The sequence below is a fragment of the Amblyomma americanum genome, chromosome 1 (assembly GCF_052857255.1).
Source record: "Amblyomma americanum isolate KBUSLIRL-KWMA chromosome 1, ASM5285725v1, whole genome shotgun sequence".
Taxonomy (NCBI): domain Eukaryota; kingdom Metazoa; phylum Arthropoda; class Arachnida; order Ixodida; family Ixodidae; genus Amblyomma; species Amblyomma americanum.
This window is the reverse complement of record NC_135497.1, coordinates 348191253-348263341: the sequence shown is the minus strand read 5'-3', so window position 1 is coordinate 348263341 and position 72089 is coordinate 348191253. Positions and strand designations below refer to the sequence as shown.

The 72089-nt window shown below is 41.5% G+C and overlaps 1 long non-coding RNA gene across 1 annotated transcript; it reads right to left on the bottom strand.

The window, feature by feature from the left end:
- Nucleotides 1-41241: 41241 nt before the first annotated feature.
- LOC144115552 (uncharacterized) lies at nucleotides 41242-53065 on the bottom strand. Its single transcript, XR_013311452.1, has 3 exons — nucleotides 52777-53065; nucleotides 42654-42810; nucleotides 41242-41365 (listed from the first exon to the last, which is right to left on the bottom strand). It is a non-coding gene; the product is annotated as an uncharacterized LOC144115552 (long non-coding RNA).
- Between the last annotated feature and the right edge of the window lie 19024 nt (nucleotides 53066-72089).

Here is a 72089-nt window from a genome sequence, read left to right as displayed (position 1 = left end):
TCATCATAGCAAGAACTGACGCTTCATCATAAGAACTGACTCTTCATAACAAGAAAAGACTCTTCATTGCAAGAACTGACTCTTTTTTGCAAGAACTGACTCTTGATCACAAGAACTGACTCTTCATCGCAATTACTGACTCTTCATCACAAGAACTGACTCTTCATCACAAGAACTGACTCTTCATCAAAAGAACTGACTCTTCATAACAATAACGTACTCTTCATAACAATAACTGACTCTTCATAACAAGAACTTACCCTTCATCACAAGAACTAACTCTTCATAACAAGAACTGACTCCATCAGAACTGACTCTACACCAAAAGAACTGGCTTTTCATAACAAGAACAGACTCTGTCGCAAGAACTGGCTCTTCGCCAGAATTGACTCTTCATCACAAGAACTGACTCATCATCTCAATAACTGAGTACTCATCACAAGAACTGACTCTTCATCACATGAACTGATTAATCAAAACAAGAACTGACTGTTCATCACAAGAACTAACTCTTCACCACAAGAATAGGCTCTTCCTGACAAGAACTGGCCCTTCATCACAAGGACTGACTCTTATGACAAGAACTGACTCTTCATGACAAGAACTGACTCTTCATAACAAGAACTGTCTGTTCCTCATAACAACTGACTCTTCATAACAAGAACTGACTCTTCATCACAAGAACTGGCTCTTTATCAGAACGGACTCCATCACAAGAACTGGCTCTTCATAACAAGAAGAGACTCTTCGTCGCAATAACTGGCTCTTCATAACAAGAACTGACTCTTCACCATAAGAACTGGCTCTTCATCGCAAGAACTGGCTCTTCGTCTCAAGAACTGACTCCTTATTGCAAGAACTGACTCTTCATTGCAAGAACTGTGTCGTCAATAAAACAACTGAATATTCATCGCAAGAACACACTCTTCATCACAATAACTGACTCTTCATCAAAGAGCTGACTCTTCCTAACAAGAACTGACACATCATCGCACGAACCGACTCTTTAACGCAAAAACAGACTCTTCATCGCAACAACTGACTCTTCATCATAAGAACTGACTCTTCATCAAAAGAGCTGACTCTTCATAACAAGAACTGACTCTTCATTACAAGAACTGACTCTTCGTCACAAGAACTGACTCTTCATCACAAGAACTGATTATTCAAAACAAGAACTGACTGTTCATCACAAGAACTATCTCTTCACCACAAGAACTGGCTCTTCGCAACAAGAACTGCCTCTTCATCACAAGAACTGTCTCTTATGACAAGAACTTACTCTTCATGACAAGAACTGACTCTTCCTAACAAGAACTTTCTCTCCATCTAACGAACTGCTTCTTCGACGCAAGAACTGACTGTTCAAAACAAGAACTGACTCTTCAACACAAGAACAGACTCTTCATCGCAAGAACTAACTCTTCACCACAAGAACTGACTTTCATCACAAGAACTGACTCTTCATCGCAAGAATGGTTTCTTCATCAAAATAACTGATTCTTCATCGCAAAAACTGACTCTTTACAACATGAACTGACTCTTCATCACAACTGGCTCTTCATAACAACTGACTCTTCATCAAAATAACTTACTATTTATAAGAACTTACTCTTCATAACAAGAACTGACTCTTCATCGCAAGGACTGACTCTTCAATGCAAAAACTTACTCTTCATCGCAAGAACTGACTCTTTATCACGAAAACTGGCTCTTCATCAGAACTGACTCGATCACAAGAACGGCTCTTCATAACAAGAACAGGCTCTTCATAGCATTAACTGGCTCTTCATCACAAGAACCGACTCTTCATCATAAAAGCTGGATCTTCATCGCAAGAACTGGCTCTTCATCGCAAGAACTGTGTCGTCAATAAAAGAACTGATTATTCATCGCAAGAACTGACTCTTAATCACAAGAACTGACTCTTCATAACAAGAACTGACACTTCATCGCACGAACCGACTCTTCAACGCAAAAACTGAATCTTCATCGCAAGAACTGACTCTTCATCACAAGAACTGACTCTTCATCAAAAGAACTGACTCTTCATTACAAGAACAGACTCTTCGTCGCAAGAACTGCCTCTTCATCGCAAGAACTGGCTCTTCATCACAAGAACTGAATAATCAGAACAAGAACTGACTGTTCATCACAAGAACTGACTCTTCATAACAAGAACTGTCTCTTCCTCATAAGAACTGACTCTTCATCATAAGAACTGACTCTTCATCAAAGGAACTGACTCTTCATCGCAAGGACTGTCTCTTATATGCAAAAACTTACTCTTCATCGCAAGAACTGGCTCTTCATCACAAGAACTGGCTCTTTATCAGAACTGACTCCATCACAAGAACTGGCACTTCATAACAAGAACAGACACTTCATTGCAATAACTGGCTCTTCATAACAAGAACTGACTCTTCATCATAAGAACTGGCTCTTCATTGCAAGAACTGGCTCTTCATCACACGAACTGAGTCCTCATTGCATGAACTGACTCTTCATCGCACGAACTGTGTCGTCATTAAAACAACTGATTATTCATCGTAAGAACAGACTCTTCATCTCAAGAACTGACTATTCATCAAAGACCTGACTCTTCATAAAAGAACTGACACTTCATCGCAAGAACCGACTCTTCAACGCAAAAACAGACTCTTCATCGCAAGAACTGACTCTTCATTACAAGAACTGACTCTTCATCAAAAGAGCTGACTCTTCATAACAAGAACTGACTCTTCATCACATGAACTGACTCTTCATCACAAGAACTGTCTCTTGTCACAATAACTTACTCTTCATGACAAGAACTGACTCTTCCTAACAAGAACTGACTCTTCATCATAAGAACTAACTTCAGCTCAAGAACTTACACTTCATCGCAAAAACTGACTCTTCATCGCCAGAACCGACTCTTCATCGCAAGAACTGACTTTTCATCAGAACTGACTCTTCATCAAAAGAACTTACTCTTCATAACAAGAACTGATTCTTCATCGCAAGAACTGACTCTTCATCGCAAGAACATGCTCTTCATCGCAAGAACTGACTCTTCATCGCAAAACTGTCTCTTCATTAAAAGACCTGATTCTTCATCGAAGGAACTGACTGGCACTGGAAAGAACTGGCTCATCAACACGACAACACTCTTCATCGCAAGAATCACTCTTCATCGCAAGAACTGGCTCTTCATCGCAAGAATGACTCTTCATCGCAAGAACTGACTCTTCTTAATAAGAACTGACTCTTCATCACAACAACAGACTTCATCGAAAAAACTGATTCTCCATCGCAAGGACTGACTCTTCATCGCAATAACTGACTCTTCATTACAAGAACTGACTCTTTATCACAAGAACTGGTTTTTCATAACAAGAACAGACTCTTCATCAAAAGAACTGACTCGTCATAATAAGAACTGACTCTTCATCGCAAGGATTGACTCTTCAACACAAAAATTGACTCTTCATCGCAAGAACTGACTCTTCATTACGAGAACTGACTCTTCATCAGAACTGACTCTCCATCACAAGAACTGACTCTTCATAACAAGAACAGACTCTTCATCGCAAGAACTGGCTCTTCATCACAAGAACTGATTAATCAGAACAAGAACTGACTGTTCATCACAAGAACTGACTCTTCATAACAAGAACTGTCTCTTCCTCATAAGAACTGACTCCTCATCACAAGAACTGACTCTTCATCATAAGAACTGACTCTTCATCGCATGGACTGACACTTCAATGCAAAAACTTACTCTTCATCGCAAGAACTGACTCTTCATCACGAGAACTGGCTCTTCATCAGAACTGACTCCATCACAAGAACTGACTCTTCATAACAAGAACAGACTCTTCATCGCAATAACTGGCTCCTCATCACAAGAACTGACTCTTCATCATAAGAACTGGCTCTTCATTGCAAGAACTGGCTCTTCATCACAAGAACTGACTCCTCATTGCAAGAACTGACTCTCCAACGCAAGAACTGTGTCGTCAATAAAAGAACTGTATATTCATCGTAAGAACTGACTCTTAATCACAAGAACTGAATTTTCATCACAAAAACTGACTCTTCGTCACAAGAACTGATTACTCAAAACAAGAACTGGCTGTTCATCACAAGAACTATCTGTTCACCACAAGAACTGGCTCTTCGTAACAAGAACTGCCTCTTCATCACAAGAACTGTCTCTTCTCACAAGAACTTACTCTTCATGACAAGAACTGACTCTTCCTAACAAGAACTGACTCTTCATCATAAGAACTAAATTGATCTCAAGAACTTAAACTTCATCGCAAGAACTGACTCTTTATCACGAAAACTGGCTCTTCATCAGAACTGACTCGATCACAAGAACGGCTCTTCATAACAAGAACAGGCTCTTCATAGCATTAACTGGCTCTTCATCACAAGAACAGACTCTTCATCTCAAGAACTGACTATTCATCAAAGACCTGACTCTTCATAAAAGAACTGACACTTCATCGCAAGAACCGACTCTTCAACGCAAAAACAGACTCTTCATCGCAAGAACTGACTCTTCATTACAAGAACTGACTCTTCATCAAAAGAGCTGACTCTTCATAACAAGAACTGACTCTTCATCACATGAACTGACTCTTCATCACATGAACTGACTCTTCATCACAAGAACTGTCTCTTGTCACAATAACTTACTCTTCATGACAAGAACTGACTCTTCCTAACAAGAACTGACTCTTCATCATAAGAACTAACTTCATCTCAAGAACTTACACTTCATCGCAAAAACTGACTCTTCATCGCCAGAACCGACTCTTCATCGCAAGAACTGACTTTTCATCAGAACTGACTCTTCATCAAAAGAACTTACTCTTCATAACAAGAACTGATTCTTCATCGCAAGAACTGACTCTTCATCGCAAGAACATGCTCTTCATCGCAAGAACTGACTCTTCATCGCAAAACTGTCTCTTCATTAAAAGACCTGATTCTTCATCGAAGGAACTGACTGGCACTGGAAAGAACTGGCTCATCAACACGACAACACTCTTCATCGCAAGAATCACTCTTCATCGCAAGAACTGGCTCTTCATCGCAAGAATGACTCTTCATCGCAAGAACTGACTCTTCTTAATAAGAACTGACTCTTCATCACAACAACAGACTTCATCGAAAAAACTGATTCTCCATCGCAAGGACTGACTCTTCATCGCAATAACTGACTCTTCATTACAAGAACTGACTCTTTATCACAAGAACTGGTTTTTCATAACAAGAACAGACTCTTCATCAAAAGAACTGACTCGTCATAATAAGAACTGACTCTTCATCGCAAGGATTGACTCTTCAACACAAAAATTGACTCTTCATCGCAAGAACTGACTCTTCATTACGAGAACTGACTCTTCATCAGAACTGACTCTCCATCACAAGAACTGACTCTTCATAACAAGAACAGACTCTTCATCGCAAGAACTGGCTCTTCATCACAAGAACTGATTAATCAGAACAAGAACTGACTGTTCATCACAAGAACTGACTCTTCATAACAAGAACTGTCTCTTCCTCATAAGAACTGACTCCTCATCACAAGAACTGACTCTTCATCATAAGAACTGACTCTTCATCGCATGGACTGACACTTCAATGCAAAAACTTACTCTTCATCGCAAGAACTGACTCTTCATCACGAGAACTGGCTCTTCATCAGAACTGACTCCATCACAAGAACTGACTCTTCATAACAAGAACAGACTCTTCATCGCAATAACTGGCTCCTCATCACAAGAACTGACTCTTCATCATAAGAACTGGCTCTTCATTGCAAGAACTGGCTCTTCATCACAAGAACTGACTCCTCATTGCAAGAACTGACTCTCCAACGCAAGAACTGTGTCGTCAATAAAAGAACTGTATATTCATCGTAAGAACTGACTCTTAATCACAAGAACTGAATTTTCATCACAAAAACTGACTCTTCGTCACAAGAACTGATTACTCAAAACAAGAACTGGCTGTTCATCACAAGAACTATCTGTTCACCACAAGAACTGGCTCTTCGTAACAAGAACTGCCTCTTCATCACAAGAACTGTCTCTTCTCACAAGAACTTACTCTTCATGACAAGAACTGACTCTTCCTAACAAGAACTGACTCTTCATCATAAGAACTAAATTGATCTCAAGAACTTAAACTTCATCGCAAGAACTGACTCTTTATCACGAAAACTGGCTCTTCATCAGAACTGACTCGATCACAAGAACGGCTCTTCATAACAAGAACAGGCTCTTCATAGCATTAACTGGCTCTTCATCACAAGAACCGACTCTTCATCATAAAAGCTGGATCTTCATCGCAAGAACTGGCTCTTCATCGCAAGAACTGTGTCGTCAATAAAAGAACTGATTATTCATCGCAAGAACTGACTCTTAATCACAAGAACTGACTCTTCATCGCACGAACCGACTCTTCAACGCAAAAACTGAATCTTCATCGCAAGAACTGACTCTTCATCACAAGAACTGACTCTTCATCAAAAGAACTGACTCTTCATTACAAGAACAGACTCTTCGTCGCAAGAACTGCCTCTTCATCGCAAGAACTGGCTCTTCATCACAAGAACTGATTAATCAGAACAAGAACTGACTGTTCATCACAAGAACTGACTCTTCATAACAAGAACTGTCTCTTCCTCATAAGAACTGACTCTTCATCATAAGAACTGACTCTTCATCAAATGAACTGACTCTTCATCGCAAGGACTGTCTCTTATATGCAAAAACTTACTCTTCATCGCAAGAACTGGCTCTTCATCACAAGAACTGGCTCTTTATCAGAACTGACTCCATCACAAGAACTGGCACTTCATAACAAGAACAGACACTTCATTGCAATAACTGGCTCTTCATAACAAGAACTGACTCTTCATCATAAGAACTGGCTCTTCATTGCAAGAACTGGCTCTTCATCACACGAACTGAGTCCTCATTGCATGAACTGACTCTTCATCGCACGAACTGTGTCGTCATTAAAACAACTGATTATTCATCGTAAGAACAGACTCTTCATCTCAAGAACTGACTATTCATCAAAGACCTGACTCTTCATAAAAGAACTGACACTTCATCGCAAGAACCGACTCTTCAACGCAAAAACAGACTCTTCATCGCAAGAACTGACTCTTCATTACAAGAACTGACTCTTCATCAAAAGAGCTGACTCTTCATAACAAGAACTGACTCTTCATCACATGAACTGACTCTTCATCACATGAACTGACTCTTCATCACAAGAACTGTCTCTTGTCACAATAACTTACTCTTCATGACAAGAACTGACTCTTCCTAACAAGAACTGACTCTTCATCATAAGAACTAACTTCATCTCAAGAACTTACACTTCATCGCAAAAACTGACTCTTCATCGCCAGAACCGACTCTTCATCGCAAGAACTGACTTTTCATCAGAACTGACTCTTCATCAAAAGAACTTACTCTTCATAACAAGAACTGATTCTTCATCGCAAGAACTGACTCTTCATCGCAAGAACATGCTCTTCATCGCAAGAACTGACTCTTCATCGCAAAACTGTCTCTTCATTAAAAGACCTGATTCTTCATCGAAGGAACTGACTGGCACTGGAAAGAACTGGCTCATCAACACGACAACACTCTTCATCGCAAGAATCACTCTTCATCGCAAGAACTGGCTCTTCATCGCAAGAATGACTCTTCATCGCAAGAACTGACTCTTCTTAATAAGAACTGACTCTTCATCACAACAACAGACTTCATCGAAAAAACTGATTCTCCATCGCAAGGACTGACTCTCCATCGCAATAACTGACTCTTCATTACAAGAACTGACTCTTTATCACAAGAACTGGTTTTTCATAACAAGAACAGACTCTTCATCAAAAGAACTGACTCGTCATAATAAGAACTGACTCTTCATCGCAAGGATTGACTCTTCAACACAAAAATTGACTCTTCATCGCAAGAACTGACTCTTCATTACGAGAACTGACTCTTCATCAGAACTGACTCTCCATCACAAGAACTGGCTCTTCATAACAAGAACAGACTCTTCATCGCAAGAACTGGCTCTTCATCACAAGAACTGATTAATCAGAACAAGAACTGACTGTTCATCACAAGAACTGACTCTTCATAACAAGAACTGTCTCTTCCTCATAAGAACTGACTCCTCATCACAAGAACTGACTCTTCATCATAAGAACTGACTCTTCATCGCATGGACTGACACTTCAATGCAAAAACTTACTCTTCATCGCAAGAACTGACTCTTCATCACGAGAACTGGCTCTTCATCAGAACTGACTCCATCACAAGAACTGACTCTTCATAACAAGAACAGACTCTTCATCGCAATAACTGGCTCCTCATCACAAGAACTGACTCTTCATCATAAGAACTGGCTCTTCATTGCAAGAACTGGCTCTTCATCACAAGAACTGACTCCTCATTGCAAGAACTGACTCTCCAACGCAAGAACTGTGTCGTCAATAAAAGAACTGTATATTCATCGTAAGAACTGACTCTTAATCACAAGAACTGAATTTTCATCACAAAAACTGACTCTTCGTCACAAGAACTGATTACTCAAAACAAGAACTGGCTGTTCATCACAAGAACTATCTGTTCACCACAAGAACTGGCTCTTCGTAACAAGAACTGCCTCTTCATCACAAGAACTGTCTCTTCTCACAAGAACTTACTCTTCATGACAAGAACTGACTCTTCCTAACAAGAACTGACTCTTCATCATAAGAACTAAATTGATCTCAAGAACTTAAACTTCATCGCAAGAACTGACTCTTTATCACGAAAACTGGCTCTTCATCAGAACTGACTCGATCACAAGAACGGCTCTTCATAACAAGAACAGGCTCTTCATAGCATTAACTGGCTCTTCATCACAAGAACCGACTCTTCATCATAAAAGCTGGATCTTCATCGCAAGAACTGGCTCTTCATCGCAAGAACTGTGTCGTCAATAAAAGAACTGATTATTCATCGCAAGAACTGACTCTTAATCACAAGAACTGACTCTTCATCGCACGAACCGACTCTTCAACGCAAAAACTGAATCTTCATCGCAAGAACTGACTCTTCATCACAAGAACTGACTCTTCATCAAAAGAACTGACTCTTCATTACAAGAACAGACTCTTCGTCGCAAGAACTGCCTCTTCATCGCAAGAACTGGCTCTTCATCACAAGAACTGATTAATCAGAACAAGAACTGACTGTTCATCACAAGAACTGACTCTTCATAACAAGAACTGTCTCTTCCTCATAAGAACTGACTCTTCATCATAAGAACTGACTCTTCATCAAATGAACTGACTCTTCATCGCAAGGACTGTCTCTTATATGCAAAAACTTACTCTTCATCGCAAGAACTGGCTCTTCATCACAAGAACTGGCTCTTTATCAGAACTGACTCCATCACAAGAACTGGCACTTCATAACAAGAACAGACACTTCATTGCAATAACTGGCTCTTCATAACAAGAACTGACTCTTCATCATAAGAACTGGCTCTTCATTGCAAGAACTGGCTCTTCATCACACGAACTGAGTCCTCATTGCATGAACTGACTCTTCATCGCACGAACTGTGTCGTCATTAAAACAACTGATTATTCATCGTAAGAACAGACTCTTCATCTCAAGAACTGACTATTCATCAAAGACCTGACTCTTCATAAAAGAACTGACACTTCATCGCAAGAACCGACTCTTCAACGCAAAAACAGACTCTTCATCGCAAGAACTGACTCTTCATTACAAGAACTGACTCTTCATCAAAAGAGCTGACTCTTCATAACAAGAACTGACTCTTCATCACATGAACTGACTCTTCATCACATGAACTGACTCTTCATCACAAGAACTGTCTCTTGTCACAATAACTTACTCTTCATGACAAGAACTGACTCTTCCTAACAAGAACTGACTCTTCATCATAAGAACTAACTTCATCTCAAGAACTTACACTTCATCGCAAAAACTGACTCTTCATCGCCAGAACCGACTCTTCATCGCAAGAACTGACTTTTCATCAGAACTGACTCTTCATCAAAAGAACTTACTCTTCATAACAAGAACTGATTCTTCATCGCAAGAACTGACTCTTCATCGCAAGAACATGCTCTTCATCGCAAGAACTGACTCTTCATCGCAAAACTGTCTCTTCATTAAAAGACCTGATTCTTCATCGAAGGAACTGACTGGCACTGGAAAGAACTGGCTCATCAACACGACAACACTCTTCATCGCAAGAATCACTCTTCATCGCAAGAACTGGCTCTTCATCGCAAGAATGACTCTTCATCGCAAGAACTGACTCTTCTTAATAAGAACTGACTCTTCATCACAACAACAGACTTCATCGAAAAAACTGATTCTCCATCGCAAGGACTGACTCTCCATCGCAATAACTGACTCTTCATTACAAGAACTGACTCTTTATCACAAGAACTGGTTTTTCATAACAAGAACAGACTCTTCATCAAAAGAACTGACTCGTCATAATAAGAACTGACTCTTCATCGCAAGGATTGACTCTTCAACACAAAAATTGACTCTTCATCGCAAGAACTGACTCTTCATTACGAGAACTGACTCTTCATCAGAACTGACTCTCCATCACAAGAACTGGCTCTTCATAACAAGAACAGACTCTTCATCGCAAGAACTGGCTCTTCATCACAAGAACTGATTAATCAGAACAAGAACTGACTGTTCATCACAAGAACTGACTCTTCATAACAAGAACTGTCTCTTCCTCATAAGAACTGACTCCTCATCACAAGAACTGACTCTTCATCATAAGAACTGACTCTTCATCGCATGGACTGACACTTCAATGCAAAAACTTACTCTTCATCGCAAGAACTGACTCTTCATCACGAGAACTGGCTCTTCATCAGAACTGACTCCATCACAAGAACTGACTCTTCATAACAAGAACAGACTCTTCATCGCAATAACTGGCTCCTCATCACAAGAACTGACTCTTCATCATAAGAACTGGCTCTTCATTGCAAGAACTGGCTCTTCATCACAAGAACTGACTCCTCATTGCAAGAACTGACTCTCCAACGCAAGAACTGTGTCGTCAATAAAAGAACTGTATATTCATCGTAAGAACTGACTCTTAATCACAAGAACTGAATTTTCATCACAAAAACTGACTCTTCGTCACAAGAACTGATTACTCAAAACAAGAACTGGCTGTTCATCACAAGAACTATCTGTTCACCACAAGAACTGGCTCTTCGTAACAAGAACTGCCTCTTCATCACAAGAACTGTCTCTTCTCACAAGAACTTACTCTTCATGACAAGAACTGACTCTTCCTAACAAGAACTGACTCTTCATCATAAGAACTAAATTGATCTCAAGAACTTAAACTTCATCGCAAAAACTGACTCTTCATGGCCAGAACCGACTCTTTATCGCAAGAACTGACTTTTCATCAGAACTGACTCTTCATCAAAAGAACTTACTCTTCATAACAAGAACTGATTCTTAATCGCAAGAACTGACTCTTCATCGCAAGAACTTGCTCTTCATCGCAAGAACCGGCTCTTCATCACAAGAAATGATTCTTCATTGCAAGAACTTACTCTTCATCGCAAGAACTGACTCTTCATCGCAAAACTGTCTCTTCATTAAAAACCTGATTCTTCATCGAAAGAACTGACTCTTCCAAAGAAGAACTGGCTCCTCAACACAAGAACACTCTTCATCGCAAGAATCACTCTTCATCGCAAGAATGACTTCATCGCAAGAACTGACTCTTAATAATAAGAACTGACTTTTCATAATAAGAACTGACTCTTCATCACAAGAACTGACACTTCATCACAAGAACTGGTTTTTGATCACAAGAACAGACTCTTCATCAAAAGAACTGACTCTTCATCGCAAGGACTGACTCTTCAACACAAAAATTGACCATTCATTGCAAGAACTGACTCTTCATTTCGAGAACTGACTCTTCATCAGAACTGACTCTCCATCACAAGAACTGGCTCTTCATAACAAGAACAGACTCTTCATCGCAATAACTGGCTCTTCATCACAAGAACTGATTAATCAGAACAAGAACTGACTGTTCATCACAGGAACTGACTCTTCATAACAAGAACTGTCTCTTCCTCATAAGAACTGACTCCTCATCACAAGAACTGACTCTTCTCTCAAAAGAACTGACTCTTCTTAACAACAACTAACTCTTCATCGCAAGGACTGATTCTTCAATGCAAAAACTTACTCTTCATCGCAAGAACTGAGAACTGACTCTTCATCTGAACTGACTCCATCACAAGAGCTGGCTCTTCATAAAAAGAACAGACTCTTCATCGCAATAACTGGCTCTTCATCACAAGAACTGACTCTTCATCAAAGACCTGACTCTTCATAACAAGAACTGACACTTCATCGCACGAACCGACTCTTCAACGCAAAAACTGACTCTTGATCGCAAGAACTGACTCTTCATCACAAGAACTGACTCTTCATCATAAGAACTGACTCTTCATAACAAGAACTCACGCTTCATAACAAGAACAGACTCTTCGTCGCAAGAACTGCCTCTTCTTCGCAAGAACTGAACCTTCATAACAAGAACTGACTCTTCATCACATGAACTCACTCTTCATCACAAGAACTGATTTGTAAAAACAAGAACTGGCTGTTCATCACAAGAACTATCTGTTCACCACAGAACTGGCTCCTCGTAACAAGAACTGCCTCTTAATCACAAGAACTGTCTCTTGTGACAAGAACTTACTCTTCATGACAAGAACTGACTCTTCCTAACAAGAACTGACTCTTCATCATAAGAACTGACTTCATCTCATGATTTTACACTTCATCGCAAAAACTGGCTCTTCATCGCCAGAACTGACTCTTCATCGCACGTACTGACTTTTCATCAGAAGAACTGACTCTTCATCAAAAGAACTTACTCTTCATAACAAGAACTGACTCTTGATGACAATGACTGATTCTTCTTAATAATTAGAGCTGACTCTTCATCGCAAGAACTGACTCTTTATAATAAGAACTGACTCTTCATCACAAGAACTGACATATTCAAAAGAAATGATTCTTCATCGCAAGAACTGACTCTTCATCGCAAGAAGTTGCTATTCATCGCATGAACCGCCTCTTCATCACAAGAACTGACTCTTCATTGCAAGAACTGACGCTTCATCATAAGAATTGACTCTTCATAACCAGAAAAGACTCTTCATCGCAAGAACTGACTCTTCTTCGCAAGAACTGACTCTTAATCCCAAGAACTGACTCTTCGTCGCAAGAACTAACTCTTCACCACAAGAATTGGCTCTTCCTAACAAGAACTGGCCCTTCATCACAAGGACTGACTCTTCAATGCAAAAACTTACTCTTCATCGCAAGGACTGACTCTTCATCACAAGAACTGGCTCTTTATCAGAACTGACTCCATCACAAGAACTGGCACTTCATAACAAGAACAGACTCTTCATTGCAATAACTGGCTCTTCATCGCAAAAACTGACTCTTCATCACAAGAACTGGCTCTTTATCAGAACTGACTCCATCACAAGAACTGGCACTTCATAACAAGAACAGACTCTTCATTGCAATAACTGGCTCTTCATAACAAGAACTGACTCTTCATCATAAGAACTGGCTCTTCATCGCAAGAACTGGCTCTTCATCACAAGAACTTACTCCTTATTCCAAGAACTGGCTCTTCATCGCAAGAACTGTGTCTTCATTAAAAGAACTGATTATTCATCGTAAGAACAGACTCTTCATCACAAGAACTGACTCTTCATTAAAGACCTGACTCTTCATAACAAGAACTGACTCTTCGTCACATGAACTGACTCTTCATCACAAGAACTAATTATTCAAAACAAGAACTGTCTGTTCATCACAAGAACTATCTCTTCACCACAAGAACTGGCTCTTCGCAACAAGAACTGCCTCTTCATCACAAGAACTGTCTCTTATGACAAGAACTTACTCTTCATGACAAGAACTGACTCTTCCTAACAAGAACTGTCTCTTCATCAAAAGAACTGCTTCTTCGACGCAAGAACTAACTGTTCAAAACAAGAACTGACTCTTCAACACAAGAACAGACTCTTTATCGCAAAAACTAACTCTTCACAACAAGAACTGACTTTCATCACAAGAACTGACTCTTCATCATAAGAGCTGGATCTTCATCGCAAGAACTGGCTCTTCATCACACGAACTGACTCCTCATTGCAAGAACTGACTCTTCATCGCAAGAACTGTGTCGTCATTAAAAGAACTGACAATTCATCGCAAGAACTGACTCTTCATCACCAGAACTGACTCTTCATCAAAAGAACTGACTCTTCATAACAAGAACTCATTCTTCATAACAAGAACAGACTCTTCGTCGCAAGAACTGCCTCTTCTTCGCAAGAACTGACCCTTCATAACAAGAACTGACTCTTCATCACAAGAACTGACTCTTCATCACATGAATTGTATCTTCATCACAAGAACTGATTACTCAAAACAAGAACTGGCTGTTCATCACAACAACTATCTGTTCACCACAAGAACTGGCTCTTCGTAACAAGAACTGCCTCTTCATCACAAGAACTGACTCTTCATCATAAGAACTAACTTCATCTCATGAACTTACACTTCACCGTAAAAACTGACTCTTCATCGCCAGAACCGACTCTTCATCGCAAGAACTGACTTTTCATCAGAACTCACTCTTCATCGAAAGAACTTACCCTTCATAACAAGAACTGATTCTTCATCGCAAGAACTGACTCTTCATCGCAAGAACTTTCTCTTCATCGCATCGCAAGAACCGGCTCTTCTTCACAAGAAATGGCTCTTCATTGTCAGAACTGACTCTTCATCGCAAGAACTGACTCTTCATCGCAAAACTGACTCTTCATCGCAAGAACTGACTCTTCATCAAAAGAACTGACTCTTCATAACAAGAACTGACACTTCATTACAAGAACTGACTCTTCGTCACATGAACTGACTCTTCATCACAAGAACTGATTATTCAAACCAAGAACTGTCTGTTCATAACAAGAACTATCTCTTCACCACAAGAACTGGCTCTTCGCAACAAGAACTGCCTCTTCATCACAAGAACTGTCTCTTATAACAAGAACTTACTCTTCATGACAAGAACTGACTCTTCCTAACAAGAACTGTCTCTTCTTCAAAAGAACTGCTTCTTCGACGCAAGAACTAACTGTTCAAAACAAGAACTGACTCCTCAACACAAGAACAGACTCTTTATCGCAAAAACTAACTCTTCACAACAAGAACTGACTTTCATCACAAGAACTGACTCTTCATCATAAGAGCTGGATCTTCATCGCAAGAACTGGCTCTTCATCACACGAACTGACTCCTCATTGCAAGAACTGACTCTTCATCGCAAGAACTGTGTCGTCATTAAAAGAACTGAGAATTCATCGCAAGAACTGACTCTTCATCACCAGAACTGACTCTTCATCAAAAGAACTGACTCTTCATAACAAGAACTCACTCTTCATAACAAGAACAGACTCTTCGTCGCAAGAACTGCCTCTTCTTCGCAAGAACTGACCCTTCATAACAAGAACTGACTCTTCATCACAAGAACTGACTCTTCATCACATGAATTGTATCTTCATCACAAGAACTGATTACTCAAAACAAGAACTGGCTGTTCATCACAACAACTATCTGTTCACCACAAGAACTGGCTCTTCGTAACAAGAACTGCCTCTTCATCACAAGAACTGACTCTTCATCATAAGAACTAACTTCATCTCATGAACTTACACTTCACCGTAAAAACTGACTCTTCATCGCCAGAACCGACTCTTCATCGCAAGAACTGACTTTTCATCAGAACTCACTCTTCATCGAAAGAACTTACCCTTCATAACAAGAACTGATTCTTCATCGCAAGAACTGACTCTTCATCGCAAGAACTTTCTCTTCATCGCATCGCAAGAACCGGCTCTTCTTCACAAGAAATGGCTCTTCATTGTCAGAACTGACTCTTCATCGCAAGAACTGACTCTTCATCGCAAAACTTTCTCTTCATTAAAAGACCTGATTCTTCATCGAAAGAACTGACCCTTCAAAACAAGAACTGGCTCCTCAACACAAGAACACTCATCAACGCAAGAATCACTCTTCATCGCAAGAAAGACTCATCATAGCAAGAACTGACGCTTCATCATAAGAACTGACTCTTCATAACAAGAACAGACTCTTCATCGCAAGAACTGACTCTTTTTTGCAAGAACTGACTCTTCATCACAAGAACTGACTCTTCATCACAAGAACTGACTCTGTCGCAAGAACTGATTCTTCGCCAGAACTGACTCTTCATCACAAGAACTGACTCTTCATCTCAATAACTGACTCTTCATCACAAGAACTGACTCTTCATTACAAGTACTGACACTTCATCACAAGAACTGATTAATCAAACCAAGAACTGACTGTTCATCACAAGAACTAACTCTTCACCACAAGAAATGGCTCTTCCTAACAAGAACTGGCCCTTCATCACAAGGACTGACTCTTCAATGCAAAAACTTACTCTTCATCCCAAGGACTGACTCTTCATCACAAGAACTGGCTCTTTATCAGAACTGACTCCGTCACAAGAACTGGCACTTCATAACAAGAACAGACTCTTCATTGCAATAACTGGCCCTTCATCGCAAGAACTGACTCTACATCACTAGAACTGGCTCTTTATCAGAACTGACTTTATCACAAGAACTGGCACTTCATAACAAGAACAGACTCTTCATTGCAATAACTGGCTCTTCATAACAAGAACTGACTCTTCATCATAAGAACTGGCTCTTCATCGCAAGAACTGGCTCTTCATCACAAGAACTGACTCCTAATTGCAAGAACTGACTCTTCATCACAAGAACTGTGTCTTCAATATAAGAACTAATTATTCATCGTAAGAACAGACTCTTCATCACAAGAACTGACTCTTTATCAAAGACCTGACTCTTCATAACAAAAACTGACACTTCCACGCACGAACCGACTCTTCAACGCAAAAAGACTCTTCATCGCAAGAACTCACTCTTCATCACAAGAACTGACTCTTCATCAAAAGAACTGTCTCTTCATAACAAGAACTGACACTTCATTACAAGAACTGAATCTTCGTCACATGAACTGACTTTTCATCACAAGAACTGATTATTCAAAACAAGAACTGTCTGTTCATCAAAAGAACTATCTCTTCACCACAAGAACTGGCTCTTCGCAACAAGAACTGCCTCTTCATCACAAGAACTGTCTCTTATGACAAGAACTGACTCTTCCTAACAAGAACTGTCTCTTGATCAAAAGAACTGCTTCTTCGACGCAAGAACTATCTGTTCAAAACAAGAACTGACTCTTCAACACAAGAACAGACTCTTTATCGCAAAAACTAACTCTTCACTACAAGAACTGACTTTCATCACAAGAACTGACTCTTCATCGCAAGAATGGTTTCTTCATCAAAATAACTGATTCTTCATCGCAAAAACTGACTCTTCACAACATGAACTGACTCTTCATTACAAATGGCTCTTCATAACAACTGACTCTTCATCAAGATAACTTACTATTCATAAGAACTTACTCTCTATAACAAGAACTGACACTTCATCGCAAGGACTGACTTTTCAATGCAAAAACTTACTCATCATCGCAAGAACTGACTCTTCATCACGAGAACTGGCTCTTCATCAGAACTGACTCCATCACAAGAACTGGCTATTCATAACAAGAACAGACTCTTCATAGCAATAACTGGCTCTTCATCACAAGAACTGATTCTTCATCATAAGAGCTGAATCTTCATCACAAGAACTGGCTCTTCATCACAAGAACTGACTCTTCATATGAAGAACTGACACTTCATCGCACGAAACGACTCTTCTACGCAAAAACTGACAATTCATCGCAAGAACTGACTCTTCACCACCAGAACTGACTCTTCATCAAAAGAATTCACTCTTCATAACAAGAACTCACTCTTCATAACAAGAACAGACTCTTCGTCGCAAGAACTGCCTCTTCTTCGCAAGAACTGACCCTTCATAACAAGAACTGACTCTTCATCACAAGAACTGACTCTTCATCACATGAACTGAATCTTCATCACAAGAACTGATTACTCAAAACAAGAACTGGCTGTTCATCACAAGAACTATCTGTTCACCACAAGAACTGGCTCTTCGTAACAAGAACTGCCTCTTCATCACAAGAACTGTCTCTTGCCGCAAGAACTTACTCTTCATGACAAGAACTGACTCTTCCTAACAAGAACTGACTCTTCATCGTAAGAACTAACTTCATCTCAAGAACTTACACTTCATCGCAAAAACTCACTCTTCATCGCCAGAACCGACTCTTCACCGCAAGAACTGACTTTTCATCAGAACTGACTCTTCATCAAAAGAACTTACTCTTCATAACAAGAACTGATTCTTCATCGCAAGAACTGACTCTTCATCGCAAGAACTTTCTCTTCATCGCATCGCAATAACCGGCTCTTCTTCACAAGAAATGACTCTTCATTGCAAGAACTGACTCTTCATCGCAAGAACTGACTCTTCATTGCAAAACTGTCTCTTCATTAAAAGACCTGATTCTTCATCGAAAGAACTGACTCTTGAAAACAAGAACTGGCTCCTCAACACAAGAACACTCTTCAACGCAAGAATCACTCTTCATCGCAAGAACAGACTCATAGCAAGAACTGACGCTTCATCATAAGAACTGACTCTTCATAACAAGAACAGACTCTTCATCGCAAGAACTGAATCTTTTTTGCAAGAACTGACTCTTGATCACAAGAACTGACTCTTCATCGCAACAACTGACTCTTCATCACAAGAACTGACTCTTCATCACAAGAACTGACTCTTCATCACAAGAACTGACTCTTCATCAAAAGAACTGACTCTTCATAACAAGAACGTACTCTTCATAACAATAACTGACTCTTCATAACAAGAACTTACCCTTCATCACAAGAACTAACTCTTCATAACAAGAACTGACCCTTCATCAAAACAACTGACTCCATCAGAACTGACTCTACACCAAAAGAACTGGCTTTTCATAACAAGAACAGACTCTGTCGCAAGAACTGGCTCTTCGCCAGAATTGACTCTTCATCACAAGAACTGACTCTTCATCTCAATAACTGAGTACTCATCACAAGAACTGACTCTTCATCACATGAACTGATTAATCAAAACAAGAACTGACTGTTCATCACAAGAACTAACTCTTCACCACAAGAATTGGCTCTTCCTGACAAGAACTGGCCCTTCATCACAAGGACTGACTCTTATGACAAGAACTGACTCTTCATCACAAGAACTGACTCTTCATAACAAGAACTGTCTCTTCCTCATAACAACTGACTCCTCATCACAAGAACTGACTCTTCATCATAAGTACTGACTCTTCATAACAAGAACTGACTCTTCATCACAAGAACTGGCTCTTTATCAGAACAGACTCCATCACAAAAACTGGCTCTTCATAACAAGAACAGACTCTTCGTCGCAATAACTGGCTCATCATAACAAGAACTGACTCTTCACCATAATAACTGGCTCTTCATCGCAAGAACTGGATCTTCATCACAAGAACTGACTCCTTATTGCAAGAACTGACTCTTCATCGCAAGAACTGTGTCGCCATTAAAAGAACTGATTATTCATCGTAAGAACAGACTCTTCATAACAAGAAGTGACTCTTCATCAACGACCTAACTTTCATAACAAGAACTGACACTTCATCACACGAACCGACTCTTCAACGCAAAAACTGACTCTTTATCGCAAGAGCTGACTCTTCACCACAAGAACTGACTCTTCATCAAAAGAACTGACCCTTCATAACAAGAACAGACTCTTCGTCGCAAGAACTGCCTCTTCTTCGCTAGAACTGTCTCTTCATAACAAGAACTGACTCTTCATTACAAGAACTGACTCTTATTTATTTATGTATTTATTTTATTTATTTATTTATTTATTTACAGAATACTGCAGGCCCTTCTGGGCCCTAGCAGGAGGGGCAATACAGTGCAACATGAATATACAAAAAAACACTGAAAGAAAATTTGAAACACACATGAACTGACACATGAAACACATGGATTCACTCTTCATCACAAGTACTGAATATTCAAAACAAGAACTGACTGTTCATCACAAGAACTATCTCTTCACCACAAGAACTGGCTCTTCGCAACAAGAACTGCCTCTTCGTCACAAGAACTGTCTCTTATGACAAGAACTTACTATTCATGACAAGAACTGACTCTTCCTAACAAGAACTGACTCTTCATCATAAGAATTCACTTCATCTCATGAACTGACACTTCATCGCAAAAACTGACTCTTCATCGCCAGAACGACTCTTCATCGCAAGAACTGACTTTTCATTAGAAGAACTGTCTCTTCATCAAAAGAACTGCTTCTTCATCGCAAGAACTGACTGCTCAAAACAAGAACTGACTCTTCAACACAAGAACAGACTCTTCTTCGCAAGAACAAACTCTTCACCATAAGAACTGACTTTCATCACAAGAACTGACTCTTCATCGCAAGAATATTTTCTTCATCGAAAGAACTGTTTCTTCATCGCAAAAACCGACTCTTCACAATATGAACTGACTCTTCATCACAAGAACTGGCTCTTCATAACAACTGACTCTTCATCAAGATAACTTACTATTCATAAGAACTGACTCTTCAATGCAAAAACTTACTATTCACCGCAAGAACTGACTCTTCATCACGAGAACTGGCTCTTCATCAGAACTGACTCCATCACAAGAACTGGCTCTTCATATCAAGAACAGACTCTTCATCGCAATAACTGGCTCTTCATCACAAGAACTGACTCTTCATCATAAGAACTGGCTCTTCATCGCAAGAACTAACTCTTCATCACAAGAACTGACTCCTCATTGCAAGAACTGACTCTTCAACGCAAGAACTGTGTCGTCATTAAAAGAATTGATTATTCATCGTAAGAACAGACTCTTAATCACAAGAACTGACTCTTCATTAAAGACCTGACTCTTCATAACAAGAACTGACTCTTCGTCACATGAACTGACTCTTCATCACAAGAACTGTCTCTTCATCAAAGACCTGACTCTTCATAACAAGAACTGACACTTCATCGCACGAACCGACTCTTCAACTCAAAAACTGACCCTTCTTGGCAAGAACTCACTCTTCATCACAAGAACTGACTCTTCATCAAAAGAACTGAATCTTCAGAACAAGAACTCACTCTTCATAACTAGAACTGTCTCTTCGTCGCAAGAACTGACCCTTCATAACAAGAACTGACTCTTCATCACAAGAACTGTCTCTTCATCACATGAACTGGCTCTTCATCACATGAACTGACTCTTCATCACAAGAACTGATTACTCAAAACAAGAACTGGCTGTTCATCACAAGAACTATCTGTTCACCACAAGAATTGGCTCTTCGTAACAAGAACTGCCTCTTCATCACAAGAACTGTCTCTTGTCACAAGAACTTACTCTTCATGACAAGAACTGACTCTTCCTAACTAGAACTGACTCTTCATCATAAGAACTAACTTCATCTCAAGAACTTACACTTCATCGCAAAAACTGACTCTTCATCGCCAGAATCGACTCTTCATCGCAAGAACTGACTTTTCATCACTACTGACTGTTCATCAAAAGAACTTACTCTTCATAACAAGAACTGATTCTTCATCGCAAGAACTGACTCTTCATCGCAAGAACTTGCTCTTCATCGCAAGAACCGGCTCTTCATCACAAAAAATGACTCTTCATTGCAAGAACTTCTCTTCATCGCAAGAACTGACTCTTCATCGCAAAACTCTCTCTTCATTAAAAGACCTGATTCTTCATCGAAATAACTGACTCTTCAAAACAAGAACTGGCTCCTCAACACGAGAACACTCTTCATCGCAGGAATCACTCTTCATCGCAAGAACTGGCTCTTCATCGCAAGAATGACTCTTCATCACAAGACTGACTCTTCATTGCAAGAACTGACTCTTCATAATAAGAACTGACTCTTCATAATAAGAACTGACTCTTCATCACAAGAACTGACTTCATCGACAAACTGATTCTCCTTCGCAAGGACTGACTCTTCCTCGCAATAACTGACTCTTCATCACAGGAACTGACTCTTCATCACAAGAACTGGTTTTTCATAACAAGAACAGACTCTTCACCAAAAGAACTGACTCTTCATAATAAGAACTGACCCTTCATCGCAAGGACTGACTCTTCAATACAAAAATTGACTCTTCATTGCAAGAACTGACTCTTCATTACGAGAACTGACTCTTCATTTGAACTGACTCTTCATCACAAGAACTCGCTCTTCATAACAAGAACTCACTCTTCATAACAAGAACAGACTCTTCGTCGCAAGAACTGCCTCTTCTTCGCAAGAACTGACCCTTCATAACAAGAACTGACTCTTCATCACAAGAACTGACTCTTCATCACATGAATTGTATCTTCATCACAAGAACTGATTACTCAAAACAAGAACTGGCTGTTCATCACAACAACTATCTGTTCACCACAAGAACTGGCTCTTCGTAACAAGAACTGCCTCTTCATCACAAGAACTGACTCTTCATCATAAGAACTAACTTCATCTCATGAACTTACACTTCACCGTAAAAACTGACTCTTCATCGCCAGAACCGACTCTTCATCGCAAGAACTGACTTTTCATCAGAACTCACTCTTCATCGAAAGAACTTACCCTTCATAACAAGAACTGATTCTTCATCGCAAGAACTGACTCTTCATCGCAAGAACTTTCTCTTCATCGCATCGCAAGAACCGGCTCTTCTTCACAAGAAATGGCTCTTCATTGTCAGAACTGACTCTTCATCGCAAGAACTGACTCTTCATCGCAAAACTTTCTCTTCATTAAAAGACCTGATTCTTCATCGAAAGAACTGACCCTTCAAAACAAGAACTGGCTCCTCAACACAAGAACACTCATCAACGCAAGAATCACTCTTCATCGCAAGAAAGACTCATCATAGCAAGAACTGACGCTTCATCATAAGAACTGACTCTTCATAACAAGAACAGACTCTTCATCGCAAGAACTGACTCTTTTTTGCAAGAACTGACTCTTCATCACAAGAACTGACTCTTCATCACAAGAACTGACTCTGTCGCAAGAACTGATTCTTCGCCAGAACTGACTCTTCATCACAAGAACTGACTCTTCATCTCAATAACTGACTGTTCATCACAAGAACTGACTCTTCATTACAAGTACTGACACTTCATCACAAGAACTGATTAATCAAACCAAGAACTGACTGTTCATCACAAGAACTAACTCTTCACCACAAGAAATGGCTCTTCCTAACAAGAACTGGCCCTTCATCACAAGGACTGACTCTTCAATGCAAAAACTTACTCTTCATCCCAAGGACTGACTCTTCATCACAAGAACTGGCTCTTTATCAGAACTGACTCCGTCACAAGAACTGGCACTTCATAACAAGAACAGACTCTTCATTGCAATAACTGGCCCTTCATCGCAAGAACTGACTCTACATCACTAGAACTGGCTCTTTATCAGAACTGACTTTATCACAAGAACTGGCACTTCATAACAAGAACAGACTCTTCATTGCAATAACTGGCTCTTCATAACAAGAACTGACTCTTCATCATAAGAACTGGCTCTTCATCGCAAGAACTGGCTCTTCATCACAAGAACTGACTCCTAATTGCAAGAACTGACTCTTCATCACAAGAACTGTGTCTTCAATATAAGAACTAATTATTCATCGTAAGAACAGACTCTTCATCACAAGAACTGACTCTTTATCAAAGACCTGACTCTTCATAACAAAAACTGACACTTCCACGCACGAACCGACTCTTCAACGCAAAAAGACTCTTCATCGCAAGAACTCACTCTTCATCACAAGAACTGACTCTTCATCAAAAGAACTGACTCTTCATAACAAGAACTGACACTTCATTACAAGAACTGAATCTTCGTCACATGAACTGACTTTTCATCACAAGAACTGATTATTCAAAACAAGAACTGTCTGTTCATCAAAAGAACTATCTCTTCACCACAAGAACTGGCTCTTCGCAACAAGAACTGCCTCTTCATCACAAGAACTGTCTCTTATGACAAGAACTGACTCTTCCTAACAAGAACTGTCTCTTGATCAAAAGAACTGCTTCTTCGACGCAAGAACTATCTGTTCAAAACAAGAACTGAATATTCAACACAAGAACAGACTCTTTATCGCAAAAACTAACTCTTCACTACAAGAACTGACTTTCATCACAAGAACTGACTCTTCATCGCAAGAATGGTTTCTTCATCAAAATAACTGATTCTTCATCGCAAAAACTGACTCTTCACAACATGAACTGACTCTTCATTACAAATGGCTCTTCATAACAACTGACTCTTCATCAAGATAACTTACTATTCATAAGAACTTACTCTCTATAACAAGAACTGACACTTCATCGCAAGGACTGACTTTTCAATGCAAAAACTTACTCATCATCGCAAGAACTGACTCTTCATCACGAGAACTGGCTCTTCATCAGAACTGACTCCATCACAAGAACTGGCTATTCATAACAAGAACAGACTCTTCATAGCAATAACTGGCTCTTCATCACAAGAACTGATTCTTCATCATAAGAGCTGAATCTTCATCACAAGAACTGGCTCTTCATCACAAGAACTGACTCTTCATATGAAGAACTGACACTTCATCGCACGAAACGACTCTTCTACGCAAAAACTGACAATTCATCGCAAGAACTGACTCTTCACCACCAGAACTGACTCTTCATCAAAAGAATTCACTCTTCATAACAAGAACTCACTCTTCATAACAAGAACAGACTCTTCGTCGCAAGAACTGCCTCTTCTTCGCAAGAACTGACCCTTCATAACAAGAACTGACTCTTCATCACAAGAACTGACTCTTCATCACATGAACTGAATCTTCATCACAAGAACTGATTACTCAAAACAAGAACTGGCTGTTCATCACAAGAACTATCTGTTCACCACAAGAACTGGCTCTTCGTAACAAGAACTGCCTCTTCATCACAAGAACTGTCTCTTGCCGCAAGAACTTACTCTTCATGACAAGAACTGACTCTTCCTAACAAGAACTGACTCTTCATCGTAAGAACTAACTTCATCTCAAGAACTTACACTTCATCGCAAAAACTCACTCTTCATCGCCAGAACCGACTCTTCACCGCAAGAACTGACTTTTCATCAGAACTGACTCTTCATCAAAAGAACTTACTCTTCATAACAAGAACTGATTCTTCATCGCAAGAACTGACTCTTCATCGCAAGAACTTTCTCTTCATCGCATCGCAATAACCGGCTCTTCTTCACAAGAAATGACTCTTCATTGCAAGAACTGACTCTTCATCGCAAGAACTGACTCTTCATTGCAAAACTGTCTCTTCATTAAAAGACCTGATTCTTCATCGAAAGAACTGACTCTTGAAAACAAGAACTGGCTCCTCAACACAAGAACACTCTTCAACGCAAGAATCACTCTTCATCGCAAGAACAGACTCATAGCAAGAACTGACGCTTCATCATAAGAACTGACTCTTCATAACAAGAACAGACTCTTCATCGCAAGAACTGAATATTTTTTGCAAGAACTGACTCTTGATCACAAGAACTGACTCTTCATCGCAATAACTGACTCTTCATCACAAGAACTGACTCTTCATCACAAGAACTGACTCTTCATCACAAGAACTGACTCTTCATCAAAAGAACTGACTCTTCATAACAAGAACGTACTCTTCATAACAATAACTGACTCTTCATAACAAGAACTTACCCTGCATCACAAGAACTAACTCTTCATAACAAGAACTGACCCTTCATCAAAACAACTGACTCCATCAGAACTGACTCTACACCAAAAGAACTGGCTTTTCATAACAAGAACAGACTCTGTCGCAAGAACTGGCTCTTCGCCAGAATTGACTCTTCATCACAAGAACTGACTCTTCATCTCAATAACTGAGTACTCATCACAAGAACTGACTCTTCATCACATGAACTGATTAATCAAAACAAGAACTGACTGTTCATCACAAGAACTAACTCTTCACCACAAGAATTGGCTCTTCCTGACAAGAACTGGCCCTTCATCACAAGGACTGACTCTTATGACAAGAACTGACTCTTCATCACAAGAACTGACTCTTCATAACAAGAACTGTCTCTTCCTCATAACAACTGACTCCTCATCACAAGAACTGACTCTTCATCATAAGTACTGACTCTTCATAACAAGAACTGACTCTTCATCACAAGAACTGGCTCTTTATCAGAACAGACTCCATCACAAAAACTGGCTCTTCATAACAAGAACAGACTCTTCGTCGCAATAACTGGCTCATCATAACAAGAACTGACTCTTCACCATAATAACTGGCTCTTCATCGCAAGAACTGGATCTTCATCACAAGAACTGACTCCTTATTGCAAGAACTGACTCTTCATCGCAAGAACTGTGTCGTCATTAAAAGAACTGATTATTCATCGTAAGAACAGACTCTTCATAACAAGAAGTGACTCTTCATCAACGACCTAACTTTCATAACAAGAACTGACACTTCATCACACGAACCGACTCTTCAACGCAAAAACTGACTCTTTATCGCAAGAGCTGACTCTTCATCACAAGAACTGACTCTTCATCAAAAGAACTGACCCTTCATAACAAGAACAGACTCTTCGTCGCAAGAACTGCCTCTTCTTCGCTAGAACTGTCTCTTCATAACAAGAACTGACTCTTCATTACAAGAACTGACTCTTATTTATTTATGTATTTATTTTATTTATTTATTTATTTATTTACAGAATACTGCAGGCCCTTCTGGGCCCTAGCAGGAGGGGCAATACAGTGCAACATGAATATACAAAAAAACACTGAAAGAAAATTTGAAACACACATGAACTGACACATGAAACACATGGATTCACTCTTCATCACAAGTACTGAATATTCAAAACAAGAACTGACTGTTCATCACAAGAACTATCTCTTCACCACAAGAACTGGCTCTTCGCAACAAGAACTGCCTCTTCGTCACAAGAACTGTCTCTTATGACAAGAACTTACTATTCATGACAAGAACTGACTCTTCCTAACAAGAACTGACTCTTCATCATAAGAATTCACTTCATCTCATGAACTGACACTTCATCGCAAAAACTGACTCTTCATCGCCAGAACGACTCTTCATCGCAAGAACTGACTTTTCATTAGAAGAACTGTCTCTTCATCAAAAGAACTGCTTCTTCATCGCAAGAATTGACTGCTCAAAACAAGAACTGACTCTTCAACACAAGAACAGACTCTTCTTCGCAAGAACAAACTCTTCACCATAAGAACTGACTTTCATCGCAAGAACTGACTCTTCATCGCAAGAATATTTTCTTCATCGAAAGAACTGTTTCTTCATCGCAAAAACCGACTCTTCACAATATGAACTGACTCTTCATCACAAGAACTGGCTCTTCATAACAACTGACTCTTCATCAAGATAACTTACTATTCATAAGAACTGACTCTTCAATGCAAAAACTTACTATTCACCGCAAGAACTGACTCTTCATCACGAGAACTGGCTCTTCATCAGAACTGACTCCATCACAAGAACTGGCTCTTCATATCAAGAACAGACTCTTCATCGCAATAACTGGCTCTTCATCACAAGAACTGACTCTTCATCATAAGAACTGGCTCTTCATCGCAAGAACTAACTCTTCATCACAAGAACTGACTCCTCATTGCAAGAACTGACTCTTCAACGCAAGAACTGTGTCGTCATTAAAAGAATTGATTATTCATCGTAAGAACAGACTCTTAATCACAAGAACTGACTCTTCATTAAAGACCTGACTCTTCATAACAAGAACTGACTCTTCGTCACATGAACTGACTCTTCATCACAAGAACTGTCTCTTCATCAAAGACCTGACTCTTCATAACAAGAACTGACACTTCATCGCACGAACCGACTCTTCAACTCAAAAACTGACCCTTCTTGGCAAGAACTCACTCTTCATCACAAGAACTGACTCTTCATCAAAAGAACTGAATCTTCAGAACAAGAACTCACTCTTCATAACTAGAACTGTCTCTTCGTCGCAAGAACTGACCCTTCATAACAAGAACTGACTCTTCATCACAAGAACTGTCTCTTCATCACATGAACTGGCTCTTCATCACATGAACTGACTCTTCATCACAAGAACTGATTACTCAAAACAAGAACTGGCTGTTCATCACAAGAACTATCTGTTCACCACAAGAATTGGCTCTTCGTAACAAGAACTGCCTCTTCATCACAAGAACTGTCTCTTGTCACAAGAACTTACTCTTCATGACAAGAACTGACTCTTCCTAACTAGAACTGACTCTTCATCATAAGAACTAACTTCATCTCAAGAACTTACACTTCATCGCAAAAACTGACTCTTCATCGCCAGAATCGACTCTTCATCGCAAGAACTGACTTTTCATCACTACTGACTGTTCATCAAAAGAACTTACTCTTCATAACAAGAACTGATTCTTCATCGCAAGAACTGACTCTTCATCGCAAGAACTTGCTCTTCATCGCAAGAACCGGCTCTTCATCACAAAAAATGACTCTTCATTGCAAGAACTTCTCTTCATCGCAAGAACTGACTCTTCATCGCAAAACTCTCTCTTCATTAAAAGACCTGATTCTTCATCGAAATAACTGACTCTTCAAAACAAGAACTGGCTCCTCAACACGAGAACACTCTTCATCGCAGGAATCACTCTTCATCGCAAGAACTGGCTCTTCATCGCAAGAATGACTCTTCATCACAAGACTGACTCTTCATTGCAAGAACTGACTCTTCATAATAAGAACTGACTCTTCATAATAAGAACTGACTCTTCATCACAAGAACTGACTTCATCGACAAACTGATTCTCCTTCGCAAGGACTGACTCTTCCTCGCAATAACTGACTCTTCATCACAGGAACTGACTCTTCATCACAAGAACTGGTTTTTCATAACAAGAACAGACTCTTCACCAAAAGAACTGACTCTTCATAATAAGAACTGACCCTTCATCGCAAGGACTGACTCTTCAATACAAAAATTGACTCTTCATTGCAAGAACTGACTCTTCATTACGAGAACTGACTCTTCATTTGAACTGACTCTTCATCACAAGAACTCGCTCTTCATAACAAGAACTCACTCTTCATAACAAGAACAGACTCTTCGTCGCAAGAACTGCCTCTTCTTCGCAAGAACTGACCCTTCATAACAAGAACTGACTCTTCATCACAAGAACTGACTCTTCATCACATGAATTGTATCTTCATCACAAGAACTGATTACTCAAAACAAGAACTGGCTGTTCATCACAACAACTATCTGTTCACCACAAGAACTGGCTCTTCGTAACAAGAACTGCCTCTTCATCACAAGAACTGACTCTTCATCATAAGAACTAACTTCATCTCATGAACTTACACTTCACCGTAAAAACTGACTCTTCATCGCCAGAACCGACTCTTCATCGCAAGAACTGACTTTTCATCAGAACTCACTCTTCATCGAAAGAACTTACCCTTCATAACAAGAACTGATTCTTCATCGCAAGAACTGACTCTTCATCGCAAGAACTTTCTCTTCATCGCATCGCAAGAACCGGCTCTTCTTCACAAGAAATGGCTCTTCATTGTCAGAACTGACTCTTCATCGCAAGAACTGACTCTTCATCGCAAAACTTTCTCTTCATTAAAAGACCTGATTCTTCATCGAAAGAACTGACCCTTCAAAACAAGAACTGGCTCCTCAACACAAGAACACTCATCAACGCAAGAATCACTCTTCATCGCAAGAAAGACTCATCATAGCAAGAACTGACGCTTCATCATAAGAACTGACTCTTCATAACAAGAACAGACTCTTCATCGCAAGAACTGACTCTTTTTTGCAAGAACTGACTCTTCATCACAAGAACTGACTCTTCATCACAAGAACTGACTCTGTCGCAAGAACTGATTCTTCGCCAGAACTGACTCTTCATCACAAGAACTGACTCTTCATCTCAATAACTGACTGTTCATCACAAGAACTGACTCTTCATTACAAGTACTGACACTTCATCACAAGAACTGATTAATCAAACCAAGAACTGACTGTTCATCACAAGAACTAACTCTTCACCACAAGAAATGGCTCTTCCTAACAAGAACTGGCCCTTCATCACAAGGACTGACTCTTCATGCAAAAACTTACTCTTCATCCCAAGGACTGACTCTTCATCACAAGAACTGGCTCTTTATCAGAACTGACTCCGTCACAAGAACTGGCACTTCATAACAAGAACAGACTCTTCATTGCAATAACTGGCCCTTCATCGCAAGAACTGACTCTACATCACTAGAACTGGCTCTTTATCAGAACTGACTTTATCACAAGAACTGGCACTTCATAACAAGAACAGACTCTTCATTGCAATAACTGGCTCTTCATAACAAGAACTGACTCTTCATCATAAGAACTGCTCTTCATCGCAAGAACTGGCTCTTCATCACAAGAACTGACTCCTAATTGCAAGAACTGACTCTTCATCACAAGAACTGTGTCTTCAATATAAGAACTAATTATTCATCGTAAGAACAGACTCTTCATCACAAGAACTGACTCTTTATCAAAGACCTGACTCTTCATAACAAAAACTGACACTTCCACGCACGAACCGACTCTTCACGCAAAAGACTCTTCATCGCAAGAACTCACTCTTCATCACAAGAACTGACTCTTCATCAAAAGAACTGACTCTTCATAACAAGAACTGACACTTCATTACAAGAACTGAATCTTCGTCACATGAACTGACTTTTCATCACAAGAACTGATTATTCAAAACAAGAACTGTCCTGTTCATCAAAAGAACTATCTCTTCACCACAAGAACTGGCTCTTCGCAACAAGAACTGCCTCTTCATCACAAGAACTGTCTCTTATGACAAGAACTGACTCTTCCTAACAAGAACTGTCTCTTGATCAAAAGAACTGCTTCTTCGACGCAAGAACTATCTGTTCAAAACAAGAACTGTATATTCAACACAAGAACAGACTCTTTATCGCAAAAACTAACTCTTCACTACAAGAACTGACTTTCATCACAAGAACTGACTCTTCATCGCAAGAATGGTTTCTTCATCAAAATAACTGATTCTTCATCGCAAAAACTGACTCTTCACAACATGAACTGACTCTTCATTACAAATGGCTCTTCATAACAACTGACTCTTCATCAAGATAACTTACTATTCATAAGAACTTACTCTCTATAACAAGAACTGACACTTCATCGCAAGGACTGACTTTTCAATGCAAAAACTTACTCATCATCGCAAGAACTGACTCTTCATCACGAGAACTGGCTCTTCATCAGAACTGACTCCATCACAAGAACTGGCTATTCATAACAAGAACAGACTCTTCATAGCAATAACTGGCTCTTCATCACAAGAACTGATTCTTCATCATAAGAGCTGAATCTTCATCACAAGAACTGGCTCTTCATCACAAGAACTGACTCTTCATATGAAGAACTGACACTTCATCGCACGAAACGACTCTTCTACGCAAAAACTGACAATTCATCGCAAGAACTGACTCTTCACCACCAGAACTGACTCTTCATCAAAAGAATTCACTCTTCATAACAAGAACTCACTCTTCATAACAAGAACAGACTCTTCGTCGCAAGAACTGCCTCTTCTTCGCAAGAACTGACCCTTCATAACAAGAACTGACTCTTCATCACAAGAACTGACTCTTCATCACATGAACTGAATCTTCATCACAAGAACTGATTACTCAAAACAAGAACTGGCTGTTCATCACAAGAACTATCTGTTCACCACAAGAACTGGCTCTTCGTAACAAGAACTGCCTCTTCATCACAAGAACTGTCTCTTGCCGCAAGAACTTACTCTTCATGACAAGAACTGACTCTTCCTAACAAGAACTGACTCTTCATCGTAAGAACTAACTTCATCTCAAGAACTTACACTTCATCGCAAAAACTCACTCTTCATCGCCAGAACCGACTCTTCACCGCAAGAACTGACTTTTCATCAGAACTGACTCTTCATCAAAAGAACTTACTCTTCATAACAAGAACTGATTCTTCATCGCAAGAACTGACTCTTCATCGCAAGAACTTTCTCTTCATCGCATCGCAATAACCGGCTCTTCTTCACAAGAAATGACTCTTCATTGCAAGAACTGACTCTTCATCGCAAGAACTGACTCTTCATTGCAAAACTGTCTCTTCATTAAAAGACCTGATTCTTCATCGAAAGAACTGACTCTTGAAAACAAGAACTGGCTCCTCAACACAAGAACACTCTTCAACGCAAGAATCACTCTTCATCGCAAGAACAGACTCATAGCAAGAACTGACGCTTCATCATAAGAACTGACTCTTCATAACAAGAACAGACTCTTCATCGCAAGAACTGAATCTTTTTTGCAAGAACTGACTCTTGATCACAAGAACTGACTCTTCATCGCAATAACTGACTCTTCATCACAAGAACTGACTCTTCATCACAAGAACTGACTCTTCATCACAAGAACTGACTCTTCATCAAAAGAACTGACTCTTCATAACAAGAACGTACTCTTCATAACAATAACTGACTCTTCATAACAAGAACTTACCCTGCATCACAAGAACTAACTCTTCATAACAAGAACTGACCCTTCATCAAAACAACTGACTCCATCAGAACTGACTCTACACCAAAAGAACTGGCTTTTCATAACAAGAACAGACTCTGTCGCAAGAACTGGCTCTTCGCCAGAATTGACTCTTCATCACAAGAACTGACTCTTCATCTCAATAACTGAGTACTCATCACAAGAACTGACTCTTCATCACATGAACTGATTAATCAAAACAAGAACTGACTGTTCATCACAAGAACTAACTCTTCACCACAAGAATTGGCTCTTCCTGACAAGAACTGGCCCTTCATCACAAGGACTGACTCTTATGACAAGAACTGACTCTTCATCACAAGAACTGACTCTTCATAACAAGAACTGTCTCTTCCTCATAACAACTGACTCCTCATCACAAGAACTGACTCTTCATCATAAGTACTGACTCTTCATAACAAGAACTGACTCTTCATCACAAGAACTGGCTCTTTATCAGAACAGACTCCATCACAAAAACTGGCTCTTCATAACAAGAACAGACTCTTCGTCGCAATAACTGGCTCATCATAACAAGAACTGACTCTTCACCATAATAACTGGCTCTTCATCGCAAGAACTGGATCTTCATCACAAGAACTGACTCCTTATTGCAAGAACTGACTCTTCATCGCAAGAACTGTGTCGTCATTAAAAGAACTGATTATTCATCGTAAGAACAGACTCTTCATAACAAGAAGTGACTCTTCATCAACGACCTAACTTTCATAACAAGAACTGACACTTCATCACACGAACCGACTCTTCAACGCAAAAACTGACTCTTTATCGCAAGAGCTGACTCTTCACCACAAGAACTGACTCTTCATCAAAAGAACTGACCCTTCATAACAAGAACAGACTCTTCGTCGCAAGAACTGCCTCTTCTTCGCTAGAACTGTCTCTTCATAACAAGAACTGACTCTTCATTACAAGAACTGACTCTTATTTATTTATGTATTTATTTTATTTATTTATTTATTTATTTACAGAATACTGCAGGCCCTTCTGGGCCCTAGCAGGAGGGGCAATACAGTGCAACATGAATATACAAAAAAACACTGAAAGAAAATTTGAAACACACATGAACTGACACATGAAACACATGGATTCACTCTTCATCACAAGTACTGAATATTCAAAACAAGAACTGACTGTTCATCACAAGAACTATCTCTTCACCACAAGAACTGGCTCTTCGCAACAAGAACTGCCTCTTCGTCACAAGAACTGTCTCTTATGACAAGAACTTACTATTCATGACAAGAACTGACTCTTCCTAACAAGAACTGACTCTTCATCATAAGAATTCACTTCATCTCATGAACTGACACTTCATCGCAAAAACTGACTCTTCATCGCCAGAACGACTCTTCATCGCAAGAACTGACTTTTCATTAGAAGAACTGTCTCTTCATCAAAAGAACTGCTTCTTCATCGCAAGAATTGACTGCTCAAAACAAGAACTGACTCTTCAACACAAGAACAGACTCTTCTTCGCAAGAACAAACTCTTCACCATAAGAACTGACTTTCATCGCAAGAACTGACTCTTCATCGCAAGAATATTTTCTTCATCGAAAGAACTGTTTCTTCATCGCAAAAACCGACTCTTCACAATATGAACTGACTCTTCATCACAAGAACTGGCTCTTCATAACAACTGACTCTTCATCAAGATAACTTACTATTCATAAGAACTGACTCTTCAATGCAAAAACTTACTATTCACCGCAAGAACTGACTCTTCATCACGAGAACTGGCTCTTCATCAGAACTGACTCCATCACAAGAACTGGCTCTTCATATCAAGAACAGACTCTTCATCGCAATAACTGGCTCTTCATCACAAGAACTGACTCTTCATCATAAGAACTGGCTCTTCATCGCAAGAACTAACTCTTCATCACAAGAACTGACTCCTCATTGCAAGAACTGACTCTTCAACGCAAGAACTGTGTCGTCATTAAAAGAATTGATTATTCATCGTAAGAACAGACTCTTAATCACAAGAACTGACTCTTCATTAAAGACCTGACTCTTCATAACAAGAACTGACTCTTCGTCACATGAACTGACTCTTCATCACAAGAACTGTCTCTTCATCAAAGACCTGACTCTTCATAACAAGAACTGACACTTCATCGCACGAACCGACTCTTCAACTCAAAAACTGACCCTTCTTGGCAAGAACTCACTCTTCATCACAAGAACTGACTCTTCATCAAAAGAACTGAATCTTCAGAACAAGAACTCACTCTTCATAACTAGAACTGTCTCTTCGTCGCAAGAACTGACCCTTCATAACAAGAACTGACTCTTCATCACAAGAACTGTCTCTTCATCACATGAACTGACTCTTCATCACATGAACTGACTCTTCATCACAAGAACTGATTACTCAAAACAAGAACTGGCTGTTCATCACAAGAACTATCTGTTCACCACAAGAATTGGCTCTTCGTAACAAGAACTGCCTCTTCATCACAAGAACTGTCTCTTGTCACAAGAACTTACTCTTCATGACAAGAACTGACTCTTCCTAACTAGAACTGACTCTTCATCATAAGAACTAACTTCATCTCAAGAACTTACACTTCATCGCAAAAACTGACTCTTCATCGCCAGAATCGACTCTTCATCGCAAGAACTGACTTTTCATCACTACTGACTGTTCATCAAAAGAACTTACTCTTCATAACAAGAACTGATTCTTCATCGCAAGAACTGACTCTTCATCGCAAGAACTTGCTCTTCATCGCAAGAACCGGCTCTTCATCACAAAAAATGACTCTTCATTGCAAGAACTTCTCTTCATCGCAAGAACTGACTCTTCATCGCAAAACTCTCTCTTCATTAAAAGACCTGATTCTTCATCGAAATAACTGACTCTTCAAAACAAGAACTGGCTCCTCAACACGAGAACACTCTTCATCGCAGGAATCACTCTTCATCGCAAGAACTGGCTCTTCATCGCAAGAATGACTCTTCATCACAAGACTGACTCTTCATTGCAAGAACTGACTCTTCATAATAAGAACTGACTCTTCATAATAAGAACTGACTCTTCATCACAAGAACTGACTTCATCGACAAACTGATTCTCCTTCGCAAGGACTGACTCTTCCTCGCAATAACTGACTCTTCATCACAGGAACTGACTCTTCATCACAAGAACTGGTTTTTTATAACAAGAACAGACTCTTCACCAAAAGAACTGACTCTTCATAATAAGAACTGACCCTTCATCGCAAGGACTGACTCTTCAATACAAAAATTGACTCTTCATTGCAAGAACTGACTCTTCATTACGAGAACTGACTCTTCATTTGAACTGACTCTTCATCACAAGAACTCGCTCTTCATAACAAGAATAGACTCTTTGTCGCAAGAACTGACTCTTCTTCGCAAGAACTGACTCTTCATCACAAGAACTGACCCCAGTAGCACAAATGGGGCTGTGAACTGCGGGCCCTTGTGGGCCCGGCACGGGCTGCCCATAGGGGCCCGACGTGGGATATGTGCGGGATTTGCAACTCGGCATCGGGGGGACCCTCAAGGGCTGCCCATTGGGCTTACTGCATAGCCCCACAAGGCTCCGCGCTGGATCCCCTTGGGCAGGCCCGTGCCGGGCCTCCATGAGCTGGCCCGTTCCGGGCCTGCGTGGGCTGGCCCATGCCGGGCCTGCGTGGGCTGGCCCGTGTCGGGCCTGCGTGTGCTGGCCCGTGCGAGCCTCTGTGGGCTGGCCCGTGTCGGGTCTCCGTGTAGGCTAGCCCGTACTGGGCACCCGTGGGCAAGCCCGTACTGGGCCCTTGTTGTCTAGCCGTTCTGGTCCCAGTGGGCTTCTTAGGTGATAACTTGCGGGAAGTCAACAAAGATAACCCATATAGAACCAATAGCTGTATGCCTTACGGCCCACCTTGACAACCCAGAGAGGCTTTATTCACATCATCAGTATTTTTTGTGTACATGTTAATACTGAAATTACAATGCAAGTAAGAATGCTTCTTATTTATTTATTTGTTTTTGCAAGACATTTTGGGCGTTCTTGCATACAAAGCCCCAATTACTGGGCTGAAGGGTCCGTCCCCTTCGTCCGAACTTTCCGACCGCCATCCCAGTCTCTCGCCCCCAGCACGAACGCAGCCACTCTGTTGTTGCCTTCCATGGTGGCTGTTGGGATTCTGCGCTGCATAGCAGATGTAAAAACGAACAAATAAACACACATCAAATTGATATTCAGTATGGTGGATAAAAATCACTTTCAAAAGTATTACAGGCACATCTTTCAGGAAAGGCTTCATAGCCGTATGCAATGCTACAATGTGGAATGTTTGAAATATCAGCATATTTCGTTTGCTGTCAATATCCGTAACCATGATAAACATAAATATCCATAATAAGAATAACCTAAAGGTGCATGAGCCATTAAAGGACTAAAGACACCTAAATTTATTGCGTGTTTTCTTCTGTCAATTGATGCGTTAGATAATAAAATACATGGATTACCAGGTATTACTTGCCTACAACCACGCTAAATAATTTATAATCGAATTTCTTCCCTCATGCTGTTTTGGTTTCATCGACCGAACGCCGACTGTCGTGAAGTTGATGTTTTGGTCACATGATGCGACTAGAAAAACTAATACAATCGCTGATATGTAGCTTTAATTGACTACGAAATTTAATCCAGCCTCTTCCAAGACCTGGAATGACAAAAAATGACCTGTCAGCAATACTATAACCAATTTTTATGCCTCATGTGAATTAAACACCAACTACACGTCACAGTCATTGTTCGACTGATGAAACCGAAACAGCGTCAAGAAGAAATTAAATTGCAGAAATACTGCACATTGCGCTAGTTGGTGTTGTTGCATAGTGGTGGTTCAAAAGCCCACACATACGAACCATGTAAGAGACGAGACACACAAACCAGCGCCGAACTTGCTACAAATTTTTTATTAGGAAGAAGCACGTCATATATATATACACTAAAAAACAGCACACATGCCCAGTGTCAACAAGACTCCTAGTGCTAGTACAAGTAAACACTGCTTTAAAAGCACGTGAATATCTGCAGAACCACTACCCACTAAGTAGCATATTGATTTCTCGAAGCGATAATGTAACAAATGGCACACTCACGCACCCTTTACTTTTTCTGATAATATGAAACACCTCAGCTACTTCTCTAGTGCGCTGGTCAGAATGAGCGAACAAGACATCAGTATCGTCAAAACATGGTGTACATTTGCACGTGAAACAATGCTTAGCTAGGTTAGTTTCTTTCCTAAAGAATTAGCGTGCTCCATGAGCCGCACGTTAACGCAGCGGCCAATTTGACCTATGTAGGTAAGGCCACAGGACTGAGGGATTTGATACGCTACGCCAGTCACACAGAAAACATATCTACTTTCATGATTTATTTTGCAAGCATTTCTTTTGCGCCCTTGATGCTTTCTTTTAACTGCCGCCCCCACTCTCTAGCTTGTTAGGTGCAGGGAATAGAACCTTTACCCCATGCTTGCGTCCCACTCTTTTTAATCCGGTGCGAAAGCGTGTGGACATATGGCATAACCCACTACCTTTCTTCTCCCTTCTTCCGAACCATTTTCCAGCCCCGAGGTACTTGCAGACGATTTCAGCTCACGGAGGACTTTGTCTGCACTCGAAACGAGAACTGAGTCCAGAAAACCAGCTTCCCTACATCTGTCTATTTGGGCTAAGAGACTGGGCATCATTTTTTGATAAGATTTCTTTACTGCCATGCCTAAGCATCCCGTAACGAGTCCACTTTTTACAAGCTTTGAAAGCAAGGGCCTGTAATTCAATAGGGGCTTTTCACTTCTAGGGGAATACTGCCAACAGACATGGTTGGGTTCGAAAGAGAATTTTAAATCAAGGAATTGCAAGACTCTTTCTTGAGGGTCTTCATGTGTGAACCTCAGCCCCGACCAATTATGTGCAAAACTATGAACATTTGACACAAATTCGGGATTCACTGACCTAGCCAGCACCAGGTAAACATCCACATAACAGAAAATGCATATGCAATAACCGGCTAGATCAGTCTCAACTTTCATATCAACCCTGCTTAGATAAATTTTACTGAGAATGGGAGCTACCTTGGCACTTATGCACACACCCGATTTCTGCATATAAAGACGACCATCCCACTCAACAAACGTGTTACTCAGGTAGTACGATAACAGTTAAAGAAAGGATCCTGTTGTGATTCCACACTCATTTTGGAACACGCATTCATCGCTCTCGTCACATAGTGCCCGGCTCTCATTTCGGAGAAAATCCGCTACTGCCTCAGAATTAGGTACGAGAAACGAATCCTTTACGCGAAGTGACGACAAATGTTTGCGAAGATAGGTAGACACAAACAACTGCCAAGAATTGTGCCCAGATACGCTTGCCCGGAAAGGAAATTTAGGCTTGTGCATCTTAGCACTAAAGAAAATTTTTAGCACCGATTGTCCAGCTTCCTTCACTTTCTTTGCTATACCTTTATATTAAAACTTCCGAATTAAAGTCATCGCCTCCTCTGAACATTGGTGCTAGAAAATTTATTTAGTGTTAAACGCACAAGCCTAACGTTCCTTTCCGCGCAATCGTCTCTGAGACATATTCTTTGCAGTTGGTTGTGTCTACCTATCTTTGCAAACATTTGTCGTCACTTCGCGTAAAGGATCCGTTTCTCGTACCTAATTCTGAGGCAGTAGCTGATTTCCACCGATATGAGAGCCTGGCACTATGTGATGGTTTAAGCATAGATGCCAAGGTAGCTCCCATTCTCAGTAACATTTATCTAAGCCGGGTTGATATGAAAGCTGAGACTGATCTAGCCGGTTATTGCATACGCATTTTCTGTTATGTGGACGATTACCTGGTGCTGGCTAGGTTAGTGAATCCCGAATTTGTGTCAAATGTTCATAGTTTTGCACATAATTAGTCGGGGCTGAAGTTCACACATGAAGACCCTCGAGAAAAAGTCATGCAATTCCTTGATTTAAAATTCTCTTTCGAACCCAACCATGTCTGTTGGCAGTATTCCCGTAGAAGTGAAAAGCCCCTTTTGAATTACAGGCCCTTTCATTCAAAGCTTGTAAAAAGTGGCATCGTTACGGGATGCTTTGGCATGGCAGTAAAGAAATCTTATCATAAAATGATGCCCAGTCTCGTAACCCAAATAGAAAGATGTAGGGAAGCTGGTTTCCGGGACACCGTTCTCGTTTCTAGTGCAGACAGTTCCCCATGAGCTGAAACCGTCTGCAAGTACCTCGGGGCTGGAAACGGGTTCGGAAGAAGGAAGAAGAAAGGCAGTGGTTATGCCATATGTCCGCACGCTGTCGCACCGGATTAAAAAGAGTGGGGAGCAAGCATAGGGTAAAGGTTCTGTACCCTGCACCTAACAAGCTAGAAATAGTGGGAGCGGCAGTTCAAAGAAAGCATGAAGGGCGCAAAAGAAAAGCATGCAACATAAATCATGAAAATAGATATGTGCCCTGTAAGCCTGGGGTAGTGTATCAAATCCCTGTCCTGTGGCCTTACCTACAAGGCCAGATTGGCCACTGCGTTAACGTGCGGCTCATGGAGCACGCTAATTCTTTAAGAAAGAAACTAACCTAGGTAAGCATTGTTTCACGTGCAAATGTATGCCATTTCTTTGACGATACTGATGTCTTGTTCGCTAATTCTGACCAGCGCACTAGAGAACTAGCTGAGGCGTTTCATATTATCAGAAAAAGTAATGGGTGTGTGAGTGCGCCATCAGTTACATTATTGCTTCGAGAAATCAATATGCTACATAGTGGGTAACGGTTCTGCAGATACACACATGCTTTTAAAGCGGTTTTTACCTTTTACTAGCACTAGGAGTCTTGTTGACATCGCACATGTGCGCTGTTTTTCCGTGTGTATATATATGACGTGCTTCTTCCTAATAAAAAATTCAGTTGTAAGATCAGTGCTGGTTTGTGTGTCGTCTCTTGGTCAGTGTGTGTTTGCACTTTTGAACCACCACTATGAAATAAATAATAAATTATTTAGTGGTCGTACATGTATAGAATGTCTAACGCATCGTTTGAAAGAAGAAAACGCACAAGCAAAAATTTGGTACCTATAGTCCTTTAAATTTGGATGGCTACTCAGTAATTGATAACGGAAGTGCTGAAAACCACACCAGGTAGATTGACAGTAGCTTTTTCCTTCAATTAGATGGTGTGTTCACAAAGTGTCTATAACCTTCAGAAGATTCACATGTACTCACCAAAAATTGCGCTGTACAGCCGCTGATTCTTAAATGCTTCTTTTTCGCCCCGCCCCTTCAATGTGCACATAAGGGCCACAGGAGTCTTCACTAGTCTTCATAATAAGTTTTGTAGCCTCCTCAGCTGGCTCACTCCCAATGAGTGCTAGCTTTTTGGTCTGAAATAGATTTTTCAGATTATACAAAGTGAACTATGCCATGAAAACTATACACTGAACCATTCATAAAACTCCCTCTTCGAGGAACCATGTGCAAGTCAACAAAAAGAAGGTTGTAGAACAGGATAATACAGAGGACTCAAAGAGACCTATGATCACAGTGGTGTGACTCAGCTTAAAGATAACAGAATTCTCTGCTGTCTTCTAAACGCCCATCTTTGCATCATCATATTAACTTCCTTTTATGCACGACTCAAAGGCATACACTTCCCAAAAAATAAGATAAGGTGGAAAAAGTGAAGCCATTACTTTAAGGCCACCTTGAACCATGGCAAAATTGTAGTCTGGAGCTAAATGAGTAATGTAAGAACATAACCGCCAGCTGCCACTATGAACAGCAAGGCTAATGCTTGTGCTAATTTCTTGTAGTAGGCTAGATATTATATACAGCAAATCCTCTTTCAAATACACTTGTACAAAATGAAGCTTTCAGGTCTACAAATCCAAATGCAACATGAGGCAATTTCGAAGTCCCAACTTAATCTGAAGTGGACTCACCATATGTAGAGGGCTCAAATTAAACTACAGCTGAACAAAACACTTTGCATCAAAATTATATTAAAAGGAATCAATACGTTGCCAGTAGTTCATAGGCACAATTGAAAGAAATGCCATATACCCAGTCGAAAGAAAAACACCAGCCAGTTTCTGGTGTTTACACCAAACTGGCTTTTTTAGCCACGGATTCTAGTGTGACCGTGTCTGGTGCTCCGACCAGGCCAGGATTTTCAGACACGGGTCCTGATGTGGCGTAGTGTGGTGAGCTTTAGTGCGTCCTGGTCTGGTTTTCTGTGCTATGACCCGGTTGTCTGATACCGGCTCTGGTGTGCTTTGGTTTAGTGTTTCCTGGTGTGGTCGGTGTACTATTCGATTTGGTGTGGTTGGTATACCGTAGAATGTCTTGATTGAGATGCTGTGAGTTTGGACATACTATCGTGAGAAAAATTAAGAGATCCCAGCGAATGCATGCCAAATGGTGTAAAACAGCAAGCACTCCTGATGTCGAGTCAGGTGCACTAACATCCATCAATCTCGCTGCGCCGGCCTTGATGGCACGAGCATTTCATCAGATGGCACCTGCACGCAGTTAGGCATAGTGTGGCACACACTCGCAGCATCATAATTTTTCACATGATTGTACACTGGAGCATGCGCATAACCACATCTTTTCTGTTCTTGCCGAAGACTAAGAGCAAGCACGTATCGTAAAGAAAGAAAAAATGCTCACATTTGCACAAAAGCATCCTCAGCTTCATTGGCAGACAAAATTGGCAGAATAGCCAAGATGGAGGCCCCTAGCATTACAGCGTGCATCTTTTCTGACAAAGTCGAATAGGTTGAATTTCACTGATAGCGGCTTGACTTCAGCTCTGTAGCCACAATGCCTGAAGAACAACAGAACAAAATCAAGAATTTGTGTGAAATACACTATAATAATCACAGTGCAAAGACAACCAGCAAATACTGCTATTAAATTTAGCTCAGTGGTGCAAACATAGAGTACACATTCAATACGACTTGCAATGCCTCTGCAGTAAATCAACTGTCTTCTGCTTTATAGTAAATCAATGCTACTCACATAAAGCACCCCACTTGCATTAATTTGCTTGAAATCAGTGTCTGGATGAGCAAGTATTTCACAATTTCATTCACACAGTACAACGATGAACACGGACAAGGGGGAAGACACCGAAAAACACTGAGGTGCCTCCTCCCTTGCCCCTGTTCATCATCATACTGTGTGAATGAAAATGTGAATTATTGCGTTGTTTTTTTTTGTATTCATAGCTAACTGCATATATTTACAACACAGTTGGGTACGCCTGCATCATAATCTGAATTCCTATCATATTTTAGCATTGCAGCTGATATTGAGCATGACAGTCCTTCTAACAGTCAGGCTTTCTGAGAAAATCAACAGCACTCCAGCATTTCCGGTAATTTGATTCATTACGAGGCTCAGAGATACTAATACATGGTAACCTAGAGAAATAAATTGATATGGAAATTCTACTGCTGCAGAAAACAAAAATAAGAGAAATCAAGGAATTACAGAAATGATTACAAGATGCCCATAAAGATGGGCACAAAAAGGAGATAAGATGTAGTTCCACTAAAAAAAATATCAGATGCGAGTATATTTCAGGGTGACAAAATCCATGTATTGAGACTTTTTATGCGCACAGGGTGAAGAACTGTAAAACACTGCATCGCTGGCTGCAGCTATTTAGAAGGCCATTCCTCTTCATTTCTTCCAAAAAAGTCGCAGCACAGCATAAAAAGCCTACTGCTGAAATTTATTTTGAGCTCAATGCCACATACAAACTGACAAGGGTGGAATGCTAATGATTCGAAAGGAAACCTTAAACAAGATGCGATGAACTCTGGCACTGGTAAAACCCCAACAGATGTGCAAAAAAAAGCTGCCAGATTATTTTTCCTGCTGAATGTATTAAAACCAAAGCTGCCTGAGCGCACATGAGTTTTGTTTAGGTATGGCTTGCTATACACATCCTGAGCCTCTGATGCAGTTGACTGCAGAGTAACTGCAGACACTTGCACACATACAAAACCCACACTAGAATCTGCGTACTGTGCATTGCCCACTATTGTGCCTAGAACACCCTGTCTTCCAGTGAGATGCACTTCTTTTGGTGCATCGAGACGTTAGGGTTCCAGTTATAAAAATGCCCGAGTTGATTATGAGTTAAGTGAATAAGCTTAACAAGTTGACTGGTTCTAAGCAGGCAGATCACTTGCATGAGCCGCTTCTCACAGCAAGGCAGAAAACAATAATGGCTTCAGGACGCTGCAGTGCAGGGCTCCAAATTAGTTTAGACCAAGTGGGGGTCGTTAAGCTTCGCTGACATTGTATGGCAGACCTTCGCCTTTTCCAAAGTAGCAATGTTTACTGCCACACATATACATAACTCACAAGTCGCATGATTCCTCCCAACATGTATGCAACAAAGTATTGCAACCGCTTCGAGCCATCTCTACAGGCCCCACTGGGCCGTCCCTGCTAAGTGTGAAAAAAAAGTGGCTAAGATATGCTTTGTCATATTCAATGCTACAAACTATTTTTACAAAGCATACAGCAAAGCTAGCGAAAGAGTGCTCAAGCACACCTATGCTTGAGTAAAAAGTAGCCAAAATCTTTTTACATGTAAACTGAAGTAGCCGAAGTTAGAACGTGATTTGTAAAATTGTATGCATAACAGCTAGACAAGAGATCAGAGAAGGTAAGGGCAAACAGGGGCTCATTATGGGCTACATGATGGACTCTAACAGTCACTTCCATCATGGCATCTGACAGTTAAACAATAGGCCAGCTAGCATTCAATTCAAGCTTATTTCCATGCAAACTGCTTTCAGTGATGGCTACAAGTTATAACATACAAATTTTCGTTGTTAAGTAGAGGCAATCAGAGGATTCATGGATGATGGCAAATGTGGCGGCACCCACAAATGCCTATACTGAATCAGCATCACTTAGGCCTCAGTACCTAAAATCAAAGCTTCAGGGCAAATGACAGCTAAGTACCGTCCGTCTTCTGTTTCCATGGCACGAAAAGTACATATTCACTAAAAGTTGTTCATTATGAGTAATTTCACTGATCATGCAGTGCCGCACTGCACATAGAGCCTAGGCTTTTAAGCTGCTTTTATCCTCACACGAGCTAACTGAACCCTTCAATCAACCTCCTGTAAATAAACTTTCACATGAAGACAACATCTACAAATATTTGATCACGTCTTGTATGTTTGGCATTATCCTTTGTTTGGCGCTTTCATATTATAAACCCCTAACAAACCTGAGTTGTAATTCTCACATACACTGATGGAGTATATGCCCCTGAGATAAATCCAGCTACAGCTAGCAATTACTTCTCAGTTCATCCATTTTTCACAGTCCAGCGCACAAAAATACACGAACGAAGAGGATAGACACCACGGACACCGGACAAATTTTTTGTGCGCTGGAATGATGTCTCATAATTCTTCCCAGAACCGACTATCCCAGCCTTCTATGCTTAGCCTTGTGGAGAACCTTTTCCTTGCCTTCCGCTGTCACCTCCTGAGCACTTGCCACTGGAACTGCATAGTACAACTGCTTCTGTTGACCAGATGGGAATGGCAGTTCTCTTGTGAAATACTGCATCCTTTGGGATTCCCTACACGGTGTAATACATTGCCTTCTCTACCTTGAATTTAGATACACCTAAAGGAAAAGAACAAGCATATAAAAATTCTTAGCCATATTTGCAGCCACGAATATGATAATAATTGTATTTCTGCGCTTCACAGCAACAACAGCAGTATGCTTTAACGCCTGTTGAAGCAAGAAAGTAAGAAATCATTTCGTTTATTAGCAACACAAGACTTGCACCTTGACGTTGATGGTGTCATGCAATAGTGGTGAGTTCTGATAGCAGTGTGAAGTACAAAATGCAACTGCTTGCTTCGAATTTTAGAACATGCAACTTTAACTGCACAATTATTGAAAAAAATTCACTTCTTCCTTAAAAATCGCAGATTAGTATGTGTGGTAGCAAATACTGAAAATAAAAATACTAGGAGCACTGCCAGTGTTTAAATCAACGCGCAGTGACTGGTTTCGTTTATGGTTTGGTTTGGTTTATATGGGTTTAACGTCCCAAAGCGACTCAGGTTATGAGAGACACCGTAATGAAGGGCTCCTGAAGTTTCGACCACCTGGGGTTCTTTAGAGTGCTCTGACACCGCACAGTAAACAGGCCTCAAAAATTTAGCCTTCTTCGAAATTTGACCGCCGCGTCCGTGATTGAACTCGCGTCTTTCAGGCCAGCAGCCGAGTGCCATAACCACTCAGCCACCGCGGCGGCTTCGCAGTGACTGGTAAGAGCAATTTTCTACTTGCAGTTCTTGCCCATTCCCTTGTCAAGCAAGGCACTAATTCCGGTTTACCTGTAGTAAATCTAACGTGTCCTCAACATGCTGCCTAGTTAGCAAAGTTCTTGTAGTCAAAATTGAACGAAACATTATTTTCTCAGCTAGAAGCGCATGAGCTATTAATATAGTCCAAGGCAAACAACTTAGTGCCTTAGAATAGTGTTCAACGAGGGGCCCACACGCAGAGACACTTGACTTGCCACTGTTTCCTTATACAAAGTAATACAGGAGTGCATGGCCTGTGGTGTTCATGCTAAGAAATACAAAATATAAATAGAAACAAAACTCAAGTGCAAAGAAAATTAGAGACAAGTTCTGTCATTACACCTTATGTGACACTAGAGAGTACATGTTCAAAAAGAAGTAGTAAAATGGTTATTTTGAAATTTTGCACAATCATCAAATTGTCATGAGCACAGTCAGTTTGCCTTTTTTCATACAAAAGGTTTCCAGCGGCTCCAGTGCACTTCACTTTCTTTTTAGTACAGTGCCTTTAAAAGACAGAAATTGGTCAAAGGCCACAAAATGGTAATAACTGTGTATCACCATTTTCATATCTATGCTTCATTACTTTTTAACACAACCTCCAATATCACCCACATGATTTGCTGCAGGAGCAGGATTCCAGTGTGCACCACTCACATTCAATGAAGGACCTGGCTGCCTTTTCCAAGTGTGATACTAATTTTCACAATTAAAGTGCCGTTGAGCGAGTTTGACAGCAAGCAAAAACAAGATTTGAACCCAATGGCATAAGGAAATTTTAAAGTGGTCCGAAACATTAGGCTTGTAACAAGACAACTTCAGGTGTCAATACTCATCAAAGTTGCCATCAGATCTCAGCTTTGGTGTGCTCATAAAGAGATGGTGGGGTGTTTAGTTATAATGACCAATTGTCACGGCTGGTTATTGTGCTACCTACTTCAATGATGAAGGATGTGACAAACTATCCTCCAAAATCTGACATCTGGCATAAAGGCTGAAAAGCAAAAGCAAATAAACGACCCCTAAGACCTGAAATTATTTCCTACTTGAGCAGTTATGCACATCATAAAGGAAGCTGACAAACGGCACGAAGTTATACTGGTATTTAGGCCTCAGATGCTCGCTCATTTGAGCCTCAGTATTCTAACTAAAGCAATAAAAAACACATGACTGTTGAAGGCATCATAAGCTCCTGTAAAGCTCATCAGCAGTGAGAAAAACAAATTCTAACCTTCATATTAATATAAATTTCAGCCAATGAGGCCACTGTGTCAGTCACCAACTAAGAGACCATGTACAAACTATACACTGTAAATGCACAAACTCTACATGAGAGCAAAGCATGCCCTGCACTTGTGAAACAAATTTGTGTCAATGTAAGATTCTTGGCAACAGTAGGCATCACCATTATTGGCATGTGCTAAAAATGAAGAGGGCACCTTAATGATGCTGTACAATTTAGAATTCAGCCTTTCAGTAAACTATATTTTGTCTAGTACCATGAGCACCGTCAGAGGAGAAGGCAAAAATGAAAGGAAAGCTGCCAGCTGTCATGAGGTCTGCCACAAAAAAAAAACACTGAACAGAAGTGTTGCACAAACAAAAAAGAAGGGATGCTCTATACGATTACAGAACACAAAATAACACAGCAGAACAAGGCCCAACCAATGAATGAAAAGAGAACAACAAAAAGATGGTAAGCAGTACTGAACACTGCTACCTCTGCAAATTGAGAACAGTGAAAAAGACAACACCTAAAAAATAAGTTTCAAGGACTATAAAAACGTAACTTTGGTCACATATTTTTTAAACGCTGCATTAGACATTAGAATACATGAATCCCTAAGTGGTATTTGCCTACCATTAAATAATTCATAATTCCATTCCCTTCTCTGATGTTGTTTAGGCTTGATCAGCCGAATGATGACTGTCATGCCCAGTTGGCCTTTAGGTCTGCTGAGTCATGGAAAAAGCTACAATATAAATGTTGATATGCAGTTTTAATGCACTGCAACACCTAAAACAGCCTGTTTCAAAAGCTGGAATGACAACAAATGCCATAGAAGCAGCTATATTACCACTTTTCTTGCTTTTGACATGACCTGAAAACCAACTACACGTCGCAGCCATCGTTCGGTTGATAATACTGAAACAACAAGGAGAAAGACAATTATAAATTATTTACCAGTCAGAGAGCAAATATCACGGGGTGGTTCATGTACAGGTGCGGACAGAAGTAAACGGAGCGCGCCGCACAAGAACTGCGTGTCAGCGCCGCCTAGCCAAACCAGACGAAAGCTCGAAATCGCCACGTGCATGTGCAGGCCCGCTTCCGGCGTGACCCTCTCAATGCTCCGCTTGCCTCGCATTCGTCCGGCGTCTGTGTCGTGCTGATGATGATCATGATCGGATGGTCGTGGTCTGTGTAGCTAGCGAACATTTCGGAAAACATAGACCGCTGTCTTGATAAGGCAAATTGCGCGGCGACGCCTCTACCATTAAGCCGCTTCGTTTGAAACAGCTGGAGGCGTGTTTGCGCCGCAAACCCGTATGTTTCGAACTTTTGCTGCCGCTGGGACTCTGCTGCGTCTCACTCGCAAGCAAACGCACTCGAAATACTCGGCATACTGCCGCAGTTTTGTGTTAATTTTCTACAGTTATCACTCATGATTCGCCTTGTCCCTACCAGGCGCTGACGCAGCACTAGTGCATGTACCCTGCCTGTCTCCCTCGAAACAAACTGCCCCTATACTGAATCCTGCTCTTATCACCACTGAGACAGTGCGCTGCGTATCGCGCTGTCATGTGCAGAGCAGAGCTCATGGTAATCACTTTGCATGCACCTTCGGATCTTAGGATGACTACAAGCACCCGCTGTCTCACACACACGAACGCCGCGGCAGCAGTGCGTCACTGTTGCGTGCCCCGCGTGCGAAATTCGGCATATGAGTGCCCGTGATCGCCCACTAATCAGAGTATGAGCCACGACAGAACCCGGCAAGCGATCCATACTCTTCTGTGCGAGCTGTATTACTTCACTGCTACCGTTTACATATAGACATTGGTCTGTTAGAGAATATAGGTGTGGAAACCCAACAGCTGCATCCAGCACATTTGGAAGCAGTCACTATCCTTGAGACGCTGGATCGCGCTGCAAAAAGCGCCAAGAGCGGCGGTTTCATCTCATTTTAAGCTGACCTCCTAGGCGAGGTTCCAATGCAGGAGCACTGTGGTGCAGTACAGACACACAGGGCGCATGCTTTGCCGCTCAATCGGTTCCCCGTAGGTGCAAGCCGAAAATGAACGGTAACTGTAATAAAAGAACCCGAAACTGCGGTGGTGGATCGAGTGTTTTTGAGTTTATTTGATCTATAACGAGATGGAAATGAATCCCAGAGGAAACTAAAGTTTGAAGGACGCGCGCTATTTGCGATGGAAACGCGCCTACGGCTGCCACAAATGAAACGACATAATGATAGCGTCGCCCCCGCGGGATTTGTGGCATCAAGGGCAGCGGTCTGTGCGCTCTGAAATGCCCGCTCGCTATTAAGGGCACAACCATCCGACCATAATCATCTTCAGCGTGACCCTGACTACGGCCGAATGCGAGGCAAGCGGAGCAATGAGAGGGTTGCGCCGGAAGGGGGCCTGCATATGCAAGTCGCGAATTTGAGCTTACGTGTGGTTTTGGTAGGCGGCGCTGAAAAGCAGTTCTTCCTTGTGCGGCACGCTCCGTTTACTTCTGTCCATTCCTGCACATTAACGTCTAAGGCATTTGAAAAAAGACGCAAGCAAACATTTGGTGTCCATAGTATATGCAGTTTCTTTCAAGCTTTGTTGAACTATGATATCAGGTAGCATGCCGAAAGGCTGAGTCAAACAGGTCACTACAAGCTCCTAATTTCCTGTAAGTGTATTAGAGCAAGTATATTCAGTGAACTTGCACAGTGTCATCACCAAGCAAGTTAAATGGCGAAAAAAAATCAAGAACTGACCAAGATAATCGCAGAGGTAACAATTTATGGTGAACATTCACCTTTTTCATTTAGCACTTTTAGCTTTTTTGTGCACAGGCTATAATTCAACAGACCTTGAAGTAGTTTGCAGTAGACAGTGCTTATTTTTCACTCAGAACTAGAGGCAGTAAAAATATTGCAACTACAGTGAAAAGTTCATTTAACAGTACATCTTGCTGGACTAGTTGGTGTAACATTGTGTAACAAAAGTAAAAACAGCGCTAATTTTTACATAAACAACACAGAAAGAACAGACAGGACGGGCGCTGTCCTGTCTGTTCTTTCTCTGTGGTTTGTGTAAAAATTAGCGCTGTTTCTACTTTCGTTATACAGTGAGAGGCCACAGAAGAGAAAATGTCAAGTCCAATTAATGTTTCATCTTTGATGTGCATTCATAGCTGCACTATATAACACCATTCATATTCTTTTCATCAAGTGAAATAAGACGTATTTGCTGGACCAGTCTCTGAGGAGTGCCATGTGACACCTGCATTACTGCAGAAGCTTGACATGGTTATCCTTCTTCTATGATTGTCTATGAGGAGTGCCATGGGAGATGGATACTAGAGGAAAAAAACATTGTTCTCATGCTGTAATATCACCTTAGAATGCTGCCCTGTAGCCCATTACTTCATACTGGCATTTTTTAAAGCCTGGCTGCATTGAAGAACAGGTTGGGAGGGAACTAGAGAGGGAGAGAGAGAAAGCGGCTGAGCTGAGGCTAGGCCAGTGTGCTCGTTGTTGCTGTGTAGCCTTGGAGCTGAGCGGCCAGCTCTGGACTCAATCGTGGTATGAGGGTGCGGGTTTCCCTTTTTCTTGCACCCTGTGTGTTGTGCTGTCAACGTTGCATTTTTTGTGTCTTGGCCATAAGAAAACATGTTAATGATTCTTGATAAAAATCACCACGAAATTTTAAGAATGACAGGAGAAATTTTCCAAAAACCACTAACAAGAAAAAGAAAATTGGTTGCTTGCTTCGGATTCATACGCTCTCTACATTCTTGTACAGGGAGTCTCAGATTCCTCACTAGTTTTGTAAGGGTTCCGAGGCCAGCTGAGACCCCCCTGTATTTCAGCACTGCTTCTTTCTGAGCACGAAACTGGCACTATCTAAAGATGACCTATTGAGAAGAGACACACACGTTATTTTGAATAGGGGAATGCCAATACATGCCATCAACGTTCTGGTCCAAAGCAGACATTGCAACACACTGATCTCAATAAAGAGGTGAAAAAAAACAGATCTGAGAAAACTCGACACATACTTGTGCTCTGCAATGTACGCTTAACGGGCACAGACAAGAACAGCCCCAAATCTGGACAGTGGAGACATCTCCGATTATGCTCTTTTCAGACCTCTTCACTACTTAAGAGAAGGCACTTCACCTGCATAACATCATAATCTCCAGCTGTGTATTTTGCACCCACAATGCCTGGCACTTCCTGATAATTTTTTGTATTGCTGGCATTTCACACAACCACAAGAAAATGTTTATACAGCCATACTTCAAATACATATAGCCACTTGCTGACACTAGTTTTTATGATAAGCTCTGTACTACTCAGGTTATTCAAAACCACTTAATTTGAAAGGGCTACAAAGCGCTGTTTTTCTAGGGCTACTACTTCGTCATCAATTAGCAATGATTTTTATTCACGGCCGCCAGCAACTAAAAGAACTTTACAGCTGCAGGCAACGTTACCAATGTTACAAAAGTGATTGAGCAGGCAGCTACCTGTTGTGGTATCGCAGTGACGCGTCGCTTCAATTCACTCAGTCGCTTGCATGCCTTGACGCGTCACTCCCCTCCCACTCTGAGCTTGACAGCTGGTGTAATCGGCTCGTAGAGGTGTGTTCTAACCTTAAGACGCCACATCAGATCACTATAAAGACGCACATACGCGTAGCGAATAACAGAACGCTTAACAGACCGAGCGGCGCACGCTATCGGCAGTCCGCAACGTGCCAATACTGGCGTCAAAATCACGCGTGCAGGCAGTGCACGATCACGTCCCATGTCGAATAATGAAATAATGAACAGGAAGTCGGGCAACTACCTTAACGAAAGCCCAAAACATAGTCACGCGCCTTGCTGGGCAGTATACAATTGCCACATTTACCTTTAGGACTCCTACGCGTGCCTGCCATTCAGCAAACCCATCTATGCATACACCTCGGCGCTCGCGTCGCAACGCATACACTGTGAACACTGACGGACCAGCAGTTTGATGATTCGATGTGGAATGCACTTTGCTGCCGCGGAAACAACCAGTGACTCACGCGCAATGCTGAAGGGAAACGAACAGGACAGAGCTGACAGAGCCTCGTCCCTTCCGCTTCTTCTCTCCTTTGCGCTCGCTCGTTTATTTACGCGGTCGCAAATTGCACGCAATCTTGCGCTACACAATGGGTCTCACCTGGAAACGAAGACTCTACGCATTCCAGTAACCGCTTTCTTCTCTTGCTTCACGGCGGCTACGGTTGAAGCCGAACGTGTTGTCAATATGAAACGGCTCCATGCTTCTCGGCGTGGTGACTTTTCACAAAGTACGCGAACGGCTGCATTGCTGACACGCGGCGCAAGCTACGATAAGCAGGAAATCCAAACGGAAGTTTGAAGGAACGATTTTGAAATCAGACACAAACAGCACACGAACAGCAGCAGCACGGAGCACGGCACGGCGCGGCGTAAGGCCTAGTCGGATATCACTCCGGAATGCACCGAGGGAGAGGAGGGGAGGAGGGTGCGCTGCGTCCTGCCAGGTGACCTGGCAGCAGCGCGCTGGTTTTAAACGGCGTTGGAAAGCACGCTAGGCGCTGACGCGTGGCTATTAGCGTCATGGTGAATATATACTGCGAACTGTTACAAAATTGCAGTTAGACTATGGCGCTCCGCGCCTCCGTGCATCATTTCCGTGCAGTTTTCATGTCAAAAGCGGGCGACAATTTTTCAGTTCCTTGCAGAACAACTTTACAAAGTGTTTTCTTAGCTTTTTTCTTTTCTTTCTGGTCTTTTGTCCACCGGATTAACGAGCTTTCACTGCATATTCCTTAACACAGCAGCAAGTTTCTCATAAACCACATTTCGCCTTATGCTACAAAGATATGATCTGCAGAACAAGTCTGCTTTACTCAACTTCAAAGAAAAAGTTAATCTCGAAGGTTCTATTGTAGATTTCAACAAAATGTGTATTACTGCAAAATCTCATTAAATCGAACATCAAGGGACAATAAAAAATTCAAATTACCAAATGACCGCCAACAAAACTGACAAGAACCATTTGTACCAGGTCGGAAGAGGGGACCGCCTCAGTTATTGCTGGCAGCCGGAATTCGTCTACCTATATGCTTTGCGATTTGGAAGCGCATATAACTTAAATTACATGCTTAATTCTATATTCTATGCTGAATATATTTAGCTTGAACGCGGGAATGCAAGCTATTTCACATTCGTCTGGCTTCATCAAAGTGCTGAGTGGCAGCCCATATACTGAGGATATATATATATATATATATATATGCCCGCACTTCACCCATGCGCCCATGCTCCATCGCTGTTGTACCCATGCAGTCCTTTTACATGTAATGTAGGATATGCAGCCAGGCTAATGTAAGTGAAACTACATGTCCATAGGTGTCGCCGGGCAACGATCGGTAACATTACGCGTGATGTTTCTGCACTGCAAACTCCAGAATAATCGGAGCAGGACTTACGAAGGCTACAGGCAGAAATATACTCCTGTTTCCACACACAGTGTCGTCAGAGTGATGCACGGCAAGCCCCCGTCGCGGTTGCCCGCAATTCACCATCGTATAGCCCAGGTTCACGCGCACACATTTTGCCTCTGCATAGTCCACACATAGCCCTTTTCTAAAAGATATTTAGGCGGGGAATGTGTGGAAATGGCTGATATATGCCCATGCGCCACCCACGTATTTTCTACGCAGTGCCTTTGTAGGTTGTAGGCGGGAATATTCTATGTTTGCCCACACGCAGCTAGCCTCCTTGGATCCTTGAGGGTGCTGCAGGGGCCGCCTCTATTGGGTTTGCCTGCACTTCACCATCATGTAACCCCATATTTTATGCACACGAACTGCATGCAGCCCATGCTTAGCCCTTTCATACCCTGGTTAGGATAAAGGCGGGGAAGATGCGGAAATTACAAACGTGCCCACGCCTAGCCCATGCGGGACAAACGCAGGCGCTGCTTAGACAGCCCAAACTGCATGCCTACAACGCTTCGCCACTGCGCAGCCCAAATTTTAGCCCCTGTATTTTCCACACAGGACCCATGCAGGCCGAAGGCGGGAATACTATATCTCTGCCCACACAAAACCACCGTGGTTCCCTCAAGGTGCTGCACGGGCAGCACCAAGAGGGGCTGCCCACACTGAACCATGATAGAGCCCGCACTGTTGCCCGCATGTATCTGTGGTGGCATGCATACAGCCCATACTTAGCCCTTTCATACCCTGTTTAGGATAGAGGCGGGGAAGATGCGGAAATGACAAATGTGCCCACGCCTAGCCCATGCGGGACCAATGTAGGCGTTGCTCAGACAGCCCAAACTGCATGCCTAAAACACTTCGCCGCTGTGCAGCCCAAAGTTTAGCCCCTGTATTTTCCACACAGGACCCATGTAGGCCGAAGGCGGGAGTACTATCTCTCTGCCCACACAAAACCACCGTGGCTCCCTCAAGGCGCTGCACGGGCAGCCCCAAGAGGGGCTGCCCACACTTCACCATGATAGAGCCCGCACTGTTGCCCGCATGAATCTGTGGTGCGACCCAGGTGGGCTGGCCGCTCTTTTTAAGCCCATGCGTAGCTGACGAGGGGCCCACTCAGGCATAAAATGGGCAGCCCAAAACTTTATTGCCAGCACTGCGCCCACGAGGGACCCATGTAGGTTTATTGCGGGCAGCCACCAGCCCTCATTGCCCATGTCGGACCCGCATGGGCCCGCCACCTTGTGCTACTGGGGGACTCTTCATCGCAATAACTGACTCTTCATCACAAGAACTGACTCTTCATGAAAAGAACGGACTTCATCCCAAGAACTGACTCATCATAACAAGAACTGACGCTTCATCGCAAGAACTGACTTCATCAAAAGAACTGACTCTTCATAACGAGAACGGACTCTTCATAACTAGAACTGACTCATCACAGGAATGACTCTTCATCGCAAGAACAGACTCTTTATCGCAAGAACAGACTCTTCATCACAAGAACTGACTCTTTATCAGAAGAACTGACTCTTCATCACAAGAACTTATTCTTCATCAAAAAAACTGACTCTTCATAGCAAGAACTGACTCTTCGTCGCAAGAACTGACTCTTCGCAAGAACTGACTCTTCATCACAAGATTTGACTCTTCATCTCAATAACTGACTCTTCATCACAAGAACTGACTCTTCATCACAAGAACTGACTCTTCATCACAAGAACTGATTAATCAAAACAATAACTGACTGTTCATCACAAGAACTAACTCTTCTCCACAAGAACTGGCTCTTCCTAACAAGAACTGACTCTTCATCACAAGGACTTACTCTAATGACATGAACTGACTCTTCATAACATGAACTGACTCTTCATAACAAGAACTGACTCTTCGTCAAAAGAACTGACTTCATCTCATGAACTGACTCTTCATCGCAAATACTGACTCTTCATTGCAAGAACTGACTCTTCATCGCAAAACTGTCTCTTCATCAAAAGAACTGATTCTTCATCGCATGAACTGACTCTTCAAAACAAGAACTGGCTCTTCAACACAAGAACGCTCTTCATCGCAAGAATCACTCTTCATCGCCAGAACTGACTATACATCGCAAGAACTAACTCTTCATCACAAGAACTGACCCATCATCACAAGAACTGACTCTTCATCACAAGAACTGACTTCATCAAAAGAACTGACTCTTCATAACAAGAACTGACTCTTCATCGCAAGGACTGACTCTTCAACGCAAAAACTGACTCTTCATAGCAAGAACTGACTCTTCATCATGAGAACTGACTCTTCATCAGAACTGACTCTCCATCACAAGAACTGGCTCTTCATAACAAGAACAGACTCTTCCTCGAAAGAACTGACTCTTCATCACAAGAACTGACTCTTCCTCGAAAGAACTGACTCTTCATCGCAATAACTGACTCTGCATCATAAGAACTGACTCTTCATCACAAGATCTGATTATTCAAAACAAGAACTGACTGTTCATCACAAGGACTAACTCTACACCAAATGAACTGGCTCTTCCTTACAAGAACGGTCTCTTCATCACAATAAGTCTCTTATGAAAAGAACTCACTCTTCATGACAAGAACTGACTCTTCATCATAAGAACTGACTTCATCTCATGAACTGACTCTTCATTGCAAAAACTGACTCTTCGTCGCCAGAAACGACTCTTCATCGCCAGAACTGACTCTTCATCAGAATAACTGACTGTTCATCACAAGAACTAAATCTTCCTCACAAGAACTGACTCTTCATCGCAAGAATGATTCTTCATCACAAGAACTGACTCTTCATCGCAAGAACTGACTCTTCATAATAAGAACTGACTCTTCATCACAAGCACTGACTTCATCGAAAAACCTGATTCTTCATCGCAAGAACTGACTCTTCATCGCAACTTGCTCTTCTTCGCACGATCTGGCTCTTCATCACAAGAACTGACTCTTCGTTGCAAGAACTGACTCTTCTTCGCAAGAACTGACTCTTCATCGCAAGAACTGCCTCTTCATCAAAAGAACAGCTTCTTCATTGCAAGAAGTCACTGCTCAAAAGAAGAACTGACTCTTCAACACAAGAACAGACTCTTCATCGCAAGAACTAACTCTTCACCAAAAGAAATGACTTTAATCACAAGAACTGACTATTCATCGCAAGAATGGTCTCTTCATCAAAAGAACTGATTCCTCTTCACAAGAACTGACTCTTCACAACACGAACTGACTCTTCATCGCAAGAAATGACTCTACATCACAAGAACTGATTATTGAAAGCAAGAGCTGACTGTTCATCACAAGATCTAGCTTTATCCCACAAGAACTAGCTCTTCCTAACAATAACTGTCTCGTCATCACAAGAACTGACTCTTATGAAAAGAACTGACTCTTCTTGACAAGAACTGACTCTCCAAAACAAGAACTAACTCTTCATCATAAGAACTGACTTCATCTCATGAACTGACTCTTCATCGCAAAAACGGACTCTTCATCGCCGAAAACCGACTTTTCATCGCAAGAACTGACTGTTCTTCAGAGGAACTGACTCTTCATCAAAAGGACTTACTCTTCATAACAAGAACTGACTCTTGATCACAAGAACTGACTCTTCTTCACAAGAACTGACTCTTCATCGCAAGAATGACTCTTCTTCACAAGAACTGACTCTTCATCAAGAGATCTGACTCTTCATCACAAGAACTGACTCTTCATAACAAGAACGTACTCTTCATAATTGGTTTGATCATAGAAGGTCTACTTAGGGTCTACTTACGTCTACTTAGGGCAGGTAGTGACAGCTGATCCAGATCATGAGAGGGAGATAACTAGAAGGATAAGAATGAGCTGGAGCGCATATGGGAAATTCTCGCAGATCATGAGTGGCAGTTTACCAATTTCCCTCAAGAGGAAAGTGTACAACAGCATAATCTTACCGGTACTCACCTACGGGGCAGAAACGTGGAGGCTAACGAAAAGAGTTCAGCTCAGGTTAAGGACAACGCAGGGAGCCATGGAAAGAAAAATGATAGGTGTAACGTTAAGAGATCGGAAGCGGGCAGAGTGGGTGAGGGAACAAACACGGGTTAATGACATCCTAGTCGAAATCAAGAGAAAGAAATGGGCTTGGGCAGGGCATGTAATGCGAAGGCAAGATAACCGCTGGTCCTTAAGGGTAACGGAGTGGGTTCCAAGAGAAAGTAAGCGTAGCAGGGGGCGGCAGAAGGTTAGGTGGGCGGATGAGATTAAGAAGTTTGCAGGCAAAGGGTGGATGCAGCTGGCAAAGGATAGGGTTAATTGGAGAGACATGGGAGAGGCCTTTGCCCTGCAGTGGGTGTAGTAAGGCTGATGATGATGATGATGATGACTCTTCTTAACAATAACTGACTCTTCATAACAAAAAGTTACCCTTCATCACAAGAACTGACTCTTCATCCAAACAACTGACTCCATCAGAACTGACTCTACATCACAAAAACTGGCTTTTCATAACAAGAACAGACTCTATCGCAAGAACTGACTCTTCGCCAGAACTGACTCTTCATCACAAAAACTGACTCTTCATCTCAATAACTGACTCTTCATCACAAGAACTTACTCTTCATCTCAAGTGCTGACTCTTCATTTCAAGAACTGATTAATCAAAACAAGAACTGACTGTTCATCACAAGAACTAACTCTTCACCACAAGAATTGGCTCTTCCTAACAAGAACTGACTCTCCATCACAAGGACTGACTCTTATGTCAAGAACTGACTCTTCAAGACAAGAACTGACTCTTCATAACAAGAACTGACTCTTCCTCATAAGAACTGACTCCTCATCACAAGAACTGACTCCTCATCACAAGAACTGGCTCTTCATCAAAAGAATTGACTCTTCATAACAAGAACTGACTCTTCATCGCAAGGACTGACTCTTCAACGTTAAAACTTTCTCTTCATCGCAAGAAATGACCCTTCATCACGAGAACTGGCTCTTCATCAGAACTCACTCTCCATCACAAGAACTGGCTCTTCATAACAAGAACAGACTCTTCATCGCAATAACTGTCTCTTCATCGCAAGAACCGACTCTTCATCATAAGAACTGGCTCTTCATCGCAAGAACTGGCCCTTCATCACAAGAACTGACTCTACCTCAAAGACCTGACTCTTCATAACAAGAACTGACACTTCATCGCACGAACCGACTCTTCAATGCAAAAACTCACTCTTCATCGCAAGAACTGACTCTTCATCACAAGAACTGAATCTTCATCACAAGAACTGAATCTTCATCACAAGAACTGACTCTTCATCGCAAGAATTACTCTTCATCACAAGAACTGACTATTCATCGCAAGAACTCACTCTTCATAATAAGAACTGACTCTTCTTAATAAGAATTTACTCTTCATCAAAAGAACTGACTTCATCGAAAAAACTGATTCTTCATCGCAAGAACTGACTCTTCATCGCAACTGGCTCTTCCTCGCACGAACTGGCTCTTCATCACAAGAACTGACTCTTGATTGCAAGAACTGACTCTTCTTCGCAAGAACTGACTCTTCATCGCAAGAACTGTCTCTTCTTCAAAAGAACTGCTTCTTCATCGCAAGAACTGACTGTTCAAAACAAGAACTGACTCTTCAACACCAGAACAGACTGTTCATCGCAAGAACTAACTCTTCACCACAAGAACTGACTTTCATCACAAGAACTGACTCTTCATCGCAAGAATGGTCTCTTCATCAAAAGATCTGATTCTTCATTGCTAGAACTGTCTCTTCACTACATGAACTAACTCTTCATCACAAGAACTGCCCCTTCATAACAACTGACTCTTCATCAAACTCTTCATCACAAGAATTGGCCCTTCATAACAACTGACTCTTCATCCAACTCTTCATCACAAGAACTGGCCCTTCATAACAACTGACTCTTCATCAAACTAACTTACTCTTCATAAGAACTGACTCTTCCTCGCAAGAACTGACTCTACATCACAATAACTGATTATTCAAAACAAGAGCTGACTGTTCATGACAAGAACTAGCTCTTCACCAAAAGAACTAGCTCTTCCTAACAAGAACTGACTCTTCTTCACAAGAACTGACTCTTATGACAAGAACTGACTCTTCTTGACAAGAACTGACTCTTCAAAACAAGAACTAACTCTTCATCGTAAGAACTGACTTCACCTCATGAACTGACTCTTCATTGCAAAAACTGACTCTTCATCGACAGAACCGACTTTTCATCCCAAGAACTGACTGTTCATCAGAGGAACTGACTCTTCATCAAAATAACTTACTCTTCGTAACAAGAACTGACTCTTGATTACAAGAACTGACTCTTCATCGCAAGAATGACTCTTCATCACAAGAACTGACTATTCATCACAACTGAGTCTTCATCAAGAGATCTGATTCTTCATCACAAGAAGACTCTTCATAACAAGAACTGACTCTTCATCACAAGAACTGACTCTTCATAACAAGAACTCACTCTTCATCAAAACAACTGACTCCATCAGGACTGACTCTACATCAAAAGAACTGGCTTTTCATGACAAGAACAGACTCTGTCGCAAGAACTGACTCTTCGCCAGAACTGACTCTTCATCACAAGAACTGACTCTTCATCACAAGAACTGACTTCATCAAAAGAACTGACTCTTCATAACAAGAAATGACTCTTCATCGCAAGGACTGACTCTTCAACGCAAAAACTGACTCTTCATAGCAAGAACTGACTCTTCATCACGAGAACTGACTCTTCATCAGAACTGACTCTCCATCACAAGAACTGGCTCTTCATAACAAGAACAGACTCTTCCTCGAAAGAACTGACTCTTCATCACAAGAACTGACTCTTCCTCGAAAGAACTGACTCTTCATCACAAGAACTGACTCTTCATCATAAGAACTGACTTCATCTCATGAACTGACTCTTCATTGCAAAAACTGACTCTTCATCGCCAGAAACGACTCTTCATCGCCAGAACTGACTCTTCATCAGAATAACTGACTGTTCATCACAAGAACTAAATCTTCCTCACAAGAACTGACTCTTCATCGCAAGAATGATTCTTCATCACAAGAACTGACTCTTCATAATTAGAACTGACTCTTCATCACAAGCACTGACTTCATCGAAAAACCTGATTCTTCATCGCAAGAACTGACTCTTCATCGCAACTTGCTCTTCTTCGCACGATCTGGCTCTTCATCACAAGAACTGACTCTTCGTTGCAAGAACTGACTCTTCTTCGCAAGAACTGACTCTTCATCGCAAGAACTGTCTCTTCATCAAAAGAACAGCTTCTTCATTGCAAGAAGTCACTGCTCAAAAGAAGAACTGACTCTTCAACACAAGAACAGACTCTTCATCGCAAGAACTAACTCTTCACCAAAAGAAATGACTTTAATCACAAGAACTGACTATTCATCGCAAGAATGGTCTCTTCATCAAAAGAACTGATTCTTCTTCACAAGAACTGACTCTTCACAACACGAACTGACTCTTCATCGCAAGAAATGACTCTACATCACAAAAACTGGCTTTTCATAACAAGAACAGACTCTATCGCAAGAACTGACTCTTCGCCAGAACTGACTCTTCATCACAAAATCTGACTCTTCATCTCAATAACTGACTCTTCATCACAAGAACTTACTCTTCATCACAAGTGCTGACTCTTCATTTCCAGAACTGATTAATCAAAACAAGAACTGACTGTTCATCACAAGATCTAACTCTTCACCACAAGAATTGGCTCTTCCTAACAAGAACTGACTCTCCATCACAAGGACTGACTCTTATGACAAGAACTGACTCTTCAAGACAAGAACTGACTCTTCATAACAAGAACTGACTCTTCCTCATAAGAACTGACTCCTCATCACAAGAACTGACTCCTCATCACAAGAACTGGCTCTTCATCAAAAGAATTGACTCTTCATAACAAGAACTGACTCTTCATCGCAAGGACTGACTCTTCAACGTTAAAACTTTCTCTTCATCGCAAGAAATGACCCTTCATCACGAGAACTGGCTCTTCATCAGAACTCACTCTCCATCACAAGAACTGGCTCTTCATAACAAGAACAGACTCTTCATCGCAATAACTGTCTCTTCATCGCAAGAACCGACTCTTCATCATAAGAACTGGCTCTTCATCGCAAGAACTGGCCCTTCATCACAAGAACTGACTCTACCTCAAAGACCTGACTCTTCATAACAAGAACTGACACTTCATCGCACGAACCGACTCTTCAATGCAAAAACTCACTCTTCATCGCAAGAACTGACTCTTCATCACAAGAACTGAATCTTCATCACAAGAACTGAATCTTCATCACAAGAACTGACTCTTCATCGCAAGAATTACTCTTCATCACAAGAACTGACTATTCATCGCAAGAACTCACTCTTCATAATAAGAACTGACTCTTCTTAATAAGAATTTACTCTTCATCAAAAGAACTGACTTCATCGAAAAAACTGATTCTTCATCGCAAGAACTGACTCTTCATCGCAACTGGCTCTTCCTCGCACGAACTGGCTCTTCATCACAAGAACTGACTCTTGATTGCAAGAACTGACTCTTCTTCGCAAGAACTGACTCTTCATCGCAAGAACTGTCTCTTCATCAAAAGAACTGCTTCTTCATCGCAAGAACTGACTGTTCAAAACAAGAACTGACTCTTCAACACCAGAACAGACTCTTCATCGCAAGAACTAACTCTTCACCACAAGAACTGACTTTCATCACAAGAACTGACTCTTCATCGCAAGAATGGTCTCTTCATCAAAAGATCTGATTCTTCATCGCTAGAACTGTCTCTTCACAACATGAACTAACTCTTCATCACAAGAACTGCCCCTTCATAACAACTGACTCTTCATCAAACTCTTCATCACAAGAATTGGCCCTTCATAACAACTGACTCTTCATCCAACTCTTCATCACAAGAACTGGCCCTTCATAACAACTGACTCTTCATCAAACTAACTTACTCTTCATAAGAACTGACTCTTCCTCGCAAGAACTGACTCTACATCACAATGACTGATTATTCAAAACAAGAGCTGACTGTTCATGACAAGAACTAGCTCTTCACCAAAAGAACTAGCTCTTCCTAACAAGAACTGACTCTTCTTCACAAGAACTGACTCTTATGACAAGAACTGACTCTTCTTGACAAGAACTGACTCTTCAAAACAAGAACTAACTCTTCATCGTAAGAACTGACTTTACCTCATGAACTGACTCTTCATTGCAAAAACTGACTCTTCATCGACAGAACCGACTTTTCATCCCAAGAACTGACTGTTCATCAGAGGAACTGACTCTTCATCAAAATAACTTACTCTTCGTAACAAGAACTGACTCTTGATTACAAGAACTGACTCTTCATCGCAAGAATGACTCTTCATCACAAGAACTGACTCTTCATCACAACTGAGTCTTCATCAAGAGATCTGATTCTTCATCACAAGAAGACTCTTCATAACAAGAACTGACTCTTCATCACAAGAACTGACTCTTCATAACAAGAACTCACTCTTCATCAAAACAACTGACTCCATCAGGACTGACTCTACATCAAAAGAACTGGCTTTTCATGACAAGAACAGACTCTGTCGCAAGAACTGACTCTTCGCCAGAACTGACTCTTCATCACAAGAACTGACTCTTCATCTCAATACCTGACTCTTCATCACAAGAACTGACTCTTCATCACATGTACTGACTCTTCATGACAAGAACTCATTAATCAAAACAAGAACTGACTGTTCATCACAAGAACAACTCTTCACCACAAGAATTGGCTCTACCTAACAAGAACTGACTCTTGATCACAAGGACTGACTCTTATGACAAGATCTGACTCTTCATGACAAGAACTGACTCTTCATAACAAGAACTGACTCTTCCTCTTAAGAACTGACTCCTCATCACAAGAACTGTCTCTTCATCATAAGAACTGACTCTTCACCAAAAGAACTGACTCTTTATAACAAGAACTGACTCTTCAACGCAAAAACTTACTCTTCATCACGAGAACTGACTCTTCATTAGACCTCACCCTCCATCACAAGAACTGGCTCTCCATAACAAGGACAGACTCTTCATCGCAATAACTGGCTCTTCATTACAAGAACTGGCTTTTCATCACAAGAACTGACTCCTCATTGCAAGAACTGACTCTTCATCTCAAGAACTGTGTCGTCATTAAAAGAACTGATTATTCTTCGTAAGAACTGACTCTTCATCACAAGAACTGACTCTTCATCACAAGAACTGACTCTTCATCAAAGACCTGACTCTTCATAAAAAGAACTGACTCTTCACCGCAAGGACTGCCTCTTCAACGCAAACACTTACTCTTCATCGCAAGAACTGACTCTTCATCACGAGAACTGGCTCTTCATCAGAACACACTCTCCATTACAAGAACTGGCTCTTCATAACAAGAACAGACTCTTCATCGCAATAACAGGCTGCTCATCACAAGAACTGACTCCTCATCACAAGAACTGGCTCTTCATCTCAAGAACTATCTCTTCATCACAAGAACTGACTCCTCATTGCAAGAACTGACTCTTCATCGCAAGAACTGTGTCGTCATTAAAAGAACTGATTATTCATCGTAAGAAATTACTCTTCATCAAAGACCTGACTCTTCATAACAAGAACTGACACTTCATCGCACGAACCAACTCTTCAACGCAAAAACTCACTCTTCATTGCAAGAACTGACTCTTCAACACAAGAACTGAATCTTCATCACAAGAACTGACTCTTCATCGCAAGAATGACTCTTCATCAGAAGAACTTACTCTTCATCGCAAGAACTGACACTTCATAATAAGAACTGACTCTACATAATAAGAACTGACTCTTCATCTCAAGAACTGACTTCATCGAAAATCTGATTCTTCATCGTATGAACTGACGCGTCATCGCAACTGGCTCTTCCTCGCAAGAAATGGCTCTTCATCACAAGAACAGACTCTTCATTGCAAGAACTGACTCTTCTTCGCAAGAACTGACTCTTCATCGCAAGAAATGTCTCTTCATCAAAAGAACTGCTTCTTCAACGCAAGAACTGACGGTTCAAAGCAAGAACTGACTCTTCAACACAAGAACAGACTCTTCATCGCAAGAACTAACTCTTAACCACAAGAACTGACTTTCATCACATGAACTGACTCTTCATCGCCAGAATGGTCTCTTCATCAAAAGAACTGATTCTTCATCGCAAGAACTGACTCTTCACAACATGAACTGACTCTTCATCACAAGAACGGACTCTTCATAACTAGAACTGACTCTTCATCACAGGAATGACTCTTCATCGCAAGAACTGACTCTTCATCACAAGAACTGACTCTTCATCACAAGTACTTATTCTTCATCAAAAGAACTGACTCTTCATAACAAGAACTGACTTCATTACAAGAACTGGCTCTTCATTGCAAGAACTGATTCTTCTTCGCAAGAACTGACTCTTCATCGCAAGAACTGTCTCTTCCTCAAAAGAACTGCTTCTTCATCGCAAGAACAGACAGTTCAAAACAAGAACTGACTCCTCAACACAAGAACAGACTCTTCATCGCAAGAACTAACTCTTCACCACAAGAACTGACTTTCATCACAAGAACTTACTCTTCATCGCAAGAATGGTCTCTTCATCAAAAGAACTGATTCTTCACCGCAACAACTGACTCTTCACAACATGAACTGACTCTTCATCACAAGAATGGACTCTTCATAACTAGAACTGACTCTTCATCACAGGAATGACTTCATCGCAAGAACTGACTCTTCATCACAAGAACTGACTCTTCATCACAAGAACTTATTCTTCATCAAAAGAACTGACTCTTCATAACAAGAACTGAATCTTCGTCGCAAGAACTGACTCTTCGCAAGAACTGCCTCTTCATCACTAGAACTGACTCTTCATCTCAATAACTGACTCTTCATCACAAGAACTGACTCTTCATCACAAGAACTGACTCTTCATCACAATAGCTGATTAATCAAAACAAGAACTGACTGTTCATCACAAGCGACGGCAGCGGCATCGATGGCGGCGCCATCTGTTGGAGCGCGGCTGCGGCGTAGCTAGGCATTGGCGGTTCAAGATCGTTCGTCGGAAACGGCATATGAAATTTATGTCATAAAGAACATATGGCAGTGTATACTCTAGGCTACGAGAAGTACATGGATCAATGCCAGGCGCAACGCACAGTGAAGCTACCATCACTTCTGCACTGTTATTCATGCTGTAAACTGAAAAAAGGGTGCAGAAGTAGGGGGCAAAAACGCTCGACAATTGTTATGCAATAATACAAGAATAGGTTTGAAAACCATACGCGCATGGCTTTAAGCGGAAACTTCCCCTCTTCACTGTACTCGTAAAATACAAGGTTGATTTAGTCATCATCCAAAAAAGTGTATTCCTCATGCGTGACTCCAGAGTTGAATCGGGAGTTTTGGAGACACAAAAAATGCAACCATATAATTTAGCCTAACACGAAACATGAGGTGACTTATTTCACAGAATCATTATCTACATATCAATTTCATATTCCGGAATAGAACTTCATAATTTGCTCTGTGCTCACTCTTCATAGCAGTCTATTTGTCGGAACTAGCGGCCAGTAGCTTGGCGCTGTCAAGGCAGTGGCAAGTGTTTTTCGGCGTTTCTCGTCTTTTGTAACTTTTTATTGCCGCCCGAATTCTTAACAAAGCTCTCTGATTTGCCTGTAGCATTGCTTTGCGACCCTGCGAATACCCACCGTGTAAAGTTTCGGGGAAGTTGGCGCTTGTTTGCTGCCTCGAGCAAGTCTTTTGCATTTTTGAGGAACTGACTTCCAGCTTAGTTTTAATGCGCAATCGAAAGCTGGAAGTGGAGACTTCTGCTACTGACATTACTTTGCTAGCACTTGCCACGTTAGCTCTCTGCGGACTTGTGGAGGGCGGGCGACGCTAGAATTCGGCAGCAGTGCTATTGCACAGGAGTATGGTCTGCAACATCGATCGCACTGAGTTGCCCCAGAATGCTTAGGCGCAAGCGTCAGTGTTTGCGTTGAGCAACGCTACACGGTTTCCAATACATTTGAACGTGACTGCAGCGACAAAATATTAAGCCACTTTTCGACCAGTTTCAAGTAACAGCCTCTTATGCAGAAAAGTCGAGTTGCTCTCAAACGCGCACCAAAACGCCTGCAAGCAGACAACACAAGCGAAACTAAATCTACAGCTTTGAATCAGTTTATTCCAGGACATCAATACAACAATACAACCAAGCTACTGCTTCCGGTTCGCCATCCCCGTGCTCATTTTTACAATGAAGCAGATTACTGCCACAGCACAGCAGATCGGGGTCTCGTTGTTGCTGGCGTTCGCGGCCGTGGTAGGAAAAAAGCATGCATGCAAACACATATGTGCCCACAAGCGCGCCCACATACATTCATGCACGTACAGGCGCGTGCGCCTGCGAGCACAGGCAAACTCGAGCATTCAGCACAACGAGCGCACATACGCAAGCACACGCGAGCGTGCGCACAAAACAGCGCAGCTAACTAGCACCTCGCTCGGAGCCCGACGGTTGTACGTGCATATTCAGTGCCATGTAGAAACTATGTCGTCAAAAAAGCACTTTACAACAACAATACAGTGAAAACCTGTCTCCATGGTGGAGTTGCCGCTGGTGTTCATTGCGAGCATCAGGGGGTGGCTCCGTCTACGGTACGGGAACAGCCAATGAAGCAGCCAATTCTGATGCTTTCCTCCTAATTTTCTACACACCCGAGTTTGCAGCGGCCGAAGATTTTTGTCAGGCTCAAGAGGAAGTCGTATCTATGCTGTTTACTGAGGCTGACCCGATGGGCAAGCCGAGGCGAAGGACATGCATGCTCCTGCCTGACCTTGGCGCTGAGTCTATTATAGCAAGTGCAGTGGATGTGTACCAAGCGACCAAAAAATTTGTTTTTATTTAACTTCACTTGTTGACATTACCTGTCAAACAATGGCTTTACGCAAAAAAGTAGCAGCCAGTTATTAACAGAATGGGTGAGCTGCGAGAGACAAGTGATCATTGGCGCGCATTGTATCATGAAGATCTATTTATGTTAGACGCACGTCAGCGAACTCCTAAGAAGATAATCAAGATCACGTCCTGAACAAACGATTTCTGCCGTTAATGAAAGAGTATAGTTCCGTATGCATTTTTTTAAAGCTCATGGGGTGGTTTCGCCTGTGCAAGTCATGCATGATGGATCAACACACAATTCCAGCGCGTTCATAGAAGCCTCTGTACAAAAGGTCGTGTGCTTTAATGCCGGGGGTATACGGTGCGAAGGATAGCCCTCCTTACTGCCTTTCCTTTCTTTATCCACGCTTATGTCTTGCGGAACTTAATCTGTGAAAGCAATGGTAGCTTTATCTTGTTTGAGAACATACGACGGGTTCGCAGAATGCGACCTCTAGTGATGTGAGGTATCAGGAGGCGAAGGTTCTTTGTTTGCACCAGTGGTGGCTCGAATCCCACTCGGGGCAATGCGATGGGAAGTTTTTGTTCTTCAAGGATGCCATTCGAATGCCGAATATCAGAACGATTCGGATTCATGTTCAGTCTAGTTCCGCTGCAGTTTCAAGACCATGTTCACCTGCGTTTACACAGAATGGGAGATGCCTCATTGCATGCTTAAAATGTTCGGGGCTGCAATCTCTCTGAGATAAAATGTTAGTACACAGGTGCTACGAAAGTGTTTTTCTTTTTTCTAGCGGACATATTAGGCTTCAGATATATACCAAGACTCAAGGTTCACTTTGATGAAAAGTTATGAGCTAATCCGCTGTTCATCTGCCATAACGGTGACGTTAACAGAAAATCGAGAGAATGGATTGTCTAGGCGCAAACCATGCGGTCTAGTAGACTGTAAAGCAAGCTCTGGTGCAAAGATATTTTTCTGGAAGAAAGGCTTGCTTTCCGTATCTTAAAATGACTCTAAAGTGGAATACTAAGTTGGACTACATTGATAAGCATGCGTCGCGTGATAACAAATGTGCAATTGCTACCAAAAGCAGACCATACTCCTGCAACTGCGCCTCGCCGAGACTGGCTCCCCCCGGCCACGATTGATTGATCGCTTTCTCCTACATTATTATTTCTACCCCAATTGGAAAGTACCGTCGTGAACCCGGCCAGTCCTTAATGACAATCAGCTTTTAGAAGTTTTTGTTCAAACGCGTGTCGAGGGGGGAAAGTAAGCGTATGAGCAAGCACGTCCCTAAAAACTACCTCTCAGGGAATCTAAGCCGCATTATCCGCTTCACAGAAGTACTACTCCGCCTTAGTGAATAACGGCACTGTAAACAAGTGTATTTTTCTAAAAAGCCCATTAGCCTGTACAAGAGGGCTGTAAGCAGCTGATCAATGGAAAATATTACGTTCGCTTCCCTGACTCAGAAAGAGCTGCATTTTACCACTAATCCTTATTGTAGCCAGGAACAATTATTTAATGAAGAATGCGTTGTTCATCGCTTTAAGACACTGATAAGGTCCTGTGAAGAAATCGCAATATCTATAAATGAATTTTAAAATAATATAGTCCTTGATAAGCACAGTGCAAATAACGAGATAAGCGTGACAAAAAAGCGTAATCATCAATGCGCCCTGGTTAAATTCACTAGGCTACCAAATAATAAACTGAAAGTAACATATGTCAGCAGCGGTGCTAGCAGCCACGAAGTTTAATCCTTTTTTCAACTACAGGAGAAGAAAACATTATTCTCGCCTGCGGTGAGCCGACAAGCAGGGCGTACGCTTTTTGTACCTCGCTGCACGATTACAAATAAACTCAGATTGTTTAAGAATCGACGCACACACCAGAAAACGCACTCGGACGGTGCATATACATAAGAGCATTCAGAACTACAGAATTTCCCGAATGCGCTTTCGCACCACACTCATAAATAATAGGTGATACAGCGGGTGGTACAAACAGGCGGACGCCGATAGGCTGCAGTTTTTTTTTTCGGCACGTTATTTTAGATCACGATCATTACTTGCCTGGCAATGAAAGTTCTTGTATCTGCACTAAGGGGAAGAATATTGGGCCAGTTGGTTCTTAATCACAGCAATGAAACGGCTCGAAAAAAATCGGCGGTGGTTTAGCTCTGATTAAACGCGGAGTTAAGGGATAGCTACAGCTGGACGAGTGTAACTTGCTCACGTGGCACATTACGTGACGAACCACGTGATCAGCCACGGCGCCGCGCCATCGGCAGCTGCTCCGCAGCAAAACGCGACATGCAGGCAAGAAGTAAGAGACGCTGTGTTTGTCACTTCTCGCCTCCCTGTCCCGTTTTTTAGCACCGTTTTATTGATATAAGGAATTAGGCTTTACAACAGGGCATGTTCTCACTTCTGTTCTGGAGTTCGGTAGCCACTGACGCATACGAGCGATGAACTGGCTGGGCTAGATGCGAAAACTCCCTGTGCGAATTCTCTCGCTGAAAATAGCAACGAAAGCGCATCTAAATACGCAGAGTAGACTAATTAATCGATCAGGAAGAACACTGTGGTTACAAGTCCCGCTAAACGAGGCAGAAAACGATGTAGAAGACTGCGTTCTTTATATCCCCTGACGCAGAAGTAGATGTGTGCCAAATAGCCCCGCTCGCTTGCTGTGCGTTTCAAGTCGCTGAAACCACCAACCTGTGAATGGTCAGCCACGGTAGATTAGTGGATATGGTGTTCGGCTGCTGACCGAAAAACGCTGCGGTCTCATTTCGATGGAGGCGAAATGTTAGAGGCCAGTGCACTGCGCAATGTCAGTGCACACTAAAAAACCCCAGCGGTCTAAATTATCCGGTGTCCTCCACTACGGCGTCTCTCATAGCCTGAGCCGCTTTGGGACTTTAAAACTAGTATTGATGACATGACCTCATGACAATGATTCAATGGTCATAAAGCACACAACGCCTGTGGATTACTCCTGATTGCGAGAAAACATCAAAGAAGAGAGCATTGGCGCATGCAACGAAATGCGATCGAGCCGGAGATCAGGCTTGGCTCTCTCGCTGTGGTTGGCCGGAGAGGCAGAGCGCTACTACATTTCAGAAATAACGTTGATATTAAGAAATTTTCTGGCGATTTGAATGCGGGAAGATTTCGGAAATTTAATTTGCGATTTTCGCAAGAACGCGACCATTTTTCGCTGAGAAAAACTTAGAGAGCACTGCAGAGAATGCACTGGAGAAATCCGAAAGCATTAGTGTTTTTCGCGGCGTTCGTGGCTCCTTGTCGACTTCGGTAGCTCTTGTCCATATGGCGTCATGTGGAATGTTATATAACTAATTGAAAACCTGCTTATCATCTCAGGTCTCAGAAACCCACATTCAGGCCTCCGTTTTTTGCGTTACTCAAAGTAATTGAGGTGTGACGTCATCACACGTTTGGGATGACGTTACAACCAACCAATGACGTCACACCTCTGTGACGTCACAGGGTCTCACTAATTATCTTCATAAATTACCAATAATATTTATCGTCACTAGTTACATTTGTTAGTACTCGCAGTTATTAGAATTATTAATAAATATTTTAATTAAAGCTTCCAATTATGACGCCTAAATATGGATACAAATTAATGACTAATGTTAACATCTAATTACTAATAAATGGCTCGGCATTATTTAAGCACTGAGTTTATAGATTTCACCACACCACACTTGCTTCCACGTTTTGCGAACACAATTTTCGGACACTACCGGTGTCGACATAGCTTAGTAATGCTTTCTTATTACGAAATGTTGGCCGCGTTCTCGAGGAATACTCAATCCATGCTTGTAATGTCATTATTTTCTTTTAGTGTCCCTTTAAGAAGAGGCAGACGTATTTATCTAAATGTGGAAACACACGATAACATCAAGTTAGTATGGTCACCAGGTGAGTGCATCGGAAATTACATTCCCGCAGCAAG